The 72,089-nt window shown below is 44.3% G+C and overlaps 1 protein-coding gene across 1 annotated transcript; it reads left to right on the top strand.

The window, feature by feature from the left end:
- The first annotated feature begins 29,622 nt into the window (after positions 1-29,622).
- kcnk1b (potassium channel, subfamily K, member 1b) lies at positions 29,623-46,331 on the top strand. Its single transcript, XM_041858182.1, has 3 exons — positions 29,623-30,238; positions 32,489-32,884; positions 44,621-46,331. Exons 1-3 carry the CDS (start codon positions 29,884-29,886, stop codon positions 44,890-44,892), a joined length of 1,023 nt encoding a protein of 340 aa, XP_041714116.1. The 5' UTR covers positions 29,623-29,883; the 3' UTR covers positions 44,893-46,331.
- Positions 46,332-72,089: the final 25,758 nt, after the last annotated feature.

Raw genomic sequence — 72,089 nt, forward strand, 5'->3', positions numbered from 1 at the left:
TCTATTTTTGGTTAATCAGACCAGAGGACATTTATCCAAAAAGTACGATCTTTGTCCCCATGTGCAGTTGCAAACCGTAGTCTGTCTTTTTTTAAGGCGGTTTTGGAGCAGTGGCTTCTTCCTTGCTGAGCTGCCTTTCAGGTTATGTCGATATAGGACTTGTTTTACTGTGGATATAGATATTTTTGTAACTGTTTCCTCCAGCATCTTCACAAGGTCCTTTGCTGTTGTTCTGGGATTGATTTGCACTTTTCGCACCAAAGTATGTTCATCTCTAGGAGACAGAACGCGTCTCCTTCCTGAGCGGTATGACGGCTGCGTGGTTCCATGGTGTTTATACTTGCGTACTATTGTTTGTACAGATGAACGTGGTACCTTCAGGCTTTTGGAAATTGCTCCCAAGGATGAACCAGACTTGTGGAGGTCTACCATTTTTTTTCTGAGGTCTTGGCTGATTTCTTTTGATTTTCCCATGATGTCAAGCAAAGATGCACTGAGTTTGAATTATAAGTGAAATCATCTGTCTGTAAACAATTGTTGGAAAAATTACTTGTGTCATGCACAAAGTAGACTTGCCTAACCGACTTGCCAAAACTATAGTTTGTTAACAAGAAATTTGTGGAGTGGTTGAAAAAACGAGTGTTAATGACTCCAACCTAAGTGTAGGTAAACTTCCGACTTCAACTGTATCTACTTTAAAACCCATGTCACACCTCTCACTTTTCTCACACAATTACAATTGCAGCCAGTTTTTCACACTCCCTTCACCCTATCCTCTCTCATCTGAACCTTTCATCACTTTCTTTTCCCAATCTCTATGCAGAAATGTGTGCATGAATACATACATATGCATGCGCACACAAACACACACATACACACACACACCCTTCAGAGCTGTAGGAAATGGCGAATAGAGTTCTTGAAAACGCATGGCCTCTCATTTACAAGGTTCTCTATGGCCCTTGGGCATGAGAGTCCCTGGTGTATATACAGTCTTACTCCTAGTCTAGCTCTGTTCCAGGGTGTTAGTGTTAGTTCCTACCAGTGATGTAGTGGTAAATAAAATAGATGGGTAAACTCTGATTTCTGGTCGCGGTGAAAAAAGTAACTCTTCCTATTTTTTTCACTGCATTTTACCGCAAAGGGTGGATAAACTGTGTTTACCCTCCACTATACCACTGGTTCCAACAATAAACACGTACTAACGCCCTGGACCAGAGTTACACTTCATTCAATGCAGCTCAATTTACTCTGCTCTGCCAGTCTTCCATGATTCACCAGGAAGTCAGTCAATGATTGCACTGTTTAGGGAAGTGAAGGGCTATCAGATAAAGGGAAGGGTGAGGAAGTGGAGAGAAACCTTATTTACAGTTTCCTTTTGGGAGCAACACAGCCATTCGATACTCTTGTTTCTGTAGGCTAATCTGTTTTACCGGTAATTTATCACTTGGACATATTGTGTGTACAGAATATTATGATGCTATACAAATTGTACTCCTAAATTGGAAAAGTCATCATTATTCTGACATTTCACATTCTTAAAATAAAGTGGTGATCCTAACTGACCTAAGACAGGGAATTTTTACTAGGATTAAATGTCAGGAATTGTGAAAAACTTAGTTTAAATGTATTTGGCTAAGGTGTATGTAAACTTCCGACTTCAACTGTATATAGGATGAGCCTTGATTAGAAGACAGTATGTACATATGAAGTGGGTAAAACAGTATGTAAACATTATTAAAGTGACTAGTGTTCAATGACTATGTACATAGGACAACAGTCTCTAAGGTGCACGGTAGAGTACCGGGTGGTAGCCGCCTAGTAACAGTGACTAAAGTTCAGGGCAAGGTACTGGGCAGATGCCGGCTAGTGGTGACTATTTAACAGTCTGATGGCCTGGAGATAGAAGCTGGTTTTCAGTCTCTCAGTCCCAGCTTTGATGCACCTGTACTGTCTACACCAGGGTTCTTCAATTCCGGTCCTGGAGGGCCGAAACACTTCTGTTTTTTATTTCTACCTGGTAGTTAATTGCACTCACCTGGTGTCCCAGGTCTGAATTAGCCCCTGATTAGAAGGAGAGGATGAAAAACAGAGGTGTTTCGGCCCTCCAGGACCGGAATTGAAGAACCCTGGTCTACACCTTCTAGATGGTAGCGGGGTGAACAGGCCAGGGCTCGGGTGGCTGAGGTCGTTGATGATCTTCTTGGCCTTTCTGTGACACTGGGTGCTGTAGATGTCCTGGAGGGCAGGCAATGTGCCCCCAGTGATGTGTTGGGCTGACCTCACCACCCTCTGGAGAGCTGTGCAGTTGCCGTTCCAGGCGGTGATTCAGCCCGACAGGATGCTCTAAATGGTCCATCTGTAGAAGTTTGTGAGGGTCTTAGGGGCCGAGCCAAATTTCCTCAGCCTCCTGAGGTTGAAGAGGCGCTATTGTGCCTTTTTCACCACACTGTCTGTGTGGATGGACAATTTCAGGTTGTCAGTGATGTGCACACTGAGGAACTTGAAGCTTTTCACCCTCTCCACTGCGGCCCCGTCGATATAGATGGGGGCGTGCTCCCTCTTCTGTCTCCTGAAGTCCACGATTAGCACCTTCATTTTTTTATGTTGAGGGAGAGGTTATTTTGATGACACCACTCCGCCAGGGCCCTCACCTCCTCCCTATAGGCTGTCTCTGAGTTTTTGGTAATCAGGCCTACCACTGTTGTGTCGTCTGCAAACTTGATATATGTTATGTATGTTATGAAGAACACAGTCAGCAATCGCAATTAAACTTAGATTTATTTTTCAATCAGCAGTCACATTGACACGTTCCAGACATCACGCCTTCATCAGCCATACACAATACTGTATATGTTAACAGCATAACTGGATACAATTGTTATTTTGTTTTCTGTGTATTCAACCATTTACAATTTAGCCTCTTTTCAGCAGGTATTCTGTTCTATTGTTCTTTTAGAACTCTGTTATAGTCTTATAGAACTCGTTGGTTCTATTGTATTCATGCAATGTGTATTCTTCTTCTCTAAAGGTTTGAGCTTCAGCAGGTCTGGTCACTATGACAACAGATATATCCTCTGACCTTCCTGCTAAGAAGAAGAAGAGTTTAATTGTCCAATGTCCAGGAATGTCCAACAGAAATGTGTGTTCTTCATCTCAAGCCCACGGAAAATACATAAATACCCACTCAGAGGTTGGAGAAGTTGAAGCAAAGGGTCTACCATATTATGACGCCCCTGGAGCTGATTAGTTGTAAAGTGCCTTGCTCAAGGGCAGGTAGAACCTGAGCTGAGCAGGTAGAACCTGAGCTTCTGATGCCAACCAGCAACAGGAAGTCAAATGCTTAGTATACAACCTTGGATTGACTTCTAATTACTTCTAGCCCTACTAGGAATCTCAAATTCCAAATACCGGGGCATTGAAATAACAACACACCACAGAACAGTCTATTTTGGGCCACTGCACTAACTGGCACAGAACCAAGACACAGAGAGTGTCAGGTGTCAGTGTGCAGCGGTAGGACGGAGTCAGTCGCAGGACACAGAACTGAGTAAATGACAAACTTTACTTGGAAAAACAACATCTAATTTCCACGCAGGGAAATACAACAGCTCACAGCAGTATATAACACCAAACGAAGAACAATCACGTACAACACCATGAGGGAACCAGAGGGTTAAATAGGGAAACATATGAACGTAATGGAAACCAGGTGTGTACAATACAGTCAAAACAAATGGAAAACAGAAACGTAGATCGGTGGCAGCTAGAAAGCCGGTGACGACGACCGCCGATAGCTGCCCGCACAAGGAGAGGCACCTACTTCGGCGGAAGTCGTGACAGTACCCCCCGACGCGCGGCTCCAGCTGCGCGCCGACACCAACCTCGGGGACGAGGCGCAGGACGATCCGGGTGGAGACGGTGAAATTCCTGTAGTAAGGAAGGGTCCAGGATGTCCTCCACCGGCACCCAGCATCTCTCCTCCGGACCATACCCCTCCCACTCCACGAAGTACTGAAGGCCCCTCGCCCGACGCCTTGAGTCCATGATGGCTCGCACAGTATATGCCGGGGCCCCCTCGATGTCCAGCGATGCCACAGTGCCAGGACCGGCTGATACCCTAGTACACACTGAAATGGAGACATGTTAGTCGAGGAGTGGCAGAGGGAGTTTTGGGCCATCTCTGCCCAGGGGATGAAAGCCGGCCACTCCCCCGGCCGGTCCTGGCAATAGGACCGCAGAAACCTACCCACATCCTGGTTAACTCTCTCCACATGCCCATTACTCTCGGGGTGAAAACCTGAGGTCAGACTGACCGAGACCCCCAGACGTTCCATGAACGCCCTCCAGACCCTCGATGTGAACTGGGGACCCATCCTCAGGCACCCCGTAGTGCCAGAAGACGTGGGTAAACAGAGCTTCCGCAGTCTGTAGGGCCGTAGGGAGACCGGGCAAAGGAAGGAGACGGCAGGACTTGGAAAACCGATCCACAATGACCAGGATCGTGGTGTTACCTTGTGACGGAGGAAGATCCGTCACGAAGTCCACCGATAGGTGTGACCACGGCCGTTGTGGAACGGGTAGGGGTTGTAATTTCCCTCTGGGCAGGTGTCTAGGTGCCTTGCACTGGGTGCACACTGAGCAGGAGGAAACATAAACCCTCACGTCCTTAGCTAAAGTGGGCCACCAGTACCTCCCACTGTCCGACTGATGCCAGGATGACCAGAGGAGGGTGACGTGTGGGCCCAACAGATCAATCGATCGCGGACATCAAACGGAACGTACAGACGCCCAACCGGACACTGGGTGGGAGTGGGCTCCGTACGTAACGCTCGTTTGATGTCCGCGTCAACCTCCCATACCACCGGTGCCACCAGGCAAGAAGCTGGAAGTATGGGAGTGGGATCCGTGGACCACTCCTCTGAGTCATACATCCGGGACAGGGCGTCTGCCTTAGCGTTCTGGGAACCTTTTTTTAATTTATTTTTATTTCACCTTTATTTAACCAGGTAAGCCAGTTGAGAACAAGTTCTCATTTACAACTGCGACCTGGCCAAGATAAAACAAAGTAGTGCGATAAAAACAACAACACAGAGTTACATATGGGGTAAAAAAAAACATAAAGTAAAAAATTATAATAATACAACAGAAAATATATATACAGTGTGTGCAAATGTAGCAAGTTATGGAGGTAAGGCAATAAATAGGCTATAGTGCAAAAATAATTACAATTAGTATTAACACTGGAATGCTAGATGTGCAAGAGATGATGTGCAAATAGAGATACTGGGGTGCAAAAGAGCAAAATAAATAACAATATAGGGATGAGGTAGTTGGGTAGGCTAATTTCAGATGGGCTGTGTACAGGTGCAGTGATCGGTAAGGTGCTCTGACAACTGATGCTTAAAGTTAGTGAGGGAGATAAGAGTCTCCAGCTTCAGAGATTTTTGCAATTCGCAACCTGGTCTGTAGGATAGGGTGAAAACAAAACGGGTGAAAAACATGGCCCACCTTGCCTGGCGAGGGTTCAGTCTCCTCGCCGCCCGGATGTACTCCAGATTGCGGTGGTCAGTCCAAATGAGGAAAGGGTGTTTAGCCCCCTCAAGCCAATGTCTCCACGCCTTCAGAGCCTTGACAACAGCTAACAGCTCCCGGTCCCCCACATCATAGTTTCGCTCCGCTGGGCTGAGCTTCTTCGAAAAGAAAGCACAGGGGCGGAGCTTTGGTGGCGTACCCGAGCGCTGAGACAGCACAGCTCCTATCCCAGCCTCGGATGCGTCCACCTCTACTATGAATGCTAAGGAGGGATCCGGATGAGCCAGCACGGGAGCCGAGGTAAACAGAGCCTTCAGGTGACCAAAAGCCCTGTCTGCCCCAGCTGACCACTGCAGTCGCACCGGTCCCCCCTTCAGCAAGGAGGTAATGGGAGCCGCTACCTGACCAAAGCCCTGGATAAACCTCCAGTAGTAGTTGGCAAACCCTAAGAACCGCTGCACTTCCTTTACCGTGGTTGGAGTCTGCCAATTACGCACGGCTGAAATGCGGTCATTCTACATCTCCACCCCTGACGCGGACAGGCAGTACCCTAGGAAGAAGACGGACTGTTGGAAGAACAGACATTTCTCAGCCTTGACGTACAGGTCATGCTCCAACAGTCGACCAAGCACCTTGTGCACCAGGGACACATGCTCGGCGCGTGTAGAGGTGTATATGAGAATGTCATATATATACACCACTACACCCTGCCCATGCAGGTCCCTGAAGATCTTGTCTACAAAGGATTGGAAGACTGATGGAGCATTCATCAACCCGTACGGCATGACGAGGTACTCATAGTGCCCAGAGGTGGTACTAAATGCCGTCTTCCACTCATTCCCCTCCCGGATACGCACCAGGTTGTACGCGCTCCTGAGATCCAGTTTTGTGAAGAAGCGCGCCCGTGCAATGACTCGGTCACACTGGCTATGAGAGGCAATGGGTAACTGTACTTCACCGTGATCTGATTTATACCCCGATAGTCAATGCACGGGCGTAAACCCCATCCTTCTTCTTCACAAAAAAGAAACTCGAGGAGGCAGGTGAAGTGGAAGACCGAATAAATCCCTGTCCCAGAGATTCGGAGACATATGTTTCCATAGCCGCCGTCTCCTCCTGTGACAGAGGATACACGTGATTCCTGGGAAGTGCTGCGTCTACCTGGAGATTTATCGCACAATCCCCCCGTCAATGGGAAGGCGAGAGCCAAATCGGCATATTCGGGGGGAATGTGCATGGGGGAGACCTGGTTTGGACTTTCCACCGAAGTTGCACCTACGGAAACACCTACACACCTCCCTGAGCACTGACGTGACCATCCCTTCAGAGCCCTCTGTTGCCACAAAATAGTGGGGTCATGATGGGCCAACCAGGGAAGCCCCAACACCACAGGAAACGCAGGAGAATCGATCAGGAAGAGACTAATACTCTCCTCATGACCCTCCTAAGTTATCATACATAGTGGAGCTGTGACCTCCCTAATCAGGCCCGACCCTAAAGGACGACTATCTAAGGCATGTACAGGAAAGGGCACATCAACAGGAACAATAGGGATCCCTAATCTAAGTGCAAATGCATGGTCAATAAAGTTCCCAGCTGCGCCTGAATCTACTAGTGCCTTATGCTGGGAATGCGGGGAAAACTCTGTAAACTTTATACAGACATACATATGCGCAACAGGGAGCTCTGAGTGAGTCGGGCGCCTACTCACCTGGGATGATCCACCAGTGCCCTGCCTGCTGCCTCGACTCCCTGGGGAACCTCCCCAGCACCGACCAGCAGTGTGCCCTCTGCAGCCAAACTTGGTGCAGGAAACGGCCCCCCCTCCGGTCACCCTTAGCGCAGCACCTCCGAGCTCCATAGGGGTAGGGTCGGAGGTGCTGGTGGATGGAATGGACGGACCCTGATCCGGACGTCCGCGGGTGGCCAACAGGTTCTCCAGCCGGATGGATAAATCCACCAGCTGGTCGAGTGTAAGGGTGGTGTCCCTGCAGGCCAGCTCGTCCTCCCATAGACTACACCGGTAATGGTCGATCAGGGCCCTCTCATTCCATCCCGCGCTGGCAGCCAGGGTCCTGAAGTCCAGAGCGAAGTCCTGTGCGCTCCTCCTCCCCTGTCTGAGATGGAACAAGCGTTCCCCCGCCCCTCCCTCCTCAGGTGGATGATCAAAGACCGCCCGGAAACGGCGGGTGAAATCCTCATAGCGAACCAACGTAGCATCTATCCCTCCCCATTCGGCGTTGGCCCATTCCAGCGCTTTCCCCGACAAACAGGAGATGAGGGCGGACACTCTTTCGTAACCCGAGGGAGCCGGGTGGACGGTCGCCAGGTAGAGCTCCACCTGAAGCAGGAATTCCTGGCACCCGGCAGCCGTCCCATCATAGGCCTTCGGGAGCGAGAGCCGAATCCCACTGGGTCCAGGTGACGGAGGGGTGGACAGCGGTGTGGGTTGAGGTGAAGTTGATGGGGTTGTGGGAAAACCCTCTCTCTCCCATCGCTCCATGGTGTGCAGCACACAATCCATGGCTGTGCCCAGATTGTGGAGCATCGTCGCGTGCTGCTGGACGTGCTCCTCCACTGGTAACGGAGGACTGGGTGCACCTGCTGACTCCATATGTGGTGCGTGATTCTGTCAGGTGTCAGTGTGCAGCGGTAGGACGGAGTCAGGCACAGGACACAGAACTGAGTAAATGACGAACTTTACTCAGAAAAACAACAAATCTAATTTCCATGCAGGGAAAGACAACAGCTCACAGCAGTATATAACACCAAACAAAGAACAATCACGCACAACACCATGAGGGAACCAGAGGTTTAAATAGGGAAACAAATTAACGTGATGGGAACCAGGTGTGTACAATACAGACAAAACAAATGGAAAACAGAAACGTAGATCGGTGGCAGCTAGAAAGCCGGTGACGATGACCGCTGATAGCCGCCCGCACAAGGAGAGGCACCAACTTCAGCGGAAGTCGTGACAGAGAGTTGAAAAAAGTAATGTTCATACAAGGACTGGTAGTGGTCAGTAGGGGCTTCAAAACACATTTGTAACCGTTGTAGCCTACAAAAATATGGTAATCTTGCCACAATAACCTATTTACAAGCATTGTAACCTGTAAAAAAAAACATGATAACTCCACAGTCACAATATTAAAACAGTGATTGAAAATGAGAAGTGCAAAAATGACTTCTTTGCTGCAAACTTCCCGCAAATTTAGGGCAAATTTGCTGCAAACTAAAAAGTGTGCCACAGAATGTTGCCAGAAGTTGCAAATGTTTGCCACTAGTGTTGAATCTGCGGCAAACCTTTGGTTATAATGATATGCACTGCCACTAGTGGCAAACAGTTCCCAGAGTTTTTTTTCTGGCAGACTATTCTCTCAAGATTCTATTTGAATCTGTTGCAAACCTGTGGCAACAACACTTATTTCCAATAGTGGCAAACGGTTTACCAGATGCCGTTTCTGGTGAACACCTGAGTTACAAAATCAGTAACCATTGATGACCAATCAGGGGGATTCAAAAAGTCTGTTGAAAATGGAAACCAAGCTATCTAGCTAGCTACCTACCTAATCAAAATAACTTGTTAGCAGCTAGCAAACAGGGCTTACCTCATCACACAGCTCAAGCGACGACTCTCGCTTACAGAGGTCGGAAAACAATAAAATGCACAGAGTGGTGGTTACAATCCAGTACATAGCACAGAACCATCCTTGCTTCTGACCAATGGAGAGACCTAAGGTTAGCTAGTTAGCTACAAAGGCCAGGGTAATTCAAAATATTATAATATATTTTTTTTTTATGCTAAGTTAGCTAACTAGGTAATTAAAAAAGTATCTACAAGAATGCACATGAGAAATAAATGATATCAATTAATTACACGAGAAACTAAAAAGGCTATAATATCTACTTGCTAGGTTACTTGCTACTTGTCGATGAGAGTTTGCATGGAGAAATGTGGAGGTTATTCCCATCCTGCCTTGCCTTGAGTGATTACGTCAAAGCTTGCGACAGGATGTGTAGTTTTGTATGATAGCCACATTAGCGGCTAATTAGCATTTCATTTTTGGGGGATAGTTACAGGCAAACATATTGATAAAAGTTACCTTGTCCAAGAGAGATTTGACGGTTTTCAAAACGTCACGCCAGGGTAAGCCTACACGAAACACAGATCTTATATGAAGTAGTTCTAAAATCCGCTACGGAATAATGAATGGTGGAAAAACGATTGGAACCATTTCCGGGTTTTACCGCTAGGTTTTATGGCTATTATGACTCATACTGTGGTACTCAATAAACCAGCACCAACAACCCAACCTTGCTGTTTTTACAGAAAACAACCCAACTATTGACCCAATGCCTGCAACCCAGAAATTTGGTCATCCAAACAACCCAACATATTTTTGAGTGTAACTTACATCTCAAAGAAATGCATGCAAGAAGCCTTGACCTGTCTGGTGCACACATATTTCTCTGGCCTCAGTTTGATTGAAGGCCTCAATCTGTATTTTTGCCTTGTAATAACTGATAGCTTCTAGAAAGAGAGAAGGAACAACACATGATCAAGATGAGCTAGCTACTACTAGTTTAAAGCAATAAAATATCTAATTGTTACAAATAATGAATGGATTGGCTACATTTATGAGAATAATACATGCATTTGCTTACTTTATCAATCTTGAAGACGATACACTAATTTATCACCAAAAAAAAGCATTATGAGTCAGTGCACCACAAACATATTTCCAGCGTGTTGATGCATCAACCAATACAGCCTCTTCCAATACCACGGGTAGGGGAAGGTTATCCATCTGCAAAAGTGAAGTTTTGCTTTGATGTCCAATCTAACATGCTACTGAACCGTGACGTGAGCATATTGACATGCATATTCACTCTATCCCATAAAAAGTGACATTGCTAACTAGGCATTATTTAGCTAATAAAATGTTAACGTTTATTAGGAAGTTTAATTAATAAGTTAGACACTCACCAGATTACTTTGGTCAAAGGTCTTTGGTTAGGTACAGTGAGGGAAAAACGTATTTGATCCCCTGCTGATTTTGTACGTTTGCCCACTGACAAAGAAATTATCAGTCTAATTTTAATGGTAGGTTTATTTGAACAGTGAGAGACAGAATTACAACAAAAAAATCCAGAAAAACGCATGTCAAAAATGTTATAAATTGATTTGCATTTTAATGAGGGAAATAAGTATTTGACCCCCTCTCAATCAGAAAGATTTCTGTCTCCCAGGTGTCTTTTATACAGGTAACGAGCTGATTAGGAGCACACTCTTAAAGGGAGTGCTCCTAATCTCAGTTTGTTACCTGTATAAAAGACACCTGTCCACAGAAGCAATCAATCAATCAGATTCCAAACTCTCCACCATGGCCAAAACCAAAGAGCTCTCCAAGGATGTCAGGGACAAGATTGTAGACCTACACAAGGCTGGAATGGGCTACAAGACCATCGCCAAGCAGCTTGGTGAGAAGGTGACAACAGTTGGTGAGATTATTCGCAAATGGAAGAAACACAAAATAACTGTCAATCTCCCTCGGCCTGGGGCTCCATGCAAGATCTCACCTCGTGGAGTTGCAATGATCATGAGAACGGTGAGCAATCAGCCCAGAACTACACGGGAGGATCTTGTCAATGATCTCAAGGCAGCTGGGACCAAGAGGCCTGGAGATTGGTTAGGCCACTCCAGGACCTTAATGTGCTTCTTCTTGAGCCACTCCTTTGTTGCCTTGGCCGTGTGTTTTGGGTCATTGTCATGCTGGAATACACATCCACGACCCATTTTCAATGCTCTGGCTGAGGGAAGGAGGTTCTCACCCAAGATTTGACTGTACATGGCCCCGTCCATCGTCCCTTTGATGCGGTGAAGTTGTCCTGTCCCCTTAGCAGAAAAACACCCCCAAAGCATAATGTTTACACCTCTATGTTTCACGGTGGGGATGGTGTTCTTGGGGTCATAGGCAGCATTCCTCCTACTCCAAACACGGCGAGTTGAGTTGATGCCAAAGAGCTCGATTTTGGTCTCATCTGACCACAACATTTTCACCCAGTTCTCCTCTGAATCATTCAGATGTTCATTGACAAACTTCAGACGGCCCTGTATACAGTGGGGAAAAAAAGTATTTAGTCAGCCACCAATTGTGCAAGTTCTCCCACTTAAAAAGATGAGAGAGGCCTGTAATTTTCATCATAGGTACACGTCAACTATGACAGACAATTTGAGAAATAAAATTCCTGAAAATCACATTGTAGGATTTTTTATGAATTTATTTGCAAATTATGGTGGAAAATAAGTATTTGGTCACCTACAAACAAGCAAGATTTCTGGCTTTCACCGACCTGTAACTTCTTCTTTAAGAGGCTCCTCTGTCCTCCACTCGTTACCTGTACTAATGGCACCTGTTTGAACTTGTTATCAGTATAAAAGACACCTGTCCACAACCTCAAACAGTCACACTCCAAACTCCACTATGGCCAAGACCAAAGAGCTGTCAAAGGACACCAGAAACAAAATTGTAGACCTGCACCAGGCTGGGAAGACTGAATCTGCAATAGGTAAGCAGCTTGGTTTGAAGAAATCAACTGTGGGAGCAATTATTAGGAAATGGAAGACATACAAGACCACTGATAATCTCCCTCGATCTAGGGCTCCACGCAAGATCTCACCCCGTGGGGTCAAAATGATCACAAGAACGGTGAGCAAAAATCCCAGAACCACGCGGGGGACCTAGTGAATGACCTGCAGAGAGCTGGGACCAAAGTAACAAAGCCTACCATCAGTAAACACTACGCCGCCAGGGACTCAAATCCTGCAGTGCCAGACGTGTCCCCCTGCTTAAGCCAGTACATGTCCAGGCCCGTCTGAAGTTTGCTAGAGTGCATTTGGATGATCCAGAAGAGGATTGGGAGAATGTCATATGGTCAGATGAAACCAAAATATAACTTTTTGGTAAAAACTCAACTCGTCGTGTTTGGAGGACAAAGAATGCTGAGTTGCATCCAAAGAACACCATACCTACTGTGAAGCATGGGGGTGGAAACATCATGCTTTGGGGCTGTTTTTCTGCAAAGAGACCAGGACGACTGATCCGTGTAAAGGAAAGAATGAATGGGGCCATGTATCGTGAGATTTTGAGTGAAAACCTCCTTCCATCAGCAAGGGCATTGAAGATGAAACGTGGCTGGGTCTTTCAGCATGACAATAATCCCAAACACACCGCCCGGGTAACGAAGGAGTGGCTTCATAAGAAGCATTTCAAGGTCCTGGAGTGGCCTAGCCAGTCTCCAGATCTCAACCCCATAGAAAATCTTTGGAGGGAGTTGAAAGTCCGTGTTGCCCAGCGACAGCCCTAAAAAAACATCACTGCTCTAGAGGAGATCTGCATGGAGGAATGGGCCAAAATACCAGCAACAGTGTGTGAAAATCTTGTGAAGACTTACAGAAAACGTTTGACCTGTGTCATTGCCAACAAAGGGTATATAACAAAGTATTGAGAAACTTTTGTTATTGACCAAATACTTATTTTCCACCATAATTTGCAAATAAATTCATAAAAATCCTACAATGTGATTTTCTGGATTTTTTTTCTAATTTTGTCTGTCATAGTTGACGTGTACCTATGATGAAAATTACAGGCCTCTCTCATCTTTTTAAGTGGGAGAACTTGCACAATTGGTGGCTGACTAAATACTTTTTTCCCCCACTGTATGTGCTTTCTTGAGCAGGGGGACCTTGCGGGTGCTGCAGGATTCCAGTCCTTCACGGCGTAGTGTGATACCAATTGTTTTCTTGGTGACTATGGTCCCAGCTGCCTTGAGATCATTGACAAGATCCTCCTGTGTAGTTCTGGGCTGATTCCTCACCATTCTCATGATCATTGCAACTCCACGAGGTGAGATCTTGCATGGAGCCCCAGGCCGAGGGAGATTGACAGTTCTTTTGTGTTTCTTCCATTTGCGTATAATCGCACCAACTTTTGTCACCTTCTCACCAAGCTGCTTGGCAATGGTCTTGTAGCCCATTCTAGCCTTGTGTAGGTCTACAATCTTGTCCCTGACATCCTTGGAGAGCTCTTTGGTCTTGGCCATGGTGGGGAGTTTGGAATCTGATTGATTGATTGCTTCTGTGGACAGGTGTCTTTTATACAGGTAACAAACTGAGATTAGGAGCACCCCCTCAGCTTGTTACCTGTATAAAAGACACCTAGGAGCCAGAAATCTTTCTGATTGAGAGGGGGTCAAATACTTATTTCCCTCATTAAAATGCAAATCAATTTATAACATTTGACATGCATTTTTCTGGATTTTGTTGTTGTTATTCTGTCTCTCACTGTTCAAATAAACCTACCATTACAATTATAGACTGATCATTTCTTTGTCAGTGGGCAAACGTACAAAATCAGCAGGGGATCAAATACTTTTTTCCCTCACTGTACACCTGTCTATATAAAGGTCCCACAGTTGACAGTGCATGTCAGTGCAAAAACCAATCCATGAGGTCGAAGGAATTGTCCGTAGAGCTCCGAGAGAGGATTGTGTCGAGGTACAGATCTGGGGAAGGGTACCAAAACATTTCTGCAGCATTGAAGGTCCGCAAGAACACAGTGGCCTCCATCATTCTTAAATGGAAGAAGTTTGGAACCACCAAGACTCGTCCTAGAGCTGGCCGCCCAGCCAAACTGAGCAATCGAGGGAGAAGGGCCTTGATCAGGGAGGTGATCAAGAACCCGATGATCACTGTGACAGAGCTCCAGAGGGGTAAAGGAAAAAAGTCTGAAATTATTTTTATTTATTTACCTCTGGGACAAGCTGGTGGCTCGGTGCATGACGTTCTCCAGATCTGTCTTCAATCATTTGCAATGCCTCCAGCTTTTCTCCCTTCTTCTCACACCCCTGCTCCTACTGCTGCTGCTCTGTGGCATTGGTGAGGAGCAAGCCAGTGGAGTAGGTCTTGGAGGTGGTCCTAAAATAGAGTTTCCCAGGTCATGCATGGAGATCGTTTCTAATTCTGCACTGCAGCTCAGTGCGGAAGATGGGCTGGGGGCCGATGACCAGTCAGTACTGGGTGCAGAGGTAGTGCTTGGGGCCAGTGAACAGGCAGTGCTGGGGCGCAGAGAACAAAACCAGGTGCCGTCTCCATTCACTGGTGCTTGTTCCTTGAAAAATAAAACTGTAGAGGGCTATTTAGTATACATATCCAAAACATTAATGAACATCATAAAATATAATTAACCGAGACTACAATAGACTATATAATGTTGCAAACATTTGAGTAGAGTTGAGTAGGCCTGGCCTAGCTACTCAACTCTGCTCAAACGTTTGCAACATTTTGACTAGCTGGACCTAGCTACCACACGTTAACTTTGGTGTTACCAATGTGGGAAGCTTATGATTTTCTTTCTCTGACAAAAATGATGTTTGATCAAAAGTTGTAATGATCTTTAGTTTAGTTTGTTGGCTTACTTTCTCTGCATAAGTATGCTGCTAGGCTAAATAGTCACTAGCCAGCCAAGTAGCTAGCGCTAGCTATTGTTAGCAAAACATTGTTACTCTTTTCGTCAACTACAACAGAAAATACAACATACCTCATCCTTTGGGAAAGACGGCATGTTGCTTTGTCTTCCCAGGTGTCACATTCCGAACAAGCCAGCAGCAACATTTCTGGAGTAGCCTTTCCACCGGTATCTCCATTGCGGCCTTTGTTTATTTTTTTTGCCTTGACGAACTTGTTGTGAACCCTACAAGTGGTTGGGTCGGACCCCAGCGTCTCCATAATCTCGTCCATGAATTGGCATTTACATGCCGGTCTTTATATAATGCATGGCTAGAATGGTAGTGGTGAAGGTATTTCTGTACCACCTCTGTCAATCGATGCTCAACGTTGTCGTTTGAAGAAACTTCTTGTTGTTGTTCTTCTGTGGGTTTTATGGCGGACTACATCCACAAATTGTATTGCCGCAACCAACTGGACAGTTTGAAACCACCCCCCCAAAAAAAGCCATACTTAGTGATACTAACAATCCACCCTAAAAAAAATTGTACATTGCCAAAACAAACAAAACTTCCACTTTTTCCTTCTTTCAGTTCTCCATATCTCCCTTCGCAGGCTCTAGGACCTGAGAATTTGGTACGGCTTTTGCTAATATTCCATGTAACTCCTTTGCTGTGAAATCTTTCAGCCCCAGGAACCGCACCGCCGCAATCACAAGGATTTCTATCTTCCTAGAACTGTTCTCTATCATGGCAGTGCGATAATGGCCACAAAGTCCACCTTTTTAACCTTTCAAATGTCAGGATCCTCTTGGTTTAAGACAACCCCTGCAGCCTGCAGTGAAGGCCTATCCACTACCATGGACTCTTCTGGTGCAATATTCAAACCCTCAACCCTTTTCACAGCTTCTGCATATGAAATGCTCTGTACAACCCTGACTTTGGCCACCTCATTCTCCTTTACCCTTGTGGGGCATTCAGAAGACATGGCTTCATGATTCCCACCGCAATTACAACATGTCACATTTTATAACACTTAATACGATCTTTTCCACATCTTGTACATCTCGGCTTCTCCCTTCTGCAAACACTTTCTACATTACCAAAAGCTTTACAATGTTCACACTGCATTGGTCTTGGGATACATGCTCTAACTCTGTACAGTCATGGTCAAAAGTTTTGAGAATGACACAAGTATTGGTCTTCACAAAGTTTGCTGCTTCAGTGTTATGAGATATTGAGATGTTACTATGGTATACTGAAGTATAATTACAAGCATTCCATAACTTTCAAAGGCTTTTATTGACAATTACATTAAGTTTATGCAGAGTCAATATTTGCAGTGTTGACCCTTCTTTTTCAAGACCTCTGCAATCCGCCCTGGCATGCTGTCAATTAACTTCTGGGCCACATCCTGACTGATGGCATCCCATTTTTGCATAATCAATGCTTGGAGTTTGTCAGAATTTGTGGGTTTTTGTTTGTCCACCCGCCTCTTGAGGATCGACCACAAGTTCTCAATGGGATTAAGGTCTGGGGAGTTTCCTGGCCATGGACCCAACATTTCAATGTTTTGTTCCCAGAGCCACTTAGTTATCACTTTTGCCTTATGGCAAGGTGCTCCATCATGCTGGAAAATGCATTGGTCGTCACCAAACTGTTCTTGGATGGTTGGGAGAAGTTGCTCTCGGAGGATGTGTTGGTACCATTCTTTATTCATGGCTGTGTTCTTAGGCAAAATTGTGAGTGAGCCCACTCCCTTGGCTGAGAAGCAACCCCACACTTTACTGTTGGCATGACACAGGACTGATGGTAGCGCTCACCTTGTCTTCTCCGGACAAGGTGTTTTCCAGATGCCCCAAACAATTGGAAAGGGGATTCATCAGAGAAAATGACTTTACCCCAGTCCTCAGCAGTCCAATCCCTGTACCTTTTGCAGAATATCAGTCTGTCCATGATGTTTTTCCTGGAGAGAAGTGGCTTCTTTGCTGCCCTTCTTGACACAAGGCCATCCTCCAAAAGTATTCACCTCACTGTGTGTGCAGATGCACTCACACCTGCCTGCTGCCATTCCTGAGCAAGCTCTGCACTGGTGGTGCCCCGATCCCGCAGCTGAATCAACTTTAGGAGACGGTCCTGGCGCATGCTGGACTTTCTTGGGCGCCCTGACGCCTTCTTCACAACAATTGAACCTCTCTCCTTGAAGTTCTTGATGATCCGATAAATGGTTGATTTAGGTGCAATCTTACTAGCAGCAATATCCTTGCCTGTGAAGCCCTTTTTGTGCAAAGCAATGATGACGGCACGTGTTTCCTTGCAGGTAACCATGGTTAACAGAGGAAGAACAATGATTTCAAGCACCACCCTCCTTTTAAAGCTTCCAGTCTGTTATTCTAACTCAATCAGCATGACAGCGTGATCTCCAGCCTTGTCCTCGTCAACACTCTCACCTGTGTTAACGAGAGAATCACTTACATCATGGCAGCTGGTCCTTTTGTGGCAGGGCTGAAATGCAGTGGAAATGTTTTTTGGGGATTAAGTTCATTTTCATGGCAAAGAGGGACTTTGCAATTAATTGCAATTCATCTGATCACTCTTCATGACATTCTGGAGTATATGCAAATTGCCATCATCAGAACTGAGGCAGCAGACTTTGTGAAAATTAGTATTTGCGTCATTCTCAAAACTTTTGACCACGACTGTAGTTAATATACCCTAACCGCACTTCATTAGGGAGAGACTCCATTTCAAAAAACAAAAGAACAGATAGACTCTTCACTTTTTCCCCATTCACCACACGATTCATCCGACATGCTTCAATCACTCCAGAAATATTTTTAATCTCTTCCAAATCAACTTCCCACGAAATGCCAGATATAACCCCTTTGAGGGGTGCCCTGTTCCGAAGAGAAAAACACAACACTTCAAACTTATCATATCGACTAAGACACAACGCACGTTCCTTCTGATCCGCAGAATCACAAAAAATCTAAACAAGCCCGCCTCTTGTGATCCTCACAGCCTTCACTTTACCCAGCACTCTCCACCAGTTTGGATAACTCAAATGGTTTCTTCAAGATTGGTACTCTGCTCAGCTGCTCCTCATTAACAAACCGTACTCCTACTAGATACGAAGGGTCATTCTCATCACTGTACCCTACCTTGCTCTGTTTTTCATTCTTTTGAACAATACTCCAATTCTCCTTGATTCTACCTCCATTGTACTCAGTATCCACTTCATCATCCGCCTCCCCCATCTTCCTCAATCCTCCTCTCAATGGTGTGAAGCCAGCCCCTCTTCCCGCTTGAAGAAACTCCTGTCACCCCTACAGTTGACCAATCACCGACGAAGGGGAAGACTTCGGCTCCGAACTTCGGCTTGCCTCCAGAAAAATGTGCCCGAACAGCCGAAAAAATCCTCAATGAAGTCCAAAACTAACAAAAACGTCACAAAATGTTGTCATAATATATGCACGAACTCTACAGAACTGTTTCGGTTGGGAAGCATGCGGACGCCTTAAACGTACCCTTTTTTCTGCTTATGGGTCCTGGTCAAAAGTAGTGTGCTATACAGGGAATAGGGTGCCATTTGGGATGTTGACATTGTTTCACAAACTGGTTCTTCTTGTTACTGTGAGAAATTATGAACTTTTGGACACCTGATGATGACGTATAGGCATACTGTTTGAACTGATGAACAGATAAAAATGTGCAAGATATAGCCTGAAGAGAATAGGTTCAGGTTCATCTACATTTTTAGAAGACATTGTGCTATATAGAACCAGGAAAAGGAAACCCGTACTCACTGAAACACAATTTTCAATAACAAAAGAAGACATTTTGATTATGAAATATTGAGTCTAGCAAGCCAATTGGTGCTTTATAGAACCAAAAAGGGTTCAAAAGCTTGCTTTTTATATGACCCTAAAAAGGTTCTAAAGAGAAACACGAAGCACCCTTATTTTTCGCAGTGTACAGAATTATATTAGTAGGAGTGATTAGTGACTAGGAGTGATTCATTTCCCTGCCTGTCTATACACAGCTACAGTAGACTCTGTTGATGGTCTATTAATTTTGCGTGAGAGGCTGTTAACATGAATCTAATAATATATTAAATCAAATAGCCAACTGGCCAGCACATGCAAGATTTGGTTCTGGGATCTGATATGAATGGTACATTTTAATAGCCAAACACACACACACACCGGAGTGGAGTGTTGCAGTCAGGGAGGTGTCCTCTGTCAGCACGCTGAATCTGATGCCAGTCTAGCAGTTCTGTAAAGCCTGTTGCCATAGAGACCTTTCCAGCTTGCCTTGAAAGAGAAAGGTGTGTGTGCTTGCATGTGTGTGTGGAGGGGATAGTGGGAGAAAAGAGAGATAGTGGAGGAAAGGGGGAAGAGAGAAAGAGGTGCTGGTGGACAGAGGTGTCATGCCCATAGGGGGCACAGGGGCACGTGCCCCCTCAGATTTAATAATACTACTAGCCACCTATCAATTTTATGAAGCTGGCTTTAGCTAGTCCAGATAGGTTCCCAATCTCCCAACCTCATAACTAGCTACCAAGAAGCCATTTCAGGCTTTCACTCAAGTTTGAGTAGCTAGCTTGTCTATCTTAGTTGGCATGCCTGCTGGCAAGGTTGGTAGACTTTAGAAAAGCAAGCAATAACTAACTATACTGAATAAGACAAATTCCTTTCATTCTTTTACCCAGATTATAGCAGAGATGCAGAGAAGCATAGTTAGGTTTTTTTTTTTAAGATCCACCAGTCAGGAGGATACAGACAGCTCAAGAGGTATGCTTAGATATGCAGAAGAATATACATACAGTGGGGAGAAAAAGTATTTGATACACTGCCGATTTTGCAGGTTTTCCTACTTACAAAGCATGTAGAGGTCTGTAATTTTTATCATAGGTACACTTCAACTGTGAGAGACGGAATCTAAAACAAAAATCCAGAAAATCACATTGTATGATTTTTAAGTAATTAATTTGCATTTTATTGCATGACATAAGTATTTGATCACCTACCAACCAGTAAGAATTCCGGCTCTCACAGACCTGTTAGTTTTTCTTTAAGAAGCCCTCCTGTTCTCCACTCATTACCTGTATTAACTGCACCTGTTTGAACTCGTTACCTGTATAAAAGACACATGTCCACACACTCAATCAAACAGACTCCAACCTCTCCACAATGGCCAAGACCAGAGAGCTGTGTAAGGACATCAGGGATAAAATTGTAGACCTGCACAAGGCTGGGATGGGCTACAGGACAATAGGCAAGCAGCTTGGTGAAAAGGCAACAACTGTTGGCGCAATTATTAGAAAATGGAAGAAGTTCAAGATGACGGTCAATCATCCTCGGTCTGGTTCTCCATCCAAGATCTCACCTCGTGGGGCATCAATGATCATGAGGAAGGTGAGGGATCAGCCCAGAACTACACGGCAGGACCTGGTCAATGATCTGAAGAGAGCTGGGACCACAGTCTCAAAGAAAACCATTAGTAACACACTACGCCGTCATGGATTAAAATCCTGCAGCGCACGCAAGGTCCCCCTGCTCAAGCCAGCGCATGTCCAGGCCCGTATGAAGTTTGCCAATGACCATCTGGATAATCCAGTGGAGGAATGGGAGAAGGTCATGTGGTCTGATGAGACAAAAATAGAGCTTTTTGGTCTAAACTCCAATCGCCGTGTTTGGAGGAAGAAGAAGGATGAGTACAACCCCAAGAACACCATCCCAACCGTGAAGCATGGAGGTGGAAACATCATTCTTTGGGGAATGCTTTTCTGCAAAGGGGACAGGACGACTGCACCGTATTGAGGGGAGGATGGATGGGGCCATGTATCGCGAGATCTTGGCCAACAACCTCCTTCCCTCAGTAAGAGCATTTAAGATGGGTTGTGGCTGGGTCTTCCAGCACGACAACGACCCGAAACACACAGCCAGGGCAACTAAGGAGTGGCTCCGTAAGAAGTATCTCAAGGTCCTGGAGTGGCCTAGCCAGTCTCCAGACCTGAACCCAATTGAAAATCTTTGGAGGGAGCTGAAAGTCCGTATTGCCCAGCGACAGCCCCGAAACCTGAAGGATCTGGAGAAGGTCTGTATGGAGGAGTGGGCCAAAATCCCTGCTGCAGTGTGTGCAAACCTGGTCAAGACCTACAGGAAACGTATGATCTCTGTAATTGCAAACAAAGGTTTCTGTACCAAATATTAAGTTCTGCTTTTATGATGTATCAAATACTTATGTCATGCAATAAAATGCAAATGAATTACTTAAAAATCATACAATGTGATTTTCTGGATTTTAGATTCCGTCTCTCACAGTTGAAGTGTACCTATGATAAAAATTACAGACCTCTACATGCTTTGTAAGTAGGAAAACCTGCAAAATCGGCAGTGTATCAAATACTTGTTCTCCCCACTGTATAAATGAAAGCGGAAAAAAGGTCTCGGATAAAATGTAAAAAGAATTGTTAAGCATGAGGCAGGTAACGTTATAATAATTCACAAGTAAATAATTGCTTTTTATCTACCTTTAGTGAAATTACTGTGAATTGTACCCAAAATAGCGAGATGCTTGGTTATCCTCATTATGCAAGGAAATCATGTGTTTTTCATTTTAAATGCAAGAATAGGATTACTGATTTTAAAGACAGATACTTGTTCTCCCCACTGTATCTTTTTTTATAGAATTAAGCATAAAAGATTATGGCTCTAGATTGCAGGAAAAAGCTGTTTCAGGTGTTTGAAAAATGCTAAATTCTCCAACTTCCGGACTGGGGGCCTATCCTACCTCCAGATTACCCCCTAGCCATCCACACGTACTTTGTGCCCCTTCAGATTTTTGGGGTGCATGACACCCCTGCTGGTGGATATGAGCTCATCATAAGAATGTAGTTAGTAGGGTAGTGTACACTGCCTGCAGATGGAACATTAGAATGTGAACTCACCTGGTAAAATAGATACAGTATGTAGTAGGCACATCAACTGGGCTGTTGTGGAACAGGTCGAGAGCTTCAAGTTCCTCGGTGTCCTCACCACTAAGGAACTATCATGGTCCAAACACATCAACACAGTTGTGCAGAGGGCACGACAATGCCTCTTCCCCTCAGGAGGCTGAAAAGATGTGTCATGGTCCCTTAGATCCTCAAAAGGTTATACAGTGGCACCATTGAGAGCAACTTGACTGGCTGCATCACCGCTTGTAATAGCAACTGCTTGGCATCCGACCGCAAGGCACTACAGAAGGTATGCATACAGCTCAGTACATCACGGGGACCGAGCTCCCTGCCATCCAGGACCTTTATACCAGGCGGTGTCAGAGGAAGGCCCTAAAAATTGTCAAAGACTCCATCCACCCAAGTCATAGTCTGTTCTCTCTGCTACTGCATGGCAAGCGGTACCAATGCACCAAGTATGGAACCAACAGGACCCTGAACAGCTTCTACCCCCAAGCTATAAAACTGCTAAATAGTTAGTTAAATAGTTAACCAATAGCTACCCAGAATATCTGCATTGACCCTTTTTGCACTAAATCTCTTTTGTCAATCAATCAATCAAATGTATTTATAAAGCCCTATTTACATCAGCAGATGTCAAAATGTGCTTATACAGAAACCCATCCTAAAACCCCAAACAGCAAGCAATGCAGATGTAGAAGCACGGTGGCTAGGAAAACTCCCTAGAAAGGCAGGAACCTAGGAAGAAACCTATAGAGGAACCAGGCTCTGAGGGGTGGCCAGTCCTCTTCTGGCTGTGCCGGGTGGAGATTATAAGAATACAGTCTTAGAAAAAAAGGTGCTATCTATCTTTGGCTATCCCAATAGGAGAACACTTTGAAGAACCCGTTTTGGTTCCAGGTAGAACTCTTTTCCATGTAGAACCGTATCCACAGAGGGTTCTACCTGGAACCAAAAAGGGTTCTACCTGGAACCAAAAAGGTTATCCAATGGGGACAGCCAAAGAACCCTTTCAGAACCCTTTTTTCTAAGAGTGTACATGGCTATTAAGGCCAGATCGTTCTTCAAGATGTTCAAACGTTCACAGATGACCAGCAGGGTCAACAGGTCAGCACCTCAGGAGTAAATGTCAGTTGGCTTTTCATAGCAGAGCATTCATAGGCTGAGACAGCAGGTGCAGTAGAGAGAGAGAGAGGGTCGAAAACAGCAGGTCTCGGACAAGGTAACACGTCCAGAGTTACAGGTCAGGGTTCCATAGCTATAGGCAAAACAGCAGAAACTGGATCAGCAGCATGACTAGGTGGACTGGGGACAGGGACAGCCAGGAGTCACCAGGCCAGGTAGTCCTGAGGCATGGTCCTAGGGCTCAGGTCCTCCAGGAGGGGAGAGAGAGATGGGAGAATTAGAGGGAGCATACTTAAGTTCACACAGGACACCAGATAAGACAGGAGAATTTCACCAGATAGGACAGACTGACCCTAGCCTCCTGGCACATAGACTATTGCAGCATAGATACTAGAGACTGAGACAGGGTAGGTCGGGGGCCACTGAGGCCCTGTCCGACGATACCCCCAGACAGGGCCAACCAGGAAGGATATAACCCCACCCACTTTGCCAAAGCACAGCCCCCACACCACTAGAGGGATATCAACAGACCATCAATTTACTACTCTGAGACAAGGCTGAGTATAGCCCACGAAGATCTCCTCCACCGCACAAGCCTGAGGGGGCGCAAAGCCAGACAGGAAGATCACATCAGTGACTCAACCCCTGCAAAAAAAACTGTCACGACGTGACGCACCCCTCCTAGGGATGGCATGGAAGAGCACTAGTAAGCCAGTGACTCAGTCCCTGTAATAGGATCAGAGGCAGATAATTCCAGTGGAGAGAGGGGAGCCGGCCAGGCAGAGACAGCAAGGGCGGTTTTGTCTCATCACATACTCTGCTGTTACTGTTTATTATCTATCCCGTTGCCTAGTCACTTTATCCCTACCTATATGTACATATCTACCTCAATTACCTTGTACCCCAGCACATAGACTCTGTACTGGTATATAGCCAAGTTATCATTACACATTGTGTATTTATTCCTTGTGTTATTTTTTTCTACTATTTCTCTTATTTTTCTGTTGGGAAGGGCCCTTAAGTAAGCATTTCACTGTTAGTCTACACCTGTTGTGACAAATACCATTTTATTTGATCTATTAATTTTTAAAGAGCAAATAGACTATTCGGTCTAATAGGTTCCACTTGCAGGTCAAAGTAAAGAGATAAAACATTACACAATACAGGATCTGGAAAGGAGCCTACCCTACTTGGCAACTGGCTTTTTATCCTTGTTCAAATGAAGGTTCTAATTTCAGACAGGTAGGGAGTGGAATGAGATGGTTTGGCGATAATGTGTGAAAGCCACACACACACACATCCAGAAGAGGGACGAGACAGGCCACAGCTTACTAAAATAATAAAGTTGACCCTGCCAATAATGTCTGTCATTCTCTTTGGGTAGGGGTTAACACCATATAAAAAGTCAACCCCCCAATTTCACTTTCAGCAATAGCATCTAATTTTAGAAAAAATTTGTGATTTCACTACGCCTTTAGCTTTTTCGCTGATCGTCTGTTACCTTCGACTACAATAGCTATAGCCAAAGAGGTGCTATAGACTACTCTCTACGCCCGAGTGTCTCTCTCTCAATGTGTTTTGCCATGGGAGGAGATAAGAGAGGAACAGACTAACGTCACACAGTCCGCCACCACATCATCCTCCTCCTCTCAGCAGCAGCTCGACCCTTCTCGGTGAAAGTGAACTGAATAGACAGAGTACAGACAGGGGAGAGGCTATACAGACACGCCTGTGCCCAAATGGATGACGTATGTCACGCAGCTGAGAGTCGAGTGCGGAGACGAATGGATTCGGTTCAGTCAGCCGAGCTAGTTAATGCAGGCAACTATGATGTTTATGTTAATAGGGAAATAACTTAGGAGTATTGGTCACTATCTCCAATTTGTTCCATCCCACTTGATAGCAGCCTACACGATAAATAACTTGTAATAGGCTATTGGAAGTTACCATCTGGATGTCAACGGGATAGTCTACACTGCTCAATGCTAGGGAGAGTTTGTGCTGCAAGCCGACGACACAGCAACACGAGTCACAGTGTCCTTCGCTCCCGCTTGCCGCAGTAAAAAGAGAGGGAAGTGCTGTAGCTATACTGAACAAAAATATCAACGCAACATTTAAAGTGTTGATCCCATCTTTCAATAAAAGATCCCAGAAATGTTCCATACCCACAAAAAAACGTATTTCTCTGAAATTGTGTGCAAAATTTGTTCACATCCCTGTTAGTGAGCATTTCTCCTTTGCCAAGATAATCCATCCACTTGACAGGTGTGGCATATGAAGAAGCTGATTAAACAGCATGATTATTTCACAGGTGCACGTTGTGCTGGGGACAATAAAAGGCCACTCTTAAAATGTGCAGTTTTGTCACATAACACAATGCCACTGATGTCTCAAGTTTTGAGAGAGCATGCAATTGGCATGCTGACTGCAGGAATGTCCAAATCAAATGTTATTGGTCACATACACATATTTAACAGACGTTATTGCGGGTGTAGCGAAATGCTTGTGTTCCTAGCTCCAACAGTGCAGTAGTATCTAACAATTCACAACAATACACACAAATCTAAAAGTAAAATAATTGAATTCAAAAATATATAAATATTAGGACGAGCCTGTCGGAGTGGCATTGACTAAAATACAGTAGAATAGAATACAGTATATACATATGAAATGAGTAAAGCAGTATGTAAACATGATTAAAATGACTAGTGTTTCATTATTAAAGTGACCAGTGATTCCATGTCTATGTACATAGGGCTGCAGCCTCTAAGGTGCAGGATTGAGTAACCGGGTGGTAGCCGGCTAGTGATGGCTATTTAACAGTCTGATGGCCTTGAGGTAGAAGCTGTTTTTCAGTCTCTCGGTCCCAGCTTTGATGCACCTGTACTGACCTTGCCTTCTGGATGATAGCGGGGTGAACAGGCCGTGGCTCGGGTGGTTGATGTCCTTGATGATCTTTTTGGCCTTCCTGTGACGTCGGGTGCTGTAGGTGTCCTGGAGGGCAGGCAGTGTGCGCCCGGTGATGCGTTGGGCAGACCGCACCACTCTCTGGAGAGCCCTGCGGTTGCGGGCGGTGCAGTTGTCGTACCAGGCGGTGATACAGCACGACAGGATGGTCTCAATTCTGCATCTGTAAAAGTTTGTGAGGGTCTTATGGGCCAAGCCAAATTTCTTCAGCCTCCTGAGGTTGAAGAGGCGCTGTTGCGCTTTCTTCACCACACTGTCTGTTTTCAAATCAAATCAAATCAAATTTTATTGGTCACATGCGCCGAATACAACAGGTGCAGACATTACAGTGAAATGCTTACTTACAGCCCTTAACCAACAGTGCATTTATTTTAAACAAAAAAGTAAGAATAAAACAACAACAAAAAAGTGTTGAGAAAAAAAGAGCAGAAGTAAAATAAAGTGACAGTAGGGAGGCTATATATACAGTAAAATAAAGTGACAGTAGGGAGGCTATATATACAGGGGGGTACCGTTGCATTGTCAATGTGCGGGGGCACCGGCTAGTTGAGGTAGTTGAGGTAATATGTACATGTGGGTAGAGTTAAAGTGACTATGCATAAATACTTAACAGAGTAGCAGCAGCGTAAAAAGGATGGGGTGGGGGGGCAGTGCAAATAGTCCGGGTAGCCATGATTAGCTGTTCAGGAGTCTTATGGCTTGGGGGTAGAAGCCATTCAGATGGGGTGGAGCATTTCAGATTGTCAGTGATGTGTATGCCGAGGAACTTGAAGCTTTTCACCTTCTCCACTGTGGTCCCATCGATGTGGATAGGGGCGTGCTTCCTCTGCTGTTTCCTGAAGTCCACGATCAGCTCCTTCATTTTGTTGACATTGAGGGAGAGGTTATTTTCCTGGCACCACTCCACCAAGGCCCTCACCTCCTCCCTGTAGGCTGTCTCGTCATTGTCGGTAATCAGGGCTACTGCTGTTGTGTCATCTGCAAACTTGATGATTGAGTTGGAGGCGTGCTTGGCCACGCAGTCATGGGTGAACAGGGAGTACAGGAGGGGGCTGAGCACGCACCCTTGTGGGGCCCCTGTGTTGAGGATCAGCGAAGTGGAGGTGTTGTTTCCTACCTTCACCCCCTGGGGGCGGCCCGTCAGGAAGTCCAGAACACAGTTGCACAGGGCGGGGTTCAGACCCAGGGCCCCGAGCTTAATGATGAGCATGGAGGGTACTATGGTGTTGAAGGCTGAGTTATAGTCAATGAACAGCATTCTTACATAGGTATTCCTCTTATCCAGATGAGATAGGGCAGTGTGCAGTGCGATGGCGATTGCATTGTCTGTGGATCTATTGGGGCGGTATGCAAATTGAAGTGGGTCTAGGGTGTCAGTTAAGGTAGAGGTGATATGATCCTTAACTAGCCTCTCAAAGCACTTCATGATGACAGAAGTGAGTGCTACGGGGCGATAGTCATTTAGTTCAGTTACCTTTGCTTTCTTGGGTACAGGAACGATGGTGGACATCTTGAAGCAAGTGGGGACAGCAGACTGGGATAGGGAGAGATTGAATATGTTCGTAACACTCCAGCCAGCTGGTCTGCGCATGCTCTGAGGATGCGGCTAGGGATGCCGTCTTGGCCAGCAGCCTTGCGAGGGTTAACACGCATAAATGTCTTACTCACGTCGGCCACGGAGAACGAGAGCCCACAGTCCTTGGGAGCGGGCCGCGTCGGTGGCACTGTGTTATCCTCATTGCGGGCGAATTAGGTGTTTAGGGCGAATTACGGCCTTATAGCCATCCCAGAAGGGGGAGTAACAATGGTTGAGCGTTTTTGCAGCGCGAGTACTACAGGCAATGTGTTGATAGAACTTCGGTAGCGTTTTCCTCAAATTTGCTTTGTTAAAATCCCCAGCTACAATAAATGCGGCCTCAGGATATGTGGTTTCCAGTTTGCACAAAGGCAGTCGTGGTATCGGCTTGAGGGGGAATATACACGGCTGTGACTATACCCTAAAAAAAATATATTGTGAGGTAATACGGTCGGCATTTGATTGCGAGGTATTCTAGGTCGGGTGAACAAAAGGACTTGAGTTTCTGTACGTTATCACGAATCACACAATGAGTAGTTAATCATGAAACATACACCACCGCCTTTCTTGTTCCAGAGAGTTCTTTATTCCTTTCTGCGCGATGTACTAAGAACCCAGCTGGCTGTATGGACGGGGACAGTATATCCAGAGAGAGCCATGATTCCGTGAAACAGAGTATGTTACAGTTCCTGATGTCTCTCTGGAAGGAGATCCTCGCCCTGAGCTCGTCTACTTTATTGTCCAGAGACTGAACATTAGCGAGTAATATACTCGGAAGCGGTGGATGGTGTGCACGCCTCCTGAGTCGGACTAGAATTCCACTCCGAATACCTCTTCTCCGCCGGTGGGGTCTTGGATTAGCCTCTGGGTTAAATTCAATTGCCCTGTGGGGTATGAACAAAGGATCCAATTCGGGAAAGTCGTATTCCTGGTCATAATGCTGGTGAGTTACCGCCGCTCTGATATCCAAAAGTTATTTCCGGCTGTATGTAATAAAAAAAAAATTTTCTGGGCTAATAATTTAAGAAATAACACAAAAAGCTGCAAAGTTGCTTAAGAGCTAGAAACAGAGCTGCCATGTATGTCGGCGCCATCTTCTTGTATCTTCAGAGCTGTTGCCAGAGAATTTAATGTTAATTTCTCTACCATATGCCGACTTCAACGTCGTTTTAGAGAATTTGGCAGTACGTCCAACCGGCCTCACAACTGCCGACCACGTGTAACCACGCCAGCCCAGGACCTTCACATCCGGCTGATTCACCTGCGGGATTGTCTTTAATTATTTTTTACTTAACACTTTTTTTCCTTTTCTTAAAAACTGCATTGTTGGTTAAGGGCTTGTAAGTAAGCATTTCACTGTTGTATTCGGCGCATGTGGAAAATAAAGTTTGATTGGATTTGAGACCAGCCACCTGGACAGCTGATGAAACTGAGGAGTATTTCTGTCTGAAATAAAGCCCTTTTGTGGGGAAAAACTCATTCTGATTGGCTGGCCCACCCATGGCTGCGCCCCTGCCCAGTCAAGTGAAATTCATAGATTAGGGCCTAATGAATTCATTTCAATTGACTGATTTCCTTATATGAACTCTAACTCAGTAAAATCGTTGAAATTGTTGCTGTTATATTTTTGTTCAGTATATATAGTGTAGCCAAAATCAATCAGGCCAGGGTGACAGCTAAAACACATTTATTGTAGTGATTTTAACCGAAAATGTAGCCTACAAGTACGACATTGTCTAACATAAAAAAAAAAAATAATAAGAGAAAAAAAAAAAAATTACTCCGATAAAAACGGAATGATACCAACATCGGCAGACAAGTTTCAAAGTATTGCTTAAGTTTCTAGCCACAAGCATAAACTACCTAGCTGGGAAGTGCTCATCAGGAAGACAAACTGAACCGAATCCGTTCGTCTCCACTCGACTCTCGGTGCAAGACAAACGTCATCAATTTGGGCACCAGGCGTGTCCATATAGCCTCTCCAAACAGATAGAGAGAAGGGACGGAAAATAAACGATTCTCATCATACGCTTTGCTTTTGATCGTAGTATATCCATAGCTGTTGCTAAGGACCGCGCATGTGTTAACTAGAAATAAGCTAGAATACATTGTAGCCGACGTTGTTACAATTGTAGCGTCTAGGCTATTCATTGTTTATGACAAGGATATCAACTGTAGCCTATCAACTTCATGATTCAAGAACTCTTGGAAAATGCTACAATCGCTAACTAACAATTCGTGTGTGCGGTTGATAGAAAGTCACAAATCGACATGGTATTTTTTGTTTCTAGTCTTGGGCTATATTCTGTATCTTATATTCGGAGCTGTTGTCTTTTCCTCTGTGGAACTGCCTTACGAAGACCTTCTACGCCAGGAACTCCGAACCATCAAAAAACAATTCCTCCAAGATAACGAATGTCTATCGGAAGAACGCCTCGAGGAGTTTTTGGAGAAAGCGCTCGAGGCCAGTAACTATGGAGTGTCCATTCTCAACAACGCATCGGCAAATTGGAATTGGGACTTCACCTCCTCGCTGTTTTTCGCCAGTACTGTATTGTCTACCACAGGTGAGTCAGTCAGTGGCCTATTTTAAGTGTAGGCTACTACTTTTCAGCCATCTATCGATGGAACGTTGAATGACATCTACGGGGCTCGCAGGAGGTGATGCAGGCTCCGCGTCAAAGCGCGTTCTGCGTCGGCGCATCGCCCCGAGAAATGAATAGGTGCCATTCAGATATTTGTTGCTTTTAATAGCTCTATTTTCAGAAAAATAAGGGAGTTGCTTGCTTACGTAGTCATGTATGGTGGTAATATAGTTGATTATTGTCATAACCGTCCTGTAACGTAGGCACACGACCTTCCTGAAAGCAGGTTGCATTATTTTGCCTGTGACACTGAAATGTATCCTTTCGCGACACTCTACACCATGATAATATACAGTATGCCCTCAATGTCTGTCTGCCTGCTTGTCTGTATTTATGCAGTGAGCAAGAGCACGTTCTTTCTCACGCAATTAACACATTTATCCTTTAAAAAAAGCCTACAAGCCTGGGTCTGTAATTTGACACTCCCACCAATGATTACCGACTTTAAAAGAAAACAACACATAATTTAAGTCCTCAATGCCGTGTGAGCCTAACTTTAAGTTACAAAATATGTAGTTGTATGTAGGCCTCACATAAGTAATGTTTAGGGATGGGATACCAGCATTACATTCTTCAGATCAGACAGCAAATGCGTTTATCTTTTGAATAGGTGTTGCATATAACAGCCTCCTTATCTTATAGCCTATTGCGTAAAAGGCCTACATTAGTTTCATGTCTTTGTAGAACTTTGGTCCTAACCCATGTGATATAAAGACACCCAGACGTTAAGTTATCTTTGACTCTGTGCTTTCAACATATAGGCCATTTTGAAATTGGTGTCTGAGTTCGTTGCACCTTAAGTCCCAGGTGATACATAGGCTTAGTGTGTGGTCCCATGTAAATAGACCATAGTCACAAGGATAGGCCTAAAGCTGGGAAATATGGGCGTGCCGACTGCAGACAATCAGGTTCGACAAGATTAGGGATCTATTGTCATTCAATACTTCCATGACATGACTCAAGTCACCTACCACAGTTCCTTCTCAAAAAAGTCACATTTTCCTCACACAGAAAGCTATGTACTCTTTTAATTGCAACAATGAAACACAAGAAAATATACAATAGTCATAATACAGCCAGAGAGATCCATGAAAAAGTAAAGTAAGGGAAGCTATGGTGTAGAGCTATTAGTTTCACAGGTGGTATAGACAGCGTTTCCCAAACTCGGTCCTCTGGACCCCAAGGGGTGCACGTTTTGGTTTTTGCCCTAACACTGATTCTAATGATCAAAGCTTGATGATTAGTTTATTATTTGAATCAGCTGTGTAGTGCTAGGGCAAAAACCAAAACGTGCACCCCTTGGGGTCCCAAGGACCGAGTTTGGGAAACCCTGGTATAGAAGAACTCACTCAGCTCAGTTCTAGTCATTACAATCCACCACATTGCTTCTTGATAGGACGCTATGGTAGCAGTAGCCTGTTACTGCAGTAAAGAGGTCACTTTATTTTCTCAGAGGGGAGCTTTCTTTTTGGTGTCAGGTCAGTCACACATGGTAATACTTTACATTCAATCTCTCTCAATGTTCCATAAGCTCATCTTGACATAACCGTCCATCACATTACTTGATAGAGAGAATTTTACTGCAGGATAACATTCCTGACAACTTTTTTGACATAGTAAAGATATTGATGACAATGTATCATTGTAGGCCTTCTCTGACATATAAAGTAGCTTAGTTGAGTTCCAAATCTGCATGGTTGTGTTGGAGGGCCATTGCATTTAAAACACTCATGCCAGGAACACTTAACCAAAACATGCTACATTCTCTTTTCTTTAATGTCAACTTCACGTGTGAGTGCCATGAGCTACAGGACAGAGTGCTCAACCTCCTCTGCTGTCATGGCTATGCTGGTTTGCCTGTCTACATGAGATAATATGGTGTTCTGTTGCTCCTTGCTATTGTTGTAAACGGCTTTAAAAACTAGCAAGTATATAAGGCTTTGCCAAAGAAACAAAGACTTGAGCTACTGACAATATATATCTTGTTTTGTTGTTCAGAAACGGATTAAACAAAAGGAAAGGGTGCAACTCTAGTGTTTTCTCTAGTGTGCAATAGGCATATTTTTGGTGTTAAGAAACACATTTCCTTTTTAATGTGAAAGTTAAAGGCTACATTTACATTGATCATTATCTCAACTAACCTGTCAATGTCCCTTTATGTGTTTCATCCAGGATATGGCCACACTGCTCCACTCTCCGATGGAGGCAAAGCCTTCTGTATCGTTTACTCTGTGATCGGCATCCCCTTCACCCTCCTCTTCCTCACCGCCGTGGTCCAACGCATCATGGTCTTCAGCACGCGCCGCCCAGTCATGTACGTGTCGACCCGCTGGGGCCTGTCCAAGCCTGTCGTAGCCGTGGTCCACGCCACACTCCTCGCCATCCTGGCTGCTTCCTGTTTCTTTCTCATCCCGGCGGCCATCTTCTCCTCCCTAGAGGAGAACTGGAACTTCCTGGAAAGCATCTACTTCTGTTTTATATCACTAAGTACCATTGGACTGGGAGATTACGTACCAGGGGAGTCCTTCAACCAGAGGTTCAGACAGCTCTATAAAGTCGGAATCACTGGTGAGTATAAAAAAAAAAAATTTGAACGAGGGGTCTACTACAAAGCACAATCAATGAGTTAAATAACTTCGATAAAGGATTTTCTGGTTCATTAAAGGTGCAATATGCAGAAATCGTTCTGCCATTTCCTAGTTGCAAAAATTCTCATAGTTGTATAAAATATTGTATATTCAGCTGTTTGAAGCTGGTGTACAAAACCGAAAGTAAAAGACGCAAAAACGAAACTTAACAGGAAGCATAGAAATAGCGCACATATAACAGATCTATCGCGTTAATTACATATCTGTAGCTCACATTTCTATGTGAATTTGGTTGGGTTGCCCAAAAGGTTACATATTGCAGCTTTAAGAAAGCTAAGCCTAGATATGTGGTTTTTGAGTAAATTAGACCATGTCCATTTCAAGATTCTTTCAAACAAATAAAAAGTTATTTTACAATATTTAGGCAAGTTAGCTGGCTAACTCTTTGATCCTGCTTTGTAGTTTACCCCTCATGTTGTTTTACTCCATTATTTGTAAACAATGTCTTATTGCTGAAGCTATACGTTGTTTGTTTACTATCATGTTGATCTCATGGACTGTCACAGTCCTTACATCCATAGCTTAATCTACGAATTTGAGAGAGGTTACATTTCTCCAGCCGTATCCCTCAGCTCTATAGGGAAAAAAGTGGTGAGGCTGCTGTTGAACGAATCTCAGATTGTGGCTTTAAAGTTTGATGAATGGTACCATATTTGGGTGCCTCTGATTAAAGCAAACGAAACTATCCAGACAAATAGAGAGCCACAACACCTTGAGGCTCTGAATGCTCTTGGAGAGTTTCTCATTCTGTTCAGAAGCTTCAGGCTTGAAATACATCTTGAGGCTAAGAATAGAGAAAAAGGCTGATTTGAACTTAATAGGGGGTCCTGTATATTTGATGTGGATTGCCTTCAGTACTTCTGGCATGTTTTTGAAGTTTGGTTGACTGAGAATCTTCACATATCCTTCCTAAAAATTATCTTGATCAGTATATAGTTGGTCACATTGGATTCACAGGAAAGGCTTGGCAAAGCCTATTGTGTTGAGGTCTAACGTCATGCAGTGTATCTACATTCTAGTTAATAATTATTATAACCAGTGAAGGAAAATTAACACAAACCTTTCTACTTCATGCTGCTTACTGTGATCATCAGCTCTCTCACTCCCACCTAGTGGTAAGATTAGGTCACAGCAATAGAAAACTAATACTGTTGTGAGGTTGTTTTCCATCTTAGGAGCTGAGTCAGCTAAGAGTCATCACTGGCTCATTGAGAGGTAGAGGAGAGGAGGAAAGGAGAGCTTCAGATGGCCTATTCAGTAGTGGTTGTATGGGGGATCGTGGGAGCAGGGGGCATTGCATTCCAGAATGTGTTTGTCACTATGAGAGAATGACATCACTAATCACTCAGCAGACTGTTTTGCAGGAACTACTACTCCTGCCCTCCTGTCACTAGACAGACAAGGCAGACACCTCTCACTGACTGACTGTTTCTCTCTCTCTATCATGCTGCATGACATACTGTTAATAATACTATGACCCTGGGCCCCACCCACTCGCTTACCTCTCCTTGTCCTGTTAACGTTTTATTGATCTATTAGGATCCCCATTAGCCGTCGCCAATGGCGACAGCTAGTCTTACTGGGGTACGACACAACAAAAAAGACATTACAGACAAAATACTTTACAATTGACATACAGTACCAGTCAAAAGTTTGGACACCTACTCATTCCAGGGTTTTTCTTTATTTGTACTATTTTCTACATTGTAACACATGGAATCATGTAGTAACCAAAAAAGTGTTAAACAAATCCAAATATATTTTATATTTGAGATTCTTCAAAGTAGCCACCCTTTGCCTTGATGACAGCTTTGCACACTCTTGGCATTCTCTCAACCAGCTTCATGAGGTAGTCACCTGGAATGCATTTCGATTAACAGGTGTGCCTTGTTAAAAGTTAATTTGTGGAATTTCTTTCCTTAATCAGTTTGAGCGAATCAGTTGTTGTGACAAGGAAGGGGTGGTATACAGAAGATAGCCCTATTTGGTAAAAGACCAAGGCCATATTATGGCAAGAACAGCTCAACTAAGCAAAGAGAAACGACAGTCCATCATTACTTTAAGACATTAACGTTTCTTCAAGTGCAGTTGCAAAAACCATCAAGCGCTATGATGAAACTGCCTCTCATGAGGACCGCCACAGGAAAGGAAGACCCAGAGTTACCTCTGCTGCAGAGGATAAGTGCATTAGAGGTAACTGCACCTCAGATTGCAGCTCAAATAAATGCTACACAGAGTTCAAGTAACAGACACACCTCAACATCAACTGTTCAGAAGAGACTGCGTGAATCAGGCCTTCATGGTCAAATTGCTGCAAAGAAACCACTACTGAAGGACACCAATAATAAGAAGAGACTTGCTTGGGCCAAGAAACACGAGCAATGGACATTAGACCGGTGGAAAAATGTCCTTTGGTCTGATGAGTCCAAATTTGAGATTTTTGGTTCCAACCGCCGTGTCTTTGTGAGACGCAGAGTAGGTGAGCAGATGATATCCGCATGTGTGGTTCCCACCATGAAGCATGGAGGAGGAGGTGTGATGGTGTGGGGGTGCATTGCTGGTGACAATGTCAGTGATTTATTTAGAATTCAAGGCACACTTACCCAGCATGGCTACCACGGCATTCTGCAGCGATACGCCATCCCATTTGGTTTGGGCTTAGTGGGACTTTCATTTGTTTTTCAACAGGACAATGACCCAAAACACACCTCTAGGCTGTGTAAGGGCTATTTGACCAAGGAGAGTGATGGAGTGCTGCATCAGATGACCTGGCCTCCACAATGAGTTGGACCGCAGAGTGAAGGAAAAGCAGCCAACAAGTGTTCAGCATATTTGAGAACTCCTTTAAGACTGTTGGAAAAGCATTCCAGGTGAAGCTGGTTGAAAGAATGCCAAGAGTGTGCAAAGCTGTCATCAAGGCAAAGGCTGGCTACTTTGAAGAATCTCAAATATAAAATATTTTGATTTGTTTAACACTTATTTGGTTACTACATGATTCCATATGTGTTATTTCATAGTTTTAATGTCTTCACTATTATTCTACAATGTAAAAAATAAATAAAAACCCTTGAATGAGTAGGTGTGTCCAAACTTTTGACTGGTACTGTACATTTCAAAACATGTAGTGTGTGTGCATTTATCAGTTACACATACATGTCAGTACAAAACACAACAGTACACAAAAACTAGGTCACATGGGGGAGCGGCGTTGTGCCGTGTGGTGTCGCTTTGTTTTTTTGAAACCAGGTTTGCTGTTCACTTGTGCTATATAAGATGGATATACTGTATGTTTCCTTGAATTTGTTCTGGACCTGGGGACTGTGCTGTGTCAGTGCTGTGTGTAAGTTGACTATGCAAACCATTTGGAATTTCCAACACATTAATGTTTCTTTCCTCAACTCTTAGCCAAGAGTGACTGGCATGCATAGTATTAATATTAGCCCTCTGTTCTGGGCCAGCTGCTGCTTAACTAGGTATTTCTTTGCAGCACCTAAGCATATGACATGACAATAATCTATATAAGATAAAACTAGAGCCTGCAGGACTTGCTTTGTGGAGTGTGGTGTCAAAAAAAGCAGAGCATCTCTTTATTACAGACAGACCTCTCCACATCTTTACAACCATTGAATCTATATGTTTTGACCATGACAGTTTAAAATCTAAGGTAACACCAAGTAATTTAGTCTCCTCAACTTGTTCAACAGCCACACCATTCATTACCAGATTCAGCTGAGGTCTAAAACTTAGGGAATGATTTGTACCAAATACAATGCTCTTAGTTTTAGAGATGTTGAGGACTAGTTTATTACTGGCCACCCATTCCAAAACAGACTGCAACTCTTTGTTAAGGGTTTCAATGACTTCATTAGCTGTGGTTGCTAATGCATCAGTGGTTGAATCAATAGCATATATGGGCACGCATGCTTTTTTTAAAGCCAGTGGCAGGTCATTGGTAAAAATAGAAAAGAGTAGAGGGCCTAGAGAGGTGCCCTGCGGTAGACCACACTTTACATGTTTGACAATAGAGAAGCTTCCATTAAAGAGAACCGTTTGAGTTCTGTTAGATAGCTCTGAATCCACGATATGGCAGAGGTTGAAAAGCAAAAACACATACTTTTTCTCAACAAAAGGATATGGTCAATAATATTAAAGGCTGCACTGAAATCTAACAGTACAGCTCCCACAATCTTATTATCAATTTCTTTCAACCAATCATCATTTGTCAGTGCAGTACATGTTGAGTGCTCTTCTACAGTGAGGGAAAAAAGTATTTGATCCCCTGCTGATGTTGTACGTTTGCCCACTGACAAAGACTTGATCAGTGTATAATTTTAATGGTAGGTTTATTTGAACAGTGAGAGACAGAATAACAACAACAAAATCCAGAAAAACACATGTCAAACATTTTTATAAATTGATTTGCATTTTAATGAGGGAAATAAGTATTTGACCCCTCTGCAAAACATGACTTAGTACTTGGTGGCAAAACCCTTGTTGGCAATCACAGAGGTCAGACGTTTCTTGTAGTTGGCCACCAGGTTTGCACACATCTCAGGAGGGATTTTGTCCCACTCTCTTTGCAGATCTTCTCCAAGTCATTAAGGTTTCGAGCCTGACGTTTGGCAACTCGAACCTTCAGCTCCCTCCACAGATTTTCTATGGGATTAAGGTCTGGAGACTGGCTAGGCCACTCCAGGACCTTAATGTGCTTCTTCTTGAGCCACTCCTTTGTTGCCTTGGCCGTGTGTTTTGGGTCATTGTCATGCTGGAATACCCATCCACAACCCATTTTCAATGCCCTGGCTGAGGGAAGGAGGTTCTCACCCATGATTTGACGGTACATGGCCCCGTCCATCGTCCCTTTGATGCGGTGAAGTTGTCCTGTCCCCTTATCAGAAAAACACCCCCAAAGCATAATGTTTCCACCTCCATGTTTGACGGTGGGGATGGTGTTCTTGGGGTCATAGGCAGCATTCCTCCTCCTCCAAACACGGCGAGTTGAGTTGATGCCAAAGAGCTCGATTTTGGTCTCATCTGACCACAACACTTTCACCCAGTTCTCCTCTGAATCATTCAGATGTTCATTGGCAAACTTCAGACGGCCCTGTATATGTGCTTTCTTGAGCAGGGGGACCTTGCGAGCTGCAGGATTTCAGTCCTTCACGGCGTAGTGTGTTACCAATTGTTTTCTTGGTGACTATGGTCCCAGCTGCCTTGAGATCATTGACAAGATTTATTTATTTTATTTATTATACATTTAGCAGACGCTCTTATCCAGAGCGACTTACAGGAGCAATTAGGGTTAAGTGCCTTGCTTAAGGGCACATCGACAGATTTTTCACCTAGTCGGCTCGGGGATTAGAACCAGCGACCTTTCGGTTACTGGCACAACGCTCTTACCCACTAAGCTACCTGCCGTGTAGTTCTGGGCTGATTCCTCACCGTTCTCATGATCATTGCAACTCCACAAGGTGAGATCTTGCATGGAGCCCCAGGCCGAGGGAGATTGACAGTTATTTTGTGTTTCTTCCATTTGCGAATAATCACACCAACTGTTGTCACCTTCTCACCAAGCTGCTTGGCGATGGTCTTGTAGCCCATTCCAGCCTTGTGTAGGTCTACAATCTTGTCCCCGACATCCTTTGAGTGCTCTTTGGTCTTGGCCATGGTGGAGAGTTTGGAATCTGATTGATTGCTTCTGTGGACAGGTGTCTTTTTATACAGGTAACAAGCTGTGTGCTCCTAATCTCAGCTCGTTACCTGTATAAAAGACACCTGGGAGCCAGAAATCTTTCTGATTGAGAGGGGGTCAAATACTTATTTCCCTCATTAAAATGCAAATCAATGTCAAAATTTTTTGACATGTGTTTTTGTGGATTTTTTTGTTGTTATTCCGTCTCTCACTGTTCAAATAAACCTACCATTAAAATTATAGACTGATCATTTCTTTGTCAGTGGGCAAACGTACAAAATCAGCAGGGGATCAAATACTTTTTCCCCTCACTGTATATAAGCATGCTGAAAGTCTGTTAATTTGTTTACAGAGAAATAGCATTGTATCTTGTCAAACACAATTTTTTCCAATAGTTTGCTAAGAGCTGGCAGCAAGCTGATAGGTCTGCTGTTAGAACCAGTAAAGACCGCTTTACCACTCTTGTGTAGTGGAAAGACTTTAGCTTCCCTCCAGGCCTGAGGACAAAGTCTTTCCTCTAGGCTCAGAATAAAGATATGAGTGGCTATATAGTCAGCTACCATCCTCCGTAGCTTTCCATTTAAGTTGTCAATGCCAGGAGGTTTGTCATTATTGATCGATATCAATAATTTTTCCACCTCTCTCACATTAACTTAAAAAAATTATAACTTGCAAGGGTTTTCTTTCTTTCATTTTTTTTTTTTATGCATGAGTAAGATGGCTCACTGTTCGTTGTTGGCATTTCCTGCCTAAGTTTGCCCACTTTGCCATTGAAGTAATCATTAAAATAATTGGCAATATCAAATGGTTTTCTAATGAATAAGCCATGAGTTTAGTCACATAATTTCTCAATTTTCAGTAAGTCAGCCAGTCAGATGTGCAGCCAGACTTATTAGCCACTCCTTTTGTCCCATCTCTTTCAACCATACCGTGTTTCAATTCCTCATCAATCCATGGAGCCTTAACAGTTCTAACAGTCAATTTCCTAACAGGTGCATGTTTATCAATAATTGGAAGAAGCAATTTCACAAATTCATCAAGTGCAACATCTGGATGTTCCTTATTAATCACATCAGACCAACAAATATTTTTAACATCATCCATATAAGCCACAGCAAAATATTTTGTATGATCTCTTATACACTATTTTAGGCCTAATATAGCCACTATATTGTGATCACTGCATCCAATGGGTACGGATACAGCTTTAGAACAAAGTTCTACAGTATTACTAAAAATGTGACCAATACTTGTGAATGATCTTGTTTCTGTAGTGTTTGTAAACACCCTGGTAGGTTGATTAATAACCTGAACCAGATTACAGGCACTGGTTACAGCGGGAAGCTTCCTCTTGAGCGGATAGCTTGATGAAAATCAGTCAATATTCAGGTTCCCAAGAAAGTAGACCTCTCTGTTTACATCACATACACTATCAAGCATTTCACACATGTTATTTAGATACTGACTGTTAGCGCTTGGTGGCCTATAGCAACACCCCAAAAGAAAAGGCTTTAGATGTGCCAGGTGTATATCCTTGTATTGTTACTGCTGTATCATCAAATGAATTATTGCCACAAAGTTGGAAGCACAGAATCATCTAGAATGTCATTTGTATGCTGTAGCGTTAAGATTTCCCTTCACTGGAACTAAGGGGCCTAGCCCGAACCATGAAAAACAGCTCCAGACCATTATTCCTCCTCCACCAAACTTTACAGTTGGCACTATGCATTGGGGCAGATTTGTCCGTCAGACTGCCAGATGGTGAAGCATGATTAATCACTCCAGAGAACGCGTGTCCACTGCTCTAGAGTTCAATGGCGGCGAGCTTTACCCCACTCCAGCCGACGCTTGGCATTGCACATGGTGATCTTAGGCTTGTGTGCGGCTGCTCGGCCATGGAAACCCATTTCATGAAGCTCCTGATGAACAGTTATTTGGCTGACGTTGTTTCCAGAGGCAGTTTGGAACTCGGTAGTGAGTGTTGCAACCGAGGACAGATTATTTTTTATGCACTACGCACTTCAGCACTCGGCGGTACTGTTCTGTGAGCTTGTGTGGCCTACCACTACGCGGCTGAGCCGTTGTTGCTCCTAGACATTTCCACTTCACAATAACAGCACTTACAGTTGACCTAGGCAGCTCTAGCAGGGCAGAATTCTTACAAACTGACTTGTTGGAAAGTTGGCATCCTATGAAGGGGTCCATGTTGAATGTCACTGAGCTCTTCAGTACAGGCAATGCTACTGCCAATGTTTGTCTATGGAGGTTGCATGGCTGTGTGCTCGATTCTATACACCTGTCAGGGTGAAGCCGAATCCACTAATTCTAAGGGGTGTCCACAACCTTTTGGCCATGTAGTATACATTGGTTAAAAGACGCAGGTCACAAAAACGAAATGAAGTTAAGCTAGTAATACATTTAGTTGTTTTTGAAACATTAGAAAGCATACTAATATTTTGGCTGGTAAAAAAAATCTGGTCACTTCTCTCCTAGTGTTTCTTCCTCTTCTAAGTTCAGCTGCGACCGTGTCAGTGGAGGTCTTATCGCAAAACTAAGACCGTCGCTGAACCAAAGACAGTTCTGTGGAGTTGTTCGAGGAAGGAAAGAGGGGAAGGCGCCACGTAACTCTCTCTTGAGTATTTTACCTAGTTATTTTCAGATGATCTAATTTTGCTCTTTTGTAGCTTTGGTGACTGTGTGTTTTCTATCCCAGTTCGCTCTTCTCCATGTAGACTTTACAGATGCTCCCCACACCTTGGCTGCAACTCTTCTAATTTAGTGTACCATGCGCGCACAACCCATGTGGAATTCTTGGTCTCTGGCAGCATTTGGAACTGCTGATCTGCTTTCAAGAACACAGAGTTCATCTCAGCCTATGCTGCCCTTCAGTCCCTTGACTTTTTGGCCCTGACGGAGACCTAGATCACCCCAGAGAACACTGCTACTCCAGCTGCTCTCTCTTCATCTGACTAAGTTTTCTCTCATAGTCCGAGAGCATCTGGTCTTCGCGGTGGTGGCACAGGGCTACTCATTTCTCCAAAGTGGAGATTTTCTATTTTCTCCCTCTCTCGCCTGTCCATCTCTTCATTTGAATTACATGCTGTCACTTGTCCACTCAAGCGTAACATAGATGACAACAACAATCACCCACCAGGTGCCCTTAGAGTTGGTTCTTTCTTTTTTATTCCTCAATGAGCTTGACACTTTGATAAGCTCATTTTCTGACAATGGCTCACCTCTCTTCGTACTTGGCGACTTCAACCTCCAGAAGTCTGCCTTTGATTTAATTTCTTTCCATCTCTCTCTTTCCCCTCCTTGCCTCTTGACCTCACCCTTTCCCAGTCCCCTCCCACTCACAAAGCAGGCAATACGCTTGACCTGATCTTTACTCGAGGCTGTTCGCCTGCTAATCTCACTGCAACCCTCCTCCAGGTCTCTGATCACTACTTTGTTTCCTTTTGTCTCCCTTTCCTCCAACCCTAGCCACTCAGCCCCTATACAGACGGTCATGCCCCGTCGCAATCTTAGCGCTCTCTCTCCCACTACTGTCTCCTCTCCTATCATCTCTCCCTTCTGCTAAATCCTTCTCCCTCCTATCTCCTGATTCTGCCTTTTCAACTCTACTCCTCAATTTCCGCATCCTATGACTCGCACTGTCCCCTTTCCTCCCGGCCGGCTCGGCCCTCCCCTCCTGCTCCGTGGCCGAGTGTTTCATTGCGAACTTACAGAACAAGGTTGAGAGCAGCTGAGCGAAAATGGAGAAAAACTAACCTTCCGGAGGACCTATCATCCTTCCACTCCCTCCTCTCTACCTTCTCTTCATCTGTATCTGCCGCTAAAGCCACTTTATATCACTCTAAATGTCAAGCTTCTGCCTCTAACCCTAGTAAACACCTTTCCACCTTCTCCTCCCTCCTTAATCCTCCACCCCCTCCCTCTCTGCGGACAAATTTGTCAACCACTTTGAAAAGAAGGTTAACGACATCCGCTTCTCATTCACTCAGCCGATTTGAGTCCACTGGTCCCTTTCACACAGAACTACCCTACGTCTTGACATCTTTCTCCCCTCTCTCTCCAGATGAAATCCTGCGACTAGTGAGGTCCGGCCGCCCGACATCCTGCCCGCTCGACCCCATCCCCTCCTCCAGACTATCTCTAGAGACCTTTTCCCATTCCTCACTTCCCTCATCAACTCATCCCTGACTACGTCACCTCTGACTTCAAAATGGCCCGAGTCGCTCCTCTCCTCAAGAAACCAACACTCGATTCCTCTGACGTCAAAAACTACAGACCGGTATCCCTTTCTTTTCTTTCCAAAACACTTGAGCGTACTGTCTCTGACCAACTCTCTCGCTATCGCTCTCTCAGAACTATCTTCGTGACCCTAACCAGTCAGAATTCAAGACAGGTCACTCAACCGAGACTGCTCTTCTCTATGTCACGGAGGCTCTCCACACTGCCAAAGCTATCCTCTGTTCTCATCCTCCTAGATCTAGCCGCTGCCTTCGACACCATGAACCATCAGGGCTGGGCATCTCAGGCTCTGCACACTCATGGGTTGCGTCCTACATGGTGACGTGGAGATGATCTGCGTCAGCAGCACGTACTCCCACGACTGGTGTACCCTGGGGCTCGGTTCTAGGCCCTCTCCTCTTCTCTCTATACACCACGTCACTCAGCTCCGTCATATCCTCACATGGTTTCTCCTATCATTGCTATGCGGTTGACACTTAACTACTTTTCTCCTTCCCCCCTTCTGACACCCGAGTGGCAACACGCATCTCTGCGTGCCTGGCAGATATCTCCACTTGGATGTCGGCCCACCACCTCAAGCTCAACCTCGACAAGACTGCGCTGCTCTTCCTCCCGGGAAGGCCTGCCCACTCAAAGACCTCTCCATCATGGTTGACAACTCCACAGTGGCCCCATCCCAGAGTGATAAGAACCTTGCTGTGACCCTGGACAACACCCTGTCGTTCTCTGCAGACATCATAGCAGTTCATGCTCTACAACATCTGTAGAGTACGACCCTACCTCACACCGGAAGCGTCGCAGGTCCTAATTCAGGCACTTGTCATCTCCCGTCTGGATTACTGCAACTCGCTGTTGGCTGGGCTCCCCGCTTGTGCCATCAAACCCCTGCAACTTATCTAGAACGCTGCAGCCCGCCTGGTTTTCAACCGTCCCAAGGAAGCTTGCATCCACTACAAGACCATGGTACTTGCTTGCCAAGTAGCAAGAGGAACTGCCCCTCCCTACCTTCAGGCTATGCTCAAAACCTACACCCCAACCCGAGCACTCAATTCTGCCAGCTCTGGTCTCTTGGCCCTCCCACCCCTACCTGGAGGGCAGCTCCCGCTCATCCCAGTCCAACCTCGTCTCTGTCCTGGCACCCCAATGGTGGAACCAGCTTCCCCCTGAAGCTAGGACAGTAGAGTCCCTGCCCATCTTCCGAAAACATCTGAAACACTTCCTCTTCAAAGAGAATCTTAAATAATCCCACAGCATCCCCTTTTTTTGTGAACTAACACTCAAACTTTTTTTTTTACTAGCTCTGACTTTGCTGATAGCTATATTATTGAGGAAAAATGTACTTACTGTGATTTGTGGTTGTCCTACCTAGCTTTCTTAAGATTAATGTACTAACTGTAAGTTGCTCTGGATAAGAGCGTCTGCTAAGGTCACCTCCTCTCACCAAAAGTTGCTTCCACTACTAAGGTCACCTCATTTCTCAGTCTCAGTTAGTGTTGCTTCCTCTTCTAAAGGTCAACTCATCTCTCCCTCTCATTTCAATGAGCATTATTCGCATGAATACATGAGTAAATATTGCTAAAGAAAAAAAATGTTTCCATGCAACCCCCCCCCCACCCCCACCTGTTGCTTGTCCTGATTGTGATGCTTGTGGTCCTTGAGACCTTCTGTGATTGATAATAGTTCCTCTAGTAACCCCTCCTCTCTCTCCAGTCTACCTCCTCCTGGGCCTGGTCGTGATGCTGGTTGTCTTGGAGACCTTCTGTGAGCTGCAGCAGCTGAAGACACTGAGGAAGATGTTCTATCTGAAGAAGGAGAAACCACAGGACCGCCTGGCAATACTAGAGCACGACCATCTGTCCTTCACCTCCGTGTCCCACCAGACCAACTCCACCTCGCTCAGGGAGGACAAGACCAAGGATGTACCCTTCGTTAGTGTCCCTGTGCTGGCCTCGCCTGGCGGGGATGACCCCATGATCAACTAGGGAGGAGGAGGGGGGGGGAAACTATGGTTGCATCCCAATTCTCTATCCTTCTTCTGAAGTGTGCACTTGCACACTGCCTATCATGAATTCTCTAGGCGAAACGCTCTAACGTTAGCTGAAACTCTCCCCAGTCGATGCTTACACCAATTCAATGCTTTTCAATGAGAAGGGTAGAGAATCGGTATGCAACCTATGAAGGAGGGAGGGGGGTATTTGTGAGTACATTATAGCTTCAGCATAAGGATGCATTTTAAAAACCAAAAGCTCAACTTCAAACCATTGTTAGTAATGTTGAGATTGAACAATTGTATTTTAGCCCTTTATCATCCATGAGAAACTTAACTATCACTCTCTTAATGATGCAAAACAATGAGCATATTGTGCTATACCGCACCAACAAGATCTGTGTTCACTGACATAGGAAAAACTTAACCAGCGTACATATCAGCTATATTAACTTAACGATAAGGGAAATACCTGCTATACCTTCGTTCATTGTCAGAATCCTCGCTCAGAACAGCCATGCTATCTATCAGCTGTTCTCATGGATGGACTAACATTTTAAGCAAACACTGTATCTATAATGCATTATGAACTTGCTCAGAGTGAGTTATAAGGCAGTCATAATACATATAAGTACAGTTATAAACAGATAGATTATGGGCTTCATAGAACAGACTTGACAATAGCACATTAGGGAATATTTAATAGGACATCCACCTGGGGAAATGTAACTGTATCACATTGTGCCGTTATATGTGTCTGTATACATAGTACTTGACGTAGTTCTAAGGTATATTTTACAGGAGTTAAATGGAACGCATGTATTCAGGTTAACTGTATCAGGTATACAACAGTAGCACATTTCATCGTTGTAAATGCCATGAATATTAATTACAGTAAGACATTTGTTTGATGCTAGTTTAGGTAGTTAAATGTTTAATGTCTCGTGCTGTACTGTGTGTATTTATCATGTTGATTTGTCTAAAAGAAAGGGATTTACTGTGCCTAATATGTGGTTTAGTGTATGTTAAAGGGCGGTTATAAAATATGTTTTTTTAAGGGGAACAAGAGAGAGGCAGAGCCCAAGCAGTGTACACTGCTAGAATAAATGCTGCTGTATAGAACTAAAAAAGGTTAAGTTGCTCACCTCATAATATAATAATATGGCCCTCAACGATTATATATAGAACCACAAAGCACCTTTATTTTTTTTGCAGTGTGTTTTCATCAATTATTTGACCACAGCAGGTTACTGTACACCTTATATGAAACCACTCCGAAATGGGAAATGACTGAGTTGAACATTTTGTACCAAAAATGATCGGTTCTGGAAAGTACGAAAGTAATTTCCTGTACCTCAGATTTAAAGCTGCAATATGTAACTTTTTTGGGCAACCAGACCAAATTCACATAGAATTAAGAGTTATAGTTCTGTCATTCTCATTGAAAGCAAGTCTAAGAAGCAGTAGATCTGTTCTATGTGCGCTATTTCTATGCTTTCGTTAAGTTTAGTTTTTGGGTCTTTTACTTTCGGATTTGTACACCAGCTTCTTACAGCTGAAAATACAATATTTGTGGTTATGGAAAAGATACAGCATTTCACAGCGGTTTAGAATGTAAAATTATTCTCTATACTATACTTGCTTGTTTTGTCACAAACTGAAATTAGGTGTACTATTAGAATTTTACCAACCAGGAAATGGCAGAGCGATTTCTGCATAGTGCATCTTTAAGTCGGAGGACAAAGAGTGTCAACAACTGAATTCACAAGAAGTGATGACGTTGTTAGTAGGCTGGCAGTCTGTATAAAGCTTCAGGACTGCTCTGTGACAGACAAGACAAGTCACATTATTTGATACTGGAAATCTCTATTTAAAGAGGAGAATATAAACGGTTTTTGAACTAATTTAAAAATACCTTAGTATTTTTGGAGAATGTAAAGTGGAGTGTTTACAAGTGTGTATTTGTGATTACTTGAAATCATCATCTGCATTAAAAAGGTACTCCATGAGAGAATCATTGCAAGAGATACTTGAAGATGGAAAACACTGACAGTCTAAACATTTCCCTGGACAACTCAAACAGATTTTCAATAGCTACATAGTAATGACTTAACTGACTATATATTGTCCAAAGATCTACTAAAAAAATGTACTATATTAAGATTTAAGTTAAGATGTACATCAGGGAACATTTAATTGATTTGCTTGTACATATTTGTCCTGACTTGATGTCATCCTGTATTTGAAAGTAATTTGCTTGTAACCTACATTACAAGCCGATTTGCTTGTGTACGTACTGATAATATTATTTCTACAGATATAGGATCTTAATTGGTTTACCATTTTGTTGCAGAGAATTTTCCTGCACTGCAGGAAATGCAGATGAGCTTCGTGAGTTACATAAATTCACGGAAAACCCACACTAACACACGGTTATATTAACACTATTGCACATTTCATGTAGCCTACTTTTGGCCAGCTAATAGCCTAACCACCGATCAAGCAACATTATGGACTAAGCGTTAAAATCCTGTTGCTGCAGGATTATTTTGCTGTGACAATTATATTACACTCATGTTGGGACTTTTGTTAATTGGCCAAAAGGGAGAATGACAATCTACCCCTGGCTAAGAGGACTTGACAGTTGCAGTTATATTTTTACTGTTAAATATATTGTCTGAAATGCATTGTTCTATTCTTTAAATTATTTATAAATATGCCACGTTGGTCTTATAGCACACGAAAATGTCGAAGCCCTTGTTAACCCTTGTCAGTGTTACTGTATGGTGCATGCGCTATTTCAGTCGCCTGTGTATCTGTGCAACACACAACACCTGTATATTATTGTGCTCTGTCTAGTTTCTCATAGAAATAAATGCAGATTTAAGACTCCTATAATGCAGCATGGGGAATATACTGTTGTTAAAATGTTTGAAAGCTATTGCTCCATTTTCAAACCATTACATATGCCGCGTTGGTCTTATTGCACACAAAAACTGTGAATGTGGGAATATAATGTAGAGAAACACCAGCATGCTTTCGTTGTGACTTCTTTATCATCGGGCTATGATGATTGTGTGACTAATAACTCAATAATTGAAGAAAACCGTTATGTCATTGCACTCCACTCTGACATATACTTAAGTGATAATGCCAGAGAAGCCGGTGTTTGAAGGATATATTGGCACGGGTGTTGTTAGGCCCGAGACTAAGTCGAGGGCCGGCAAACCGTGCCAATATATCCTCCAAACACAGGCTTTGAGGGCATTATCACTTTATACAACGGGTTACCAACTTATTCAAATAATGATTGACATACAGTACCAGTCAAGTTTGGACACACCTACTCATTCCAGGGTTTTTCTTTATTTTGACTATTTTCTACATTGTAGAATAATAGTGAAGACATCAAAACTATGAAAAAACACATATGGAATCATGTAGTAACCAAAAATGTGTTCAAATCAAAATATATTTCAGATTTTTAATTCTTCAAAGTAGCCACCCTTTGCCTTTGACAGCTTTGCACACTCTTGACATTCTCTCAACCAGCTTCACCTGTAATGCTTTTCCAACAGTCTTGAAGGAGTTCCCACATGCTAAGCACTTGTTGGCTGGTTTTCCTTCACTCTGTGGTCCAACTCATTGTGGAGGCCAGGTCATCTGATGCAGCACTCCATCACTCTCCTTCTTGGTCAGAGACGCGACCCAGTCATTCAGTCTTTTTGTTCTGTATCTATGGACGCGACCCAGTCATTCGTCCTAAATGTTCCATTGCCATACTGGCTGGCAATAGTTCTTATCCCTTGCTTACTAGCTAGCCAACCACGGATAACTTACAGTCAAGTCAAAAAGTGCAGCCAGAATAACAGCAAAGTAGCTGCATTTGCATAAGCTGTTTTCTGGTGACATTTATTTGGATACATTCATAACAATGAGCTAATGAGGCGTGATTTCGCCTGGCATAGAAAATGTGCTCACTCATCAGGACACTGTTGTTCAGAGGAGATAGCCAACAACACAGCTGAAACAATCACTTCAAACGGAAGCTGGAAAGTTTGCAAACTAGCAGCACTTAGTTTCGTTTTACCTTTTTTCAATTGACATTTCTTTGTATATATATATCCATAACAATGATGCCAGCTGATTCATGATATCGACTAGCTGATTCATGATTTCGACTGGCTGAAAACGCTGCCTGCCTGTCTGTCTCATCCCGACTCCCGACACGTTCATTACTATGGGACAGCTGGAGATTGAATTTGAATATTGAAACAATGTTGCAAATGTCGGAGAGGTTTATACAAATCTCTGCTGTTGAAAACTAAATGTTAGTCTAAAAGAAATGTCAGAATGTCTAGATGCTTTTTATATTGGAGATCAAGTTTATAAATTGCTTGGCTGGGCTGATGAGACAGTGGATTGCGTAGTCAGATGGAACAGAGTAAATAGGAATTTTTTACCGGCTGGAATGCGGTTTTAACCAATCAGCATTCAGGGTTAGAACCACCCGTTGTATAATTAAGTAAGATCTGTTAGTCAGACAAGCACATTCTATTTAAGAGCTACTCTTTGTTAGCCTCCTCAATTCCATGAGGAGAAACAGACTGGCACCCAGGCTAAGCCTCTGTATAACCTGCTTTAAAACAAATATACAGTGGGGAAGAAAAGTATTTAGTCAGCCACCAATTGTGCAAGTTCTCCCACTTAAAAAGATGAGAGAGGCCTGTAATTTTCATCATAGGTACACGTCAACCATGACAGACAAATTGAGAAGAAAAAAATCCAGAAAGTCACATTGTAGGATTTTTAATGAATTTATTTGCAAATTATGGTGGAAAATAAGTATTTGGTCACCTACAAACAAGCAAGATCTCTGGCTCTCACAGACCTGTAACTTCTTCTTTAAGAGGCTCCTCTGTCCTCCACTCATTACCTGTATTAATGGCACCTGTTTGAACTTGTTATCAGTATAAAAGACACCTGTCTACAACCTCAAACAGTCACACTCCAAACTCCACTATGGCCAAGACCAAAGAGCTGTCAAAGGACACCAGAAACAAAATTGTAGACCTGCACCAGGCTGGGAAGACTGAATCTGCAATAGGTAAGCAGCTTGGTTTGAAGAAATCAACTGTGGGAGCAATTATTAGGAAATGGAAGACATACAAGACCACTGATAATCTCCCTCGATCTGGGGCTCCACGCAAGATCTCACCCCGTGGGGTCAAAATGATCACAAGAACGGTGAGCAAAAATCCCAGAACCACACGGGGGGACCTAGTGAATGACCTGCAGAGAGCTGGGACCAAAGTAACAAAGCCTACCATCAGTAACACACTACGCCGCCAGGGACTCAAATCCTGCAGTGCCAGACGTGTCCCCCTGCTTAAGCCAGTACATGTCCAGGCCCGTCTGAAGTTTGATAGAGTGCATTTGGATGATCCAGAAGAGGATTGGGAGAATGTCATATGGTCAGATGAAACCAAAACTCAACTCGTCGTGTTTGGAGGACAAAGAATGCTGAGTTGCATCCAAAGAACACCATACCTACTGTGAAGCATGGGGGTGGAAACATCATGCTTTGGGGCTGTTTATCTGCAAAAGGACTAGGACGACTGATCCGTGTAAAGGAAAGAATGAATGGGGCCATGTATCGTGAGATTTTGAGTGAAAATCTCCTTCCATCAGCAAGGGCATTGAAGATGAAACGTGGCTGGGTCTTTCAGCATGACAATGATCCCAAACACACCGCCCAGGCAACGAAGGAGTGGCTTCGTAAGAAGCATTTCAAGGTCCTGGAGTGGCCTAGCCAGTCTCCAGATCTCAACCCCATAGAAAATCTTTGGAGGGAGTTGAAAGTCCGTGTTGCCCAGCGACAGCCCCAAAACATCACTGATCTAGAGGAGATGTGCATGGAGGAATGAGCCAAAATACCAGCAACAGTGTGTGAAAACCTTGTGAAGGCTTACAGAAAACGTTTGACCTGTGTCATTGCCAACAAAGGGTATATAACAAAGTATTGAGAAACTTTTGTTATTGACCAAATACTTATTTTCCACCATCATTTGCAAATAAATTCATTAAAAATCCTACAATGTGATTTTCTGGAGAAAAAAAATTCTCATTTTGTCTGTCATAGTTGACGTGTACCTATGATGAAAATTACAGCTCTCTCTCATCTTTTTAAGTGGGAGAACTTGCACAATTGGTGGCTGACTAAATACTTTTTTCCCCCACTGTAACAATCTGAAATATAGCTGCGAGCAGCAATGAATGGGGTTCACAGGATGACAGAAAGGACATGATCAGTTCGATAACAAAGCAAGCACTATAATGTAGGAAATATCTTCCTTTATGTGCAATCATGAGTCAATACAAAATCTGGAGTGAATCTGACATATGGTTCATGAGGAGAAGATTATTTTGAGTATTAGCGCTACATATGCAAATAATGAGTTAATAGTTTCCTTGTTGTTTTATTTGTCTACTCGGCCATCTTTTGACCAATCCCTTAGCTTTTCGCAAACTAAGTTAAGACATGTACCATGGGCCTACATTCAACTTGGTGGCATTTGGTCTTATGGTTCATGAGAAGATTTTAAAAGTATTTTTAGTATATTTTACCATATTAGCGTATGTGCTAATATGCATTTACTGGTATAGTGTGGCCGTCTTTTGAATGCATCAACCTTATTTTCTCAAACTCTTTAGGAAATATTGTGATGAGACCAAAGACCAAATTTGGAGTGGATCTGACTTTTAGTTCATGAGAAGAATATTTTTTATGAATATGTTAAAGCTGCAATATGTAACTTTTTGGGCGACCCGACCAAATTCACAAATTTAGCAACCAGGAAATGGCGGAGTGATTTCTGCATAGTGCATCTTTAAGCATTAGCGTTACATAGTCAAAAAGTGACTTGTTAATAGTTTCCTTAAGGTTCATCATGGTAATGTCTTTGATGACCCTAAAAAGTTTCAAGTTGATAAGTCATTGTGAAGTAGATTTAAATTGACATGTAAAACCGGATTGACTGATTTAGCAATAACTCAGCCGTCTCTTAACCCAGTGGTTCCCAACCTTTTTTGGGTACTGTACCCCTAAAACACTTTGACCTGCGCGAAGTACCCCCTCATGCACATGTAACCGGCATGATTCCTAAATTAGGTGTACATGACAGAAATTTGGTTTACGCACCCAGTCAAATTTGGCAGACTTTTTTTCAGTGTCAGGGAAGTAGGTGTTGAACTCACTTGAGTTTGGATAAATGTGAGCTTACTATTTACACCATAGGATCTCTGTCAACATCACCTGTAAAGGGGTAGGTGTCAAGTTGCTGGAAACAACTTATATCCCCATCATCACATTGCCTCTCCCAGAGTTTGATCTTCTTCATGAATCCACACACTTTGTCATACATGTTTAGAATGTGTGTCTTTCCTTGCATAGTTAGATTCAGGTTGTTCAGTTTGCTGAACACATCAGAAAGATAGGCAAGGCGGGCTCCCCAGTCTGTGTCCTTGAACACAGCCACAAGGGGGTGTGAGTGCTCAGACAGAAAATCACTTCGGCACGCAGCTCAAAAAGCCTCTGTAGCCTCTGTAGCCAACAGATGTCGGTGTGAGGCAGTAGCTGCTGGTGCTCAGTCCCACTGTCCTCACAGAGCCTTTCAATCAGTCAGTGATTCAGAGGTCTGGACATGATGAAGTTAACTTTCACTGCATCATTCAAAACATAATGTAACTCAGGACTCATGATCTTGCTTGCTAATGCCTCTCTGTGAAATATACAGTGGGATTTACCTTCTTTATGTGGACAATTAAACATTTCACTCTCCCAGGCATTGATGCAGAACCATCCGTGCACACGAACACAAACGCAATCAACTGGGCTTCCCCACTGACATCAGTCGATTCGTCCAACTGCAGAGAAAATGGACCGGAATTATAATAATTTTTCACCAATTGATCAACAATATCAACGCCCATGTCATCGATCCTACAGCACACGGTGTTATTTGACAATGGTACAGTCTTCAGTTCATCAGCTGCTGTCTCATCAATCATAGTTTCTGTGAGGATAACAGCAGCAGGCACTCTGGCGCGCAGAGCAAAGGATCACGTACACTCGGCGCAAGCAGAGGATCAAACTTTGAGCCAAAGGGCGGCCGGGCAGAGGCCAGGTAGACACACCGAAACTAAAGTTAAAAAAGTAGGCCTATAAATATAAAGTAACTAGAGATTTCACACCAGTGACCTCAGTAAATGTTTTCCTGCCTATTAAAATGTAAATATTTTTCCCAATATTTTTTTCTTGACATGTTTAAAGATTTCCCACTTACCCCGTGGGGACTGCCCACGTACCCCCGGTTGGGAAACACTGTCTTAACCAATCCCTTAGCTTTTCTCAAACTAAGTTAAGAAATGTACCATGGAACTACATACCGAATATGGTGTTATTTGGATGGTTCATGAGAAGAAGCTTCGCTGTGAACCCTTAATAATATTCTCTCTGTTGTTTGCGAGCACAATAGTCAACAGGTACCAGTACAGTAAAACCGGATATGTACTGGACCTATAGACTCAGTAGCAGGTTTCATGGTAAGTTCATTTCAATATACAAGAGGCCAATGATATCTGTAAAGCATCTTACTGTCTGTCTAAAATAAATAGTTGCTGGTATATTACTAGTTTATTACTAACTGCTGACTTTTCCTTTGATAGACTCTCTCTCTCTGAGGAGTACACCTCAGGCAGTGATATCTTACTGTACAGTTAGTCATCTAAATCTAGTAATCATTTCCATCTTGTCAATTGTGCTTTTCATGTCCAAAAATGTTATTCTAGTTACGTAACGTACAGTTTATAACTACTGTTCCTTGATGAAGGAAACAAGGTATAACATACTATGGGGAGTCAACGACCAATCATATTCACCTGAAGAAAACTAAAATCACGCCCAAAGGTCCAATGAATGCCGAGCCCGCCCTCCGAAGCACAACCTTCCTGGCTGTAATACCGGGGAGAGCATTCATTTCCTCAATTCAGTATCGCTCTTCATCGAGCCCAAATCCCCTGACGGTGCAGGGCCAAAATATGTTATACCTCATTCCCTCCTTCAGGGAACAGTAGTTATATTCATAACTGTACTTTCCCTTTCAGTTGGTCACTCGGTATAACATACTATGGGGACAAACAACCATGCCCCAAGCCGGGTCAGAGGGTACCAGGAGGCCCGCGGCAGCCCAGGCACACACAGGTTCCATTAGCTCCAAAAAGAGGTTACAGAAGCCACCTTTTTCCCCAGAACTTACCCGAGTAGCATGAACTGCCAGATCCCCATATAGGGAACCAGAACCTGCTGCAACTTGGCTATGGGCACTGACAAGCTGCCACTGCAACCCAAGTCAATAGACTCCATGCTTCCAATAACAATATTTACCTTGCGAGCCTGAAATGTCAGAACTTGTACAAGGAACCGCAAGTCCAAAACAATAGAACACCTGTTGTGACTCAGTAAAGCGCACACGCGCTCTGTATAGCATCGACCAGAGTCAATGAACTACGGCAGCACAAGGCTCAAACCCACAGGAAACTGTGGTAAACCTGATAATGAGCACTTTACATGCTGCTGCAGCCCAAGGCTCAAACCCACAGGGAATTGTGGTAACCCGGATAAAATGTGCAACCTGCCCGCTGCCTAACACAGTGTGGCTCAAGAACACTATGAGCCACATTGGGAGAAGTTACGTCCAAGCGATAAAACCTCACAAAGCTATGTCGGGAACCCCAACTTGCTGCAGCACAGATATCACCAATATATCAACAAGCAGCCGCCACACCTCTAGTGGAGTGAGCACGCACATCGCTAGGCAACCCTTGTCCTTTGCTGTCAGACACCAGGGAGATAGCCTCCACAATCCAATGAGAAAGACGCTGCTTCGAAAGCGGGATTAGCGAAACAGACAAAAAGCTGGTCACAAATGCGGATATAAACGCAACATGCAACAATTTCAAAGATTTTACTGACTTACAGTTCATATAAGGAAATCAGTCAATTGAAATAAATAAATTAGGCCCTAATCTATGGATTTCACATGACTGTGAATACAGATACCTTAAAAAAAAAGTAGGGCCGTGGATCAGGAAACCAGTCAGTATCTTGTGTGACCACCATTTGCCTCATGCAGCGTGACATACTGTATCTCCTTCGCATAGAGTTGATCAGGCTGTTGATTATGGCCTGTGGAATGTTGTCCCACTCCTCTTCAACAGCTGTGCGAAGTTACTGTATATTGGCGGGAATTGGAACATGCTGTCGCACACGTCGATCCAGAGCATCCCAGACATACTCAATGGGTGACATGTCTGTTGAGTATGCAGGCCATAGAAGAACTGGGACATTTTCAGATTCCAAGAATTGTGTACAGATCCTTGCGACATGGGACAGTGCATTATCATGCTGAAACATGAGGTGACGGCGGCGGATGAATGGCACGACAATGGGCCTCAGGATTTCGTCACGGTATCTCTGTGCCTTCAAATTGCCATCGATAAAATGCAATTGTGCCTGCCCATACATGCCTTCCCATACCATAACCCCACCCCCACTATGGGGCACTCAAATCAAATTGTATTTGTCACATGCACCGAAAACAGGTGTAGACCTTACAGTGAAATGCTTACTTACATGCCCTTAACCAACAATGCAATTTTAAGAAAGAATACCAAAAAAAAAAACTAACAAACTGTCACAGTGCGTAGTTAAGGGACAGTAGACGGAGCGCTCGTGGAGTGACATCCTTTTTATTTAAACTTGTCACACTTATATGTATTCAAAATAAACAAGGAGAGAAAAGCACCAAGTGACTTACATGTTGTGAACACAATTGCAGACAGGCGCAAACACAAACAATGATCCACACACAGGTGGATGTGAGAGGTGCCTAAATACTATCCCCAATCAGAGACAAACTCTAGACAGCTGTCTCTGATTGGGGATCATAAGCCACCCCTAGTTATGATGTGAAGGCTTGACTGTGGTCCTACCACTCCCCCTAGTGGGAGTAAGGCCTAACCACAGTCAAACCCTCACAGTACCCCCCCTAAGGTGCGGACTCCCGACCGCACATGATCCCCCCTCTCCAAAAAAATACACAAAACTAGGGGGAAAAGGGCGGAGTACTGGGGCGGTTGATGGTGGGGGCTCCGGCTGCGCCGTAGGCAGTAACGGCTTCTCCCTTCCTGCCTCCCCGTTGCACGCCCGTTCCGGTCCGGTCCGAACCCTGGTGCGATGCTTCCCCTCTCAGTCCTTCCGCGATGCACCAAGCCCTGTCTGGACCCTGGTGTGGGGCTGACGTCTGGTCCCGGCTCGCACCCCGGTGGAGCGGATGGCTCCGGCATGGGGGCGGAGTAGACGACCGGACCCGGATTAGGCACCGGAGGAGCGGACTGCCCCGGCTCTGGAGTGGAGAAGCTGACCGGAGCTGGACTGGGCACTGGTGGAGCGGACTGCTCCGGCACTGGAGTGGAGCGGCTGACCGGATCTGGACTGGGCACCGGTGGTGCGGACTGCTCCATCACTGGAGCGGAGCAGACGGCCGGACCCAGACCAGGCACTGTTAGAGCGGACTACTCTGGCATGGGGGCGGAGTAGATCTCCGGTCCCGGATTGGGCACCGGTGGAACGGACTGCTCCTGCACTGGAGCGGAGCAGACTTCCGGACCCGTATCCATCCCCATCTCTGGAGCAGGACTGAACGCCGTGTCCAGCCTGGACACCGACGCAGAGGAAGATTCCAGCCCCGTGGTTAGGCTGGCTGCCGGCCCCAGACTGGGCACCGACACGCTAAGGTACTCTTTGCAGGGAACCGTCACTGGAGGCTCCGTGCAGGGGACCGTCGCTGGGGGCTCCGTGCAGGGGACCGTCGCTGGAGGTCGGGTGCGTTGAGCTGGAACGGGCCGTACCGTGCTGGGGATGTGCACCGATGGTGTGGTGCGCTGAGTCTACATTTTCCGTGATCGACTCTGGGCCGGAGCTGGAGGCACCGGACTGAGAACTGGCATTGGAGATCTACGACTGCTCCTGTCCTTCTCTCTCCACCGCCAATCCCCATCCTGTGAGGACTCCTCCGGGAGCCCCCACGAGTGAGGGAACAGAAGCACATCGTCGTCTTCCTCCGACTCCTCTGTGTACTCCTGCTCCCATGGTTGTAGGGGCTCCTTCTGGAACCCCCACGAGTGCAGTGGTCGGGGATCTTCTCCCTCGATCCCCGACCACCCCCATAGCCCCCCCAAAAAAACAGTTTGGGGGTTCTTCTGGGCTCCAGACTGGTCCTTAGCCTTTCTGGCCTGTCGACGTTTCCCTTGTCGATGGCGCCGCTGCTCCGGACTCCAGCCCTCCTCCACCACACGGCAATGGTAGAATTCCCCCTCTGTAATTTTCCCCATACCGAGGAGGATATCTGCCAATGTAATTCCCCGCTGCGTCCCAGGGTGGTGGATCATTCTGTCACAGTGCGTAGTTAAGGGACGGTAGACGGAGCGCTCGTGGAGTGACATCCTTTTTATTTATACTTGTCACACTATAAGTATTCAAAATAAACAAGGAGAGAAAAGCACCAAGTGACTTACGTGCTGTGAACACAATTGCAGACAGGCGCAAACACAAACAATGATCCACACACAGGTGGATGTGAGAGGTGCCTAAATACTATCCCCAATCAGAGACAAACTCTAGACAGCTGTCTCTGATTGGGGATCATAAGCCACCCCTAGTTATGATGTGAAGGCTTGACTGTGGTCCTACCACTCCCCCTAGTGGGAGTAAGGCCTAACCACAGTCAAACCCTCACACAAACATTAAATAAAAAAATGATAAGAAATAAAAGTAACAAATAATGAAAGAGCAGCTGTAAAATAACAATAGCGAGGCTATATACAGGGGGTACCGAGTCAATGTGCGGGGGCACCGGTTAGTCAAGGTAATTGAGGTAATAGGTACATGTAGGTAGAGTTATTAAAGTGACTATGCACAGATAATAAACAGAGAGTAGCAGCAGCGTAAGGGGGGGGGGGGGCAATGCAAATAGTCTAGGTAGCCATTTGATTAGATGTTCAGGAGTCTTATGGCTTGGGGGTAGAAGCTGTTTAGAAGCCTTTTGGACCTAGACTTGGCGCTCCGGTACTGCTTGCCGTGCGGTAGCAGAGAGAACAGTCTATGACTAGGGTGGCTGGAGTCTTTGACAATTTTTAGGGCCTTCCTCTGACACCGCCTGGTATAGAGGTCCTGGATGTCAGGAAGCTTGGCCCCAGTGATGTACTGGGCCGTACGCACTACCCTCTGTAGTGCCTTGCGGTCGGAGGCCGAGCAGTTGCCATACCAGGCAGTGATGCAACCAGTCATGATGCTCTTGATCGTGCAGCTGTAGAACCTTTTGATGATCTGAGCACCTATACCAAATATTTTCAGTCTCCTTAGGTTTTGTCGTGCCCTCTTCACAACTGTCTTGCTGTGCTTGGACCATGTTAGTTTATTGGTGATGTGGACACCAAGGAACTTGAAGCTCTCAACCTGCTCCACTACAGCCCCGTTGATGATAATGGGGGCGTGCCCGGTCCTCTTCTTTTTCCTGTAGTCCACAATCATCTCCTTTGTTTTGATCACGTTGAGGGAGAGGTTGTTGTCCTGGCACCACACGGCCAGGTCTCTGACCTCCTCCCTATATGCTGTCTCGTCGTTGTCGGTGATCAGGCCTACCACTGTTGTGTCATCTGCAAACTTAATGATGGTGTTGGAGTCGTGCCTGGCCATGCAGTCATGAGTGAACAGGGAGTACAGGAGGGGACTGAGCACGCACCCCTGAGGGGCCCCCGTGTTGAGGATCAGCGTGGCGGATGTGTTATTACCTACCCTTACCACCTGGGGGCGGCCCGTCAGGAAGTCCAGGATCCAGTTGCAGACGGGGGTGTTTATTCCCAGGGTCCTTAGCTTAGTGATGAGCTTTGAGGGCACTATGGTGTTGAATGCTGAGCTGTAGTCAATGAATTGCATTCTCACATAGGTGTTCCTTTTGTCCAGGTGTGAAAGGGCAGTGTGGAGTGCAATAGAGATTGCATAATCTGTGGATCTGTTGGGGCGGTATGCAAATTGGAGTGGGTCTAGGGTTTCTGGGATAATGGTGTTGATGTGAGCCATGACCAGCCCCAGCCCTTTAAAGCACTTCATGGCTACAGACGTGAGTGCTACAGGTCGGTAGTCATTTAGGCAGGTTATCTTAGTGTTCTTGGGCACAGGGACTGTTGTGGTCTGCTTGAAACATGTTGGTATTACAGACTCAGACAGGGAGAGGTTGAAAATGTCAGTGAAGACACGATACCATATTTAGGGGATCTTGTATTTCAGCTCATGAAACATGGGACCAAGTGTACTTTTGTAAAGCGTACACCGGACACAGGCCAGGCAACCTCCGTTACACTGGACACAGGCCAGGCAACCTCCGTTACACCGGACACAGGCCAGGTAACCTCCGTTACACCGGACACAGGCCAGGTAACCCCCGTTACACCGGACACAGGCCAGGCAACCTCCGTTGTTCACTGGAAGCAAATGGAGGAGGTGAGAAAGGGAACAGATTGAAAGCCAGGAACCTGTAAGACATAGGGACCTATAAGATATAGGGACCTGTAAGACATAGGCAAAACCTTGGGAGCACAAGCTGTGTTAGGACGTAACATCACTTTGGAGTCACCAGGCGCGAACTCCAAACATAAAGGGTGTACTGATCGCGCGTGGAGATCCCCAACGGCCGACACCAAGGCCATGAGCAGGGCAGTCTTGTAGAAAAGGACCTTCAGGTCCACAGACTCCAATTGTCCAGACGGAGGCTCACACAGAGCGTTCAGGACCAAACTGAACATTGACCCTAGAAAATAAGAAAAATAAATGAATTGGAACTGGAATCAATTAAAATGATAATGAAATGTTAAATATGTTAAATGTTAAATGTAGGAAACATTGGGGAATGTTAAAGGGTGATTTAAGTAATATAGTAAAATAGTTTAGGATGAGATGTTTGCTTTAGGGTAAATCTGGACTATGTCTACCAGGCTTGTAGGAGAAGGCCTTAGGGCCTGTAGGAAATTGATAGTGAAATGTTATAATGTTGAAATAATAGGATGATGATGGGATGTTGAATGTTTAAGATGTAACTGGAGTAATAAATTAGGTTAGAGAGTTTTTAATATTAAAGGTTGATTTGAAGGGAATAAGAAGTGTTAATGTTTAAAACTAGTAGTGATGATGATGTTTAGTTATATTTAGGTATATTAAAGATAAAAAATGCTGAAATCGCTCCACAATTTCCTGGTTGATAAAATTCTAATAGTTTGCCTAATTTCAGTTTGTGACAAAACAAGCAAGTATAGTGTAGATAATCATTGTACCATGTAAACCGCTGTGAAATATATTTTTCATAACCAAAAATATTAGATTTTCAGCTGTTTGAAGCTGGTGTACAAAACCGAAAGTAAAAGACGCAAAAACTAAACTTAAGCAAGGGAAACATAGAAATAGCGCACATAGAACATATCTACCGCTTAGGCTTGCTTTCCATGAGAATGACAGATAAATGAGAATGACATATCTATAACTCACATTTCTATGTGAACTTGGTCAGGTCGCCCAAAAAGTTACATATTGCAGCTTTAAGGGTGCTAGCTTGAACTAGAATAACCCCATGTCAGACTAGTTAGGAGAGACCTAAAAGGAGGGGTCAGAAAATCCTGGTGATACGGGGCTCGGATCATTATGAGATGAGGCTTGTATCTTTTGGTATTGGAGCCTGCATCATTCTTGGGGTGTTAGGGGTTACTTGTGTCACGGCTCGCTAGAGCCTGGAGCGGGGAGGAGCCTGTGGTTTTAGAGAGCCTATGGTAAGGAAAAATATGTGGTTAGTGGTTGGCTGAAAAAGCCCCTTTAACGGTCAGGAGCAAGATTTTGTAGCGCGTCATCAAAACCACAAGGGTTTTTATGCAAGGAGTAATTACATTTACATTTTAGTCATTTAGCAGACGCTCTTATCCAGAGCGACTTACAGGAGCAATTAGGGTTAAGTGCCTTGCTTAAGGGCACATCAACAGATTTTTCACCTAGTCGGCTCGGGGATTAGAACCAGCGACCTTACTCACTAAGCTACCTGCCGCCCAATGACCACAGGGGCGGTGCTAGGACCACAGATAGGTCATTAGAGCAGCAGGTGTTTACCATAAATGCGTCATTAGGACAAGCATTAGGATATAAAAGAGGCTGGAATTTTTTGTTGGGAAGTGTCTCTTTTTTGCTGGCTAGAAGAACCTATTGTCTGCTGAATAAGAATTTAGCTGTAGCTTTTTAGCTTATATATATATATATTTAGATTTTTATTATACTTGGTTTTATTCTTCAAGTGTTAAGGTAAAGTTTTAGAAGGAATCCTTAAGGTTACCTTATTGATAGAAGTTTTAAGTAGCTGTTAGAGTTTTGAATCACCAACTGAGGGACTGATTATCCTGAGGGGGGCGACAAAAGACTGTTCTAGTTGTAGAAGGTAAGAGACAGTTCTTCTTGTTATTAAATGCTGTGCTTCTGATAAAATTGCAATAGACAAAACATATTGCACTGCAGCCTAATAGGGGTTTAGATAAGGGCGCTGGAGGTATCTAATCCATGGTTCATTTTTGCTTATTATAATTCCTTGTGTGATTATTGATTTGTGATATTGATTGATTGAGCCGGGACCTTTTTATGCCTGTTTCTGGAATTTTGAATATACTTCCTTTATTGTTCTGAAACCCTGTGTCATCAAAGTGTCATACAAGTGCATGTCGTTTTACTCTAGGTTTCTGAGATTGACTTGATTGATTGAGGATTTTTAGTATCTGGTTAATTAGTCTATTGGGAACCTGTTGCTGTAATAAAATAACCTGAGATCGAACTATAGGTACTGAGTGCATTGGTTGGAGTCGTAAGAGGGGTGATTCTAGGCTAAGCCAACTCAGGAAATAGTGGGCTACGGTGGAAGCTCTGGCCTGGACGATCCTGAGAAGGCACCAGGTGGAACGAGAGTGAGGCAGCATAGACACTAGGCTCTGAGGATAGTCCACTTTACTGTAAGGCCTTTACTGTTTAGTTTGAGGAACAGTCCCTAGCTGTAAACTATCTCAGTGGTAAAGCAGAGCGGCATCTATCAGATCTGGGGGATTAATGACAAGGAATAACTGACTGCTATTGGGTAGGCAGGGTGGAGTTATTAATCTTGCAGAGGTGGTATTTTAGCTTGACACGACACGGAACCCTCCACGGGTCCCCGCCCAACAGGAGTATGATCTCTGGGAAGCAGGGTTGTCTGGGCCAATGGGAAGCCTCCAGAATCAACAACAGACCCTCCTGATGGACCCTCTCCACGGTGGCCTGAATCAGGAAATGCATAGAGCAGGGTCCGAGGCCACTTATACGCCAACCACCGAGGGGTGCAGTCTCCACTCCGTAGCGATAGGACCCCCCCCGGATAGTAGATCTGCACCCACGTTGAGCGATCCGGGAAGATACGTCGCCCAGAGTGACAGGAAATGCTCACTGCTCCAACAAGCAAATAACGGGCCAGGTTTAGGAGAGAGAGAGACCGCGTCCCCCCTGCCTGTTGATGTACGCCACCGCCATCCTGCTGTCGGACCTTACCAACACATGCTGGCCCTCCAACATCAGAAGGAAACGCCTCAGTGCTAGCAAAACAGTCAGTAGCTCTAGGTAATTGATATGCAGCGCCGTTTGTGCTGTTAACCAAATCCCTCTTTCCGAGTAGCCCACACACAGTGCTCCCTATCCCAGTAAGGATGCATCTGTCATGATCACCCTGTGGGACAATATCCAACCCGTGAGAACCCCCTGCAACAGCAGTCACGGATCCTTTCAAGGAGTCAACGCCCTTAGACATGACAGGGAAACAGAGGCGAGATGCATCCAGACGCGTAGCAATCACCCAGCGCTGAAACAGACGCATCAACAGAAGTCCCAGAGGCACCACAGCTATCATAGATGCCATCAGACCCAATAACCGCAGGTACAAGCGAAAAGGCACAGAGTGCCAGACAGAGCTGGAATGTGACCCTCCATAATTGGGACAAAAACGCATTATTCAGTACCGTGTCCAGAACGAGACACAGAAACTGAATGCGCTGAGCCGGAGTCAAACAACTTTTCTTGTGATTCACTATGAACCCCAGAGACTGAATATTGGAAACCAGTGTGACAGTGTGGAGCTCCACCTGTTCCCTCAAATCCGCTACAACCAGCCAATCGTCCAGTTAGGCCAATACTCTGACCCCCTGGCACTGCACCGGAGCCAAAGCCGCCTCCACCACCATAGACAAGGGGTGGGGCGATAGGGAGAGCCGGAAAGGCAGGACCAGTAACTCGTAAGCCACGCTCTGCTTTCTGTGGGGAAGATGTATAGCCACATGAAAATATGCATCCTTCAGATCTATTGACGTGAACCAATCGCTGGGACGTACCGACTGCAATAGCCGGCGAAGTGTGAGCATTTTGAACTTGCAAACCTTGAGGTGCTTTAAAACATGCAAGTCCAGGATGGGACACAAAGTTCCATCACTCTTGGAAACTAAGAAGTACTGGCTGTACCAACTGCTCTGTACTTCTGACATGGGGGCAACCCGAATAGTTTGCAGACCGTACCCCCTCGTCACCGTCCTCATCACCCATGGTGAAACTGTGCATGCCCATCACTGGACGGAGCACGCTGCCAGTCTCAAATCAAATCAAATTGTATTTGTCACATGCACCGAATACAACAGGTGTAGACCTTACAGTGAAATGCTTACTTACAAGCCCTTAACCAACAGTGCAGTTTTAAGAAAAATAAGTGTTAAGTAAAAAATTGATAAATAACAAATAATTAAAGAGCAGCAGTAAAATAACAGTAGCGAGGCTGTATACAGGAGGTACCGGTACAGAGTCAATGTGTGGGGGCACAGGTTAGTCGAGGTAATTGAGGTAATATGTACATGTAGGTAGAGTTAAAGTGACTATGCATAGATAATAAACAGAGAGTAGCAGCAATGTAAAAGAGGGGGTAACAATGCAAATAGTCTGCATAGCCATTTGATTAGATGTTCAGGAGTCTTATGGCTTGGGGGTAGAAGCTGTTTAGAAGCTTCTTGGACCTAGACTTGGCGCTCTGGTACTGCTTGCCGTGTGGTAGCAGAGAGAACAGTCTATGACTAGGGTGGCTGGAGTCTTTGAACATTTTTAGGACCTTCCTCTGACACCGCCTGGTATAGAGGTCCTGCATGGCAGGAAGCTTGGCCCCAGTGATGTACTGGGCCGTACGCACTACCCTCTGTACTGCCTTGCGGTCAGAGGCCGAGCAGTTGCCATACCAGGCAGTGATGCAACCAGTCAGGATGCTCTCAATGGTGCAGCTGTATAACTTCTTGAGGATCTGAGGACCCATGCCAAATCTTTTTAGTCTCCTGAGGGGGAATAGGCTTTGTCGTGCCCTCTTCACAACTGTCTTGGTGTGTTTGGACCATGATAGTTTGTTGGTGATGTGGACACCAAGGAACTTGAAAATCTCAACCTGCTCCACTACAGACATTATCGCAGAACGCCACCCTGAGGACTGTGATAAAACTTTTTTGTCTTGCTTGTTTTCATGTCCACCACTCTTGACAACCATGTGTATAAATGTGGGGACTGTGTTTATTATACCCACACCTGTACAATACCGCACTCTCGATGGGCAGTATTTTATTGTTGCTCTTTAAGTCTTTGTTATTTTTCAATTTGTTTTATTTTTATTTATAATTTTTTACTTATCTATTTTTTACTTCAGTTTATTTTAGTAAATACTTTCTTAACACTTATCTTTCTTAAAACTGCATTGTTGGTAAAGGGCTTGTAAGTAAGCATTTCATTGTAAGGTCTACACCTGCTGTATTCGGCACATGTGACAAATACAATTTGATTTGAACACAGAGGAACCTTGGGTAGAAACTGTCCTTTTGTGGTACCACCGTTCTGATACCCGGCCCACAGCGGCTTCAGGGACTTCGGCAACCAGTAACGTGCCCACATTGAACGAGCCACTTGGGAGCACAGTTGCCACAGAAAATGCTTGGGGAGAAGGGCCCCCGAGAACATGCCTCCTCTCTTCTCCCCTGGCCTACAGTTATGGTCGCGAGGTCTGCTCATTCCCCCACGCCGCTGTAAAAATCTACTTTCACACCGCTCTCCTTCGACCCAGCACACCGTCTGTGCCAAGATGTCCACCGCTGCCCAGAAGCACCAAAATGGTCAAACACCGACCTCTGGGAAACCCGCCTCTCGCTTGGACAATTTCCTTCATGCCTCGGGAACTGCCAAACCACCCCTGGCTCGACTGGATAGCTCTGGAGCTAAGTAACTCGCCAGCTTTCCATCCATTGGTGGTGTGCAAACAAGCCCCTTTCTCCATACCCTCTACATTCATGAACTCACCATAACTTTGTAGCACCAGCCTGGCTGAATGAGGGGAGTCCCAGGTCGCCTTCAGCTCATCTGCGAAATCTTTAAACAGGGGTAAGTGACGCTTCAACACTGCAGGGAGAGGAGGTTAATACCTTCCCCCAAACCTGGAGGAACTCTGCTGTGGGGGAGAAGACTACCAATCCATCCCCAGGTGATCTGCCGCCCTACGACACAGCTTTATCAAAGGCACATTAACCACCAATGGTTCACTCTCCCCCGCTGAATCCAAAGCCGTGGCTTTAGGCTGCCCCAGACTGATGTCATCCAATTCACACTCTGAAAACACTCCAGAGCCAACCAGGGATAGATCTGAACACTACCAGAAAAACAGGAATGAGCCTCACTCGGCTGGGATGACACTCCATTCCAGAGGTTGCTTCACCAGAAGACCCTTACCCAGCAGCCCCAATCTTTCTCACAAAGTCAGCCTGACGCCCAATGTAAGTTGAACCCAGCCGGAGACAATAGTCACACGAACTGGGTCCGAGCCAAAGCCTCCTGAGCGTGTTTCCACCCCAGGCAAACAGGACAGCACTCGTGAGTATCATTAATTTTCATTGTGAAACCACATGCCCTAGGGCACGGTCGGAGGTTCAAACTCGGCTGGTTAGCCTTTTTGAACTTACTCCTACCACTGGCCATCTTACTCAAGCAAGGATGCACTGGCTCCACAAGCAGAGCAGAAAGTAGTGGGTTTTTAGCAAACACAAAAACCGATACCAAGACCCAAAACTGGCAACATCTAGAGGGATGAGTACTCTCTCCCCACTAACAGACAGTTGGAGCCGAATCTCGTAGTCTTCGTGTGCTTGAAAAGTTCATAAGTTGTGTGAAACGTTCTTCCTTCAGGCGAGTTGAAGAGGGAAGAATTTAGGAAATGTGAGCCCCGTTATTATAGCCAGGAAGGCGGGACTTCTGAGGGCGGTCTCGGCATTCATTGGCCCGTTGGGCGTGATTTCAGTCAGGTGAATATGATTGGTCGTTGACTCCCCATAGTATGTTATAGCAAGTGACCAGACTGAAAGGGAACTCAGTCTCTCTCTCTGTGCATGGGACAGGTGCCTGTTATTACCCTGAATTACAGGTAATGCAACTGGTTCACTCACTACCGGAATCTTCAGTAACTTTGGTAATTAACAGGTAATCTATGGTAACTTTGATAATTTATGCTTAAATAACTTTTAAAAAATGTGTTCATATATATATATATATATATATATATATATATATATATATTTATACTGGATACAATTGATTTTGTATATCTGTGTCTATATTGTCCATGATATCTGCATCATTCATTTCAGTTACTTTGCCGACATTATTATTTATTCTAACCATCAATACCATTGTTTTACGAAAACCATTAGGGCTACTTTTGCAGTGTATCCTTTGCCTCCTGCCTGCCTGTCCGTGAGACACGTCTATCTTTACACAGAACCCTACTGACGTTCCTCCAACTACACAGACCAAAGTCAGGTATGTTTGAACCTTAAATTATTGTTTTAGCACAAAGCTAAGTTGCCCTGGCCTTACCAGAGGTCGTATTTGGAGAAACTCATATAATAACATAGATGATGGAGGGAACTCGGAGAAGCACTCTGGTTCCATCTAGTGACGACAACCTCATCCTACTCTAACTGACTTTGTCCAGCAGATGGAAGCAGATACCAACTCCAGACCAAAGATGAGCGCTGACAGAAAAGAAGAGGTTACAGCAAGGTTTGTGGATCGATGGGGGGTTGAGTGAGTGAAGGAATTAATGAACGATTGAAAGAACACGAATGAACAAATTAATACATTATATATAGGTGTATTCAATATCTCCCAAAGACACTGCAATTCAATTCAGTAGCCTATTCAGTAGCCTATTGCACAGTTTTTATATAAATCACCAAATGGTAACACTGCAAATACTTCAACACAATTCAGTACTGCACATTGTGGATTAAAAACTGCTGTTGTGTGTATTTAAAGGCATACATCATGGTGGTATTATGTTCTCACCAGTAAATTGTAAGTCAAAATTCCACCTGATTCAGGGTTGGATACAGGGTCAGAGTTTTCATCTCTTTAATGGTTAGGATTAAGGTTAAGTAAGCATTGTGTGACAAAATGACCCATAGGGCATCGAGCATCTCCTGTTTCTGTAGGGTGACACAGCTTGATGTAGAAGTATACACCCTGGACAGGACATTAGGTTAGGATTAGGGGTAATCCAAGATTTGTGATTAGGGGAAACTTTGTGCATTATATTATAAAAGTACTGTATGATATCATGGCAGTACAGTGTTGCATCCTAAATCCTTGGCACTCTATTCCCTATATAATTCACACATTTTGACCAGGACCCATAAGGCTCTCATCAAAAATAGTGCACTATATAGAGAATGGGTTGCCATTTCGGGCTTAATTTAACAGGTGTAACAGGTAAGCCTACATTATATTTACGGTACATTATCCATGGTTGGCTGAGGGCCAGTGGAACGTTTTTTTTATTTTTGGGGGGGGAGGACATTCAAGTCATCAATATGTTGCTAACTAATGTTTACACTTAAGAGTTTGTGATCTAGCTAATGATTAGCCCAATGGGGTAAATACAGATGGGCAACCCTCAGCCTATTTATTTATAGCCACTATGCTGCATCAGTTGGGCTACATCAGGAGATAATGCATATTGTTAAATAGCACACCTGCCTGATAATATGGACCAATATGTTATTGGGCTCATTTCTGGATGGGTATATTATATTTAAAGATGCACTATGCAGAAACCGCTCCGCCATTTCCTGGTTGCAGAAATTCGAATAGTTCACCTAATTTGTTAATGTGACAAAACAAGCAATTATAGTGTAGAGAATCATTGTACAATAACCAAAAATATTGTATTTTCAGCTGTTTGGAGCTGGTGTACAAAACCGAAAGTAAAAGATGCAAAAAATAAACGGGAAAACGGAAAGCATAGAAATAACAGACAGAACAGATCTAGCGCTTTTTAGACTTGCTTTCAATTAAGAATGACAGATCTATAACTCACATTTCTATTTGTTTAGAATTTTAAGATGTCAGCATCATTTTATTTTCATTGATTTTGGAGTAGAGTGTCTGCTAAGAGGGAAAGAAAATATGAAAATCCCTTACATTATGACTTTTTGCAAATCAGAACAGTTTTCTACATTGATTCAATGTCATCACATATATATTTTTGGTTGAAATGACATGGAAACGTCGTTTATTCAGCTAGTTTTTGCTCAGTGGGATGTATTATTATATTATCATGACAGTGTGTGGCTAAGTTGGTCAGGAATGTTAAGGTCATGACTTCAATTCCAGCAAGGATCACAGAGTATATATAAAGGCCCATAAATGTTAGGCTATGCATTGCATTTGTATTGGATGTGAAACTCGCCCGTAGCGTGTTGGCTGGAGTACATCAGTGACATCACTCATTCCCTCAACCAACTGTCGCTCACAAACTGTCAACTGACAGACAAGTCTCTTGCTCTAAAATGGTTGCCTTTGAGTTGTGCTTGTTGTTGTGCAGAAGGTTGCTGGTTGTCGTCCTGCTCGGGCCAGAACCAAATATCACTGAAGTGGCATATTACATTATTACATACAGTATTACATTAACATGAAGTGCAGGGATGGACTGGGACCAGAAATCAGCTTGGGGATTTCTAACACATCAGCCTATTTTGTCCCTCGAGGCCCCCATTATTAGCCAAATAATGGAAATTCTGTACAAAACACCGAATTTAGATTGACAGGCCCAGTGTGCTGAAGATGGACCAGCCCATCTGGCGTTTGCCTGAACTGCCCTATTGCCAGACTTTCTGATTTTATCAGTATAGCAGTGGATACAATGACATTATTAAATTATTTTCTTTATTGTAGTGTCCCTATCGTGTTCAGTCAACATTTCATTAAATTACTTGTTGAACTACTTTGCATTCGGAAAGTATTCAGACCCCTTTTTCCACATTTTGTTACGATACAGCCTTATTCTAAAAGTGATTTAAATCAAACATTTTCCTCATCAATCTACACACAGTACCCCACACTCGCTCACCATTAAAAATGTGTAGTTTTATTAGACAAGTTTAAGATGGTAGAACCTTCCAGAAGGACAAGAATATCTGCAGCACTCTACCAATCAGGCCTTTATGGTAGAGTGGCCAGACGGAAGCCACTCCTCATTAAAAGGCACATGACAGCCCGCTTTGAGTTTGCCAAAAGGCACCTAAAGGACTCTCAGACCATGAGAAACAAGATTCTCTGGTCTGATGAAACCAAGATTGAACTCTTTGACCTGAATGCCAAGCGTCACGTCTGGAGGAAACCTGGCACCATCCCTACGGTGAAGCATGGTGGTGGCAGCATCATACTCTGGGGATGTTTTTTAGCGGCAGGGACTGGGACACTAGTCAGGATAAAGGGAAAGATGAATGGAGCAAAGTACAGAGATATCCTAATGAAAACCTGCTCCAGAGTGCTCAGGACCTCAGACTGGGGCGAAGGTTCACCTTCCAACAGGACAACGACCCTAAGCACACAGCCAAGACAACGCAAGAGTGGCTTCGGGACAAGTCTCTGAATGTCCTTGAGTGGCCCAGCTAGAGCCCTGACTTGAACCCGATTGAACATTTCTGGAGAGACCTGAAAATAGCTGTGCAGCAACGCTCCCCATCCAACCTGACAGAGCTTGAGAGGATCTGCAGAGAAGAATGGGAGAAACTCCCCAAATATATGTGTGCCAAACTTGTAGCTTCATACCGAAGAAGACTTGAGGCTGTAATTGCTGCCAAAGATGCTTCAACAATGTACTGAGTAAAGGGTCTGACATTTTTTTATTTTATTTTTTTATACATTTGCAAAAATGTCTAAAAACCTGTTTTTGCTTTGTCATTATGGGGTATTGTGTGTAGATTTATTCTAAAATTTAATGAATTTTAGAATAAGGCTGTAACTTAACAACATTTTGAAAAAGTCAAGGGTCTGAATATTTTCTGAATACACTGTACATGTGGTTCACTACTCCCCAAAACGAATCATGTTTAATGCTACTGTAGATCATGGCACAAACCAGGACAGACTTAGCTCTGCCTGACGCCTCAAACTTTACTGCTCTAACTCAATTTTACAATCAGTTGCTAAAAAATAGGTCAGGGGTCACATACTATCTCAAATGAAACATGCTAACACATTACTAGGTGGCTGATATAGGGTTGGATTCTAACACAACTATTTACAGTATGTAACTTGAACTTTCTTGTACATAATGCATATTCATTTTAAATAGAGACTTGGTTGGACATTGGCAGTACACCATTAGAAAGTACATTTGAGTTACAAAATATATCAAATAGCATTTAATTAAATGACGAATGTATTAATTTTAAGGGGTTATATTTTTGTTTCAGGGTGGAAGCTCATGCTGTACATTTCATTTAAAAACAAAAGTGCTGACATATGCAACCATGGGATATTTTTCTTAGTTTTATTTCTGCCTCTTGGCTGAATGTGTTTGTATTAATGCCTCAAGATGCTGGAGACGAAATGGAAGTTACTGAAAGCACCTTTTTAAAATGAAGTGAAAATGTCTGCAGATGTCTCTATACTGTCCTCCTCTCTCTGGTTTCATAGACAAATAGTTATAGTTGAGATGGTGCTAGTCCCTTCCCACAGCCTCTGCAGCTCTGAGCAACGGAGTCTGGTAAGTGAGACTTTGTTTTGCATCTCGAATGGCACCCTATACTTTATTCCCTACACCCTATTCCCTATTCCCCATAGGGCTCTGGTTAAAAGTAATGCACTACATAGGGAATAGGGTGCCATTTGAGACGCACAATATGATGGCGCCACAGTAAAGTGTGATTTAGTCTCTTCTCTCCTCTCTCTGAGTCAGCTGGTCACTATAAATGGATGTTTGTCAGAGACCCTAAGGAGAGCTGTAAATTACAACAGTTGCTTTGTCCCCACACACACATACACACACTAAAATGCAAGCATGCTCAAACGCATGAACACACACACACACACAAGCATACACATGCATGCACGCAAGCACACACACGCCAACACCACACACACTCCAGTGGATCAAACACACGTTTGATACCATTCCATTCACTCTATTCCAGCCATTACCCTCCATTCCAGCCATTATTATGAGCAGTCGTCCCCCTCAGCAGCTTCCACTGACACACACCAGAGCTGCCGGAAAACGTGACAGCATTTGCTCCAGTACTTTTCAATATGGTAGCAGCAGCACCGACCGGGTCAGTAACTTCTCAGCGCATTTTTGCGCTCAGTTCAACATTTACCTGCTCTGTTGCAGTCTGCTATTGAAAACCATTGAAGACTACACACAGAAAAGTCATGCTATTTGTATTTGAGCAATATGATTGGCCGTTCATTCAAGTACCACTACACTCCTGCAAGTCACAACTTCTTGAGCAATCGAGCAGTACAGAAGTTGATAGCTACGTTCACACAGCATATGTGAGCTGTCCTGAGCAAGAAGAAGCTCGCATTAACCTACACGCTGAGCTTAATTATTTTAGGGAATGTGATTTACAAAAGTAAACCTTCAATAGTGAACATACTATCAATATGCTGGCTACTGT

The sequence above is a fragment of the Coregonus clupeaformis genome, chromosome 31, assembly GCF_020615455.1.
Source record: "Coregonus clupeaformis isolate EN_2021a chromosome 31, ASM2061545v1, whole genome shotgun sequence".
Lineage (NCBI taxonomy): Eukaryota > Metazoa > Chordata > Actinopteri > Salmoniformes > Salmonidae > Coregonus > Coregonus clupeaformis.

Excerpts from the sequence above, each read along its gene's own strand:
- kcnk1b (XM_041858182.1), top strand. The coding sequence starts at position 29,884 with ATGCTACAATCGCTAACTAACAATTCGTGTGTGCGGTTGATAGAAAGT. Across the intron at positions 30,239-32,488 it reads TACTGTATTGTCTACCACAG|GATATGGCCACACTGCTCCA; the intron begins GTGAGTCAGTCA and ends TGTTTCATCCAG. Across the intron at positions 32,885-44,620 it reads CTATAAAGTCGGAATCACTG|TCTACCTCCTCCTGGGCCTG; the intron begins GTGAGTATAAAA and ends CTCTCTCTCCAG.